Genomic DNA, 72089 nt, shown 5'->3' with positions numbered 1-72089 from the left:
CATAATAGTGATTTTCTCTCGTCTTCTCTTCTTCCTTTTCGTCAAGGTACTCTTCTGTTAGGACCGGAAAAATAAGCAGGTGTAAACGCGGAAGCTAGCAATGCAAACCTCAAAAGACCACGAGTAAGAAGACAACGAGAAATATATCAAAAGACACAAAGATTTAACGTGGTTTGGTCTATTGACCTACGTCCACAAAGGAGATGAGCAATCCACTATAAATATGAGAGTACAAAATATAGAGGGAAACAATCTCAACCAATTCACTCAAAATACATGGGAGGTTCACACAAGTGATAATGTATCAAGCTTGTGACCCACAAATTCTCCCTCTAACCAAAACTCTGAAAGCCCTTAAGACTACATTGTGCATGTTGATTAAGTTAGAAGGAACATGCCTCTATTTATAGAGTCCTAAACCAGGATTAGTCAATCCAAAACCTTTTCCTAAAAGGAAAACCTATTTATGGTAAGAAATCAGGGCAAATAAAACCCAACAATCTCCCCATTGGCCTGAATTTATGATAAAATAAATTTGTCCACCTTCTTTACTTAATCTTCAACAACTTGCTTCTCCTCTCCATAATCTCCTTTACAAAATTTGTGTCTCAACACAGAGAACCTCTCTAAAATAATTTCTCCAACAAAATCTTCATTATTCTCAAAAAGATTGCGGCTAGAACTACACCCGTCAAGATAAACACCTCTTTCTAACCTGGTTCAATCATCGATTGTGGAACCACTGAACCTGACTCCATCATTGAATTTGGCTTTGATACCACTTGTCTCTCAAGGATCGCCAGACTCTAGGGTTGATCCGGTTGACTTTGTCAAGGAACGTGGCGTTCAACATCGTGAAGGAGAAGACTACGTCCGGTCTGTTGAAGGCACTGTCAAACATGTATGAAAAACCATCGACTATGAACAAGGTATATTTGATGCGTAGATTGTTCAATTAACAGTTGTCTGAAACTGGATCCGTTTCTGATCATATAAACGAGTTCAATATGATTGTGAGTCAACTCAATTCTGTGGATATTAATTTCGAAGATGAAATTAAGGCATTGATTTTGATGTCATCTCTGCCCGAGTCTTGGGATACTATTGTTGTTGCGATAAGCAGACCCGTGGATCTGAGAAACTGAAGTTTGATGAAATCTGTGATGTTGTTCTTAGCGAAAGTATTCGCAAACGAGAAGTGGGAGATTCATCGGGCAGTGCTCTCAGCGTTGATCGAAGGGGGAGAAGTAAGATGAAAGGCCAAAATCAACATGGTCAATCAAAATCAAAGAATCAAGGAAAATCACTGAACAAATCAAACGTGACTTGTTGGAACTGTGGAGAAAAAGGGCACTTTCGGACGAACTGTACAAAGCCAAAGAAGAAACAGAATCAGAAATTTGGAGATGACAATGATTATGTAAATTCAGCAGAGGACATTGGGGATGCTCTAATCCTTAGTGTGAACAGCCCGGTTGAATCATGGATTTTGGATGCTGGTGCATCTTTCCATTCGTCTCCAAGCAAAGCAGTTGTTCCAAAATTTTAAATCTGGAAATTTTGGAAAAATATATCTTGCTGACAATAAAGCCTTAGAGATTGAAGGAAAGGGGGATGTTTGCATAAAGACCACCTTGGGAAACCAGTGGACATTGGAGGATGTCAGATATATTCCTGGGATCAAGAAAAATCTGATCTCTGTTGGTCAGTTGGATAGCACGGGATATGCAACAGAGTTTGGAAAAGGTTCGTGGAAGATTGTGAAAGGTGCTATGGTAGTAGCTCGTGACACTAAATCTGGAACCTTGTACACCACTGCAGGGTGTATAAACATGGTCGCTGTTGCTGAAGGTGCTTCCGGTTCATGTCTGTGGCACAACAAACTTGGACACATGAGTACTAAAGGAATGAAGATGCTGGTTGCAAAATGAGCATTAGAGGGTCTGAAGTCTGTTGATATGATCTTTGCGAAAGCTGTTTTATGGGCAAACAGAAAAGAGTAAGCTTCACAAAGACTCCTAGAGAGCCAAAGAAAGTGCGGTTGGAAATGGTTCATACAGATGTTTGGGGACCATCTCCAGTATCATCACTTGGAGGATCCAGATTCTATGTTACCTTCATTGATGATTTCAGCAGGAAGGTATGGGTTTACTTCTTGAAGCATAAGTCAGATGTGTTTGCAACTTTCAAGAAGTGGAAAGCTGAAGTTGAGAATCAGACCGGTTTGAAAGTCAAATGCCTAAGGTCTGACAATAAAGAAGAGTATGACAAATCAGAGTTCAAGGCATTCTGTGCAGCTGAGGGAATCAGATTGATGAGAACAGTTTCTGGTAAGGCAAGGCAGAATGGAATTGCTGAAAGGATGAACAGAACATTAAATGAACGTGCAAGGAGTATGAGGATACACTGTGGGCTGCCCAAAACACTTTGGGCGGATGATGTGAGCACAACTGCATACTTGATCAACAGGGGACCATCAGTTCCATCAGGGTTCAAGATTCCAGAGGAGGTGTGGACAGGAAAAGAACTCAAGTACTTACACTTTAGGACTTTTGGTTGCACTGCTTATGTTCATGTTGATCCAGAAAAGAGAGACAAGCTTGATGCCAAGGCTGTGAAGTGTTACTTTATAGGCTATGGTTCTGATTTGTTTGGTTACAAGTTTTGGGATGATAAGAACAGAAAGATCCTGAGACATTGTGACGTGACATTTGATGAGTCTGTCCTGTACAAGGACAGAGAGCAGAAGGTTCTTGAGATTACAAAGCAAGTGGGAGTTGAAGTTGAGTTGGAGAAGAGTAACCCCAGAGATGTCGAAGCAGATACTCAACCAACTCCTACTGAAGAATCTGAAGTGGAGCAAGTTACACCTGAGCAAGTGTTAAGGAGATCATCCAGATCCATCAGGGCACCAGATAGGTATTCACCTTCATTACACTATCTATTGCTGACTGATGAGGGGGAACCAGATCTTTTGATGAGGCCCTACAGGTGGAGGATTCGATCAAGTGGGAGCAAGCCATGGATGATGAGATGAGGTCACTTGAGAAGAACGACACGTGGGTGTTGACTGAGCTACCTGCAGGGAAGAGAGCTTTGCTGAACAAGTGGGTGTTCAAAATCAAGACTGAACCAGATGTCAAAAGAAGGTTCAAGGCTCGTTTAGTGGTTAAAAGATATTCACAAAGGAAAGGTATTGATTATGCTGAAATATTCTCTCCTGTTGTGAAGTTAACCTCTATTCGAATTCTGTTGAGTATTGTTGCATCGGAAAATTTGCATCTAGAGCAAATGGATGTAAAAACAACGTTTTTACATGGAGATCTGGACAAAGAGATCTATATGCAGCAACCGGAAGGATTTGTGGTTCCAGGCAAGGAACACATGGTGTGCAAGCTCACCAGGAGCTTGTATGGACTAAAGCAAGCACCAAGGCAGTGGTACAAGAAGATCGACTCCTTCATGACCAAGAGTGGATTCTGCAAAGTTGAAGAGGATCCTTGTTGTTACTTCAAGAAATACACTGATTCATATGTCTTTCTACTCTTGTATGTGGATGATATGTTGATTGCAGGATCTAGTATGAGGGATATTAACAATCTGAAGACAAGGTTGTCTGCAGCATTTGAGATGAAAGATTTGGGTCCAGCAAAAATAGATTTTGGGGATGAAGATTTCTCGGGATAGATCTGCTGGCACTTTAAATCTATCTCAGGAGTTGTACATTGAGAAGGTGTTGAGTAGATTCAGGGTTAATGATGCTAAATCTAGGACTACTCCATTGGCAAATCACTTTAAATTGTCAAAGGAGCAGTCACCCAAGACTGCCGAGGAGCGTGATCACATGGCACTTGTTCCATATGCTTCAGCAGTTGGTAGTTTGATGTATGCTATGGTCTGCATTAGACCTGATATAGCACATGCAGTGGGAGTTGTTAGCAGGTAAATGGCAAACCCTGAGAAAGAGCATTGGGAAGCTGTGAAGTGGCTTCTGAGATATCTGAGAGGTACATCCAGTACTTCACTTTGTTTTGGAAAAGGCAAGGTGACTCTACAGGGTTTTGTGAATGCTGATCTTGGTGGGGATGTTGGCTCGAGCAAGAGTACATCCGGGTACATTTAAACCATAGGTGGAACAGCAGTGAGTTGGATGTCCAGGCTTTAGAAGTGTGTTTCTCTTTCATCTATCTAAGCTGAGTGTGTGGCAATAGCTGAAGCTGGGAAAGAGATGATATGGCTGACTGATTATCTTGAGGAATTGGGCAAGAAGCAGAGCGAGAAGATTCTTTACTCAGATAGCCAGAGTACCATACAGTTGGTGAAAAATTCAGTCTATCATTCGAAGACAAAGCACATCAGAAGGCGATACCATTTCACTCGCAGGGCAGTGGAGGATGGTGATATGTGCTTGGAGAAGATAGAGGGTGCAAAGAACCCTGCAGACATGTTGACGACATGTGTTGATGTTGGGAAACTGAGGTTATGTAAAACCTCGATTGGTCTTCTGTAGTTGTTGTTACAGATGTTGCGGTGCGGTAAAGATGTTGATGATGAAGAGATTTTTTTTGAGAATGTATTTTTTCGATGACTGAGTCAGTCTCCAAGTGGGAGAATTGTTAGGTAGTGGAGCCTGATTAATTTTAGGTTTTCCTATTTATTCTCTATTTTAGGTTTTCCTATTTATTCTCTATTTTAGGCTTTCCTATTTATTCTCTATTTATTCTCTGTAACCAAAAATACTTTGATTTATTAATATAAATATACCTCACCGCCGTGGAAGTTTACTTACGGGGTTTTACCACGAAATATTGGGTTCTCTCTCTCTCTCTCTCTCTCTAGATTTCTCATCTCTTTCTCTTGAAAGTTCTTGTGTTCTTCATTCATCTAGTGTGTGTGCGTGAATTTGATCCTAACATCTTCTCCATAGATTTCAAGTTTTACAACTCAAACTTCTTTCATCTATGCATGAATCATTTATAGAAATCATCACCCTTGATCGTAGGGTTTTCAAGAAATGTATCCAAGAATTTCAAGAAAGGATTTCTTCATTATTCTTGAGTTAGAGTTCTTCATGAAGATTTGTGAAGAGTTTAAGGTGTGTAAAATTGTCATAGGGAGGAACTTACTTCTTTCCTCACGCCCTTCATCTATAGTTTCAGTTAGTAAGATCAAAGCTAAGATTTTTTATCCAAAGTCTATGATTTTCGAATTCCTTTATTTCAAATGTGTTTATTGTTGATTTCATTATTGGATTAATTATGTTATATTATATTTTGATGATGATCCTTGATAGATTTAGAGTTCATACTATCTTACCATATGACCCCCCTCTTCTCACCTAAAGTTATTTGAAAATCTTGTTATACTGTTTCTTACGCATTGTTTTCATTGGTAAAGTATATTTCAATATTTTAAAAAAGTCTTCCAAGAAAGTATATATATTTAAGTGCACTATTTTAGAAGTGTTTCAAGAAAATATATTTTTCTTCAAGTGTATTACTTTAGAAGATTAAATAATTATATATTTTTGCATTAAGATGCATATTTTCAGAAAGAAAGTATAGATAACTTCTTAAAGAAATCTTGTTCAACTTTAAAGAATTCATACCTTAGTTTTGAGATAGCATAGTTAGATTTCACAAAAACATAGTCAAGTTTTAAAGTCAGGTTATAAAGTCGAGTTCAGTTCTAATGCAATATTATTGAGCATAGTGTCACGGACTTAGAGTTTTAACTAATGTTTCGTGCGGCACTTGAGAACTTAGTCATGAATCTTTCACAATCTTGTAAGTTCAAGTAAGCCCTTTGAAGATAGATCACTAAGAGAATGCAAAAAAGGACTTAGAAAGATTTGGAAAACTTTGGAAGAAGGCTTTGTATTGCTTACAACTTTCTTGGATTGCTTGCTTCAAGCTTGGATCATTTACAAATAAGAGACCCTCTACTTATACTACTTCCTAGGGGGCTCAAATAAAAATTAATTGGCAAGTCCCTACAATATTTACACTTTAGTTCATGTTCTAGAATTCTCTACTAGTCTAGAGAATTCTAAGCCTTTCCAGATATCTTCTAAGTTATTCTAGAGAATTCCAAGGAAAGGTCTAAGGAGTTCTACAACCTTCTTGAAATATTTAAGGAATTCTAAATTTTCTATAAACCTCTCCACAACTCTAGACTCTTTCGTCCTATCCGGGTGCAAAATTTGATTGTGAAGTGGCGGGACATGACACTCTCCCCCACCTATTGATGCGCCGATTGCATCATGTAGCCGTTGCATAGGAATCCGATTCTTGTGCATGTGTGACCAATAGTCTATTGACTCGATCAAGGACCTCGTGCAACTCTTTAAATGTCTTCCTTACCCCTTCTAGCTTGGTCTTATGATTTACCTCCTTCTCAGAAGATAAGTGACTTGACAGCTTCTTTGGCATCACAACATTGTTCCCTTTAATAACCTTCTTCGAACGTGGTGGCAAAGACCCTTTAGCACCATTATATTTTTTTAAACTTGCAATGGTGTCTATAAACGCTGACTCTTTCTTCTTAGGACTTCTTACGAGCTGCATGGCTGTTAGACGTACTTGTTTTTCTATCTTCGGTACCTTAACCAGGGGCACCATACATAATACTCCTTGCTCTATTACTAGAAGTCTTTGGAGGTAAGGTTCGATCACCGCGTGAAACTGCTGGAAGAACTCTTGCCCAAAAATAATGTCAAAGAAATCTAAAGGAGCGACAATGAAGTTGGTCTTACCTTGCTACTCACATAATGTGATGCTTACTCCATGCGCAACTCTACATACGGGAGTCGGTGGTGCATTGATCATCTTGAGTTAGTCGTTGCTTGGACTGCAACTCATCCCCAACCTTGTCGCTGCCGTCTTGGTCATAATATTGTCCTCTGCACTTGTGTCGACCATAACACGAACGAGTCTTCCATTAAACGTGATATCGACATACTGCGCACCATATTCTTTTGGCTTCTAGGTTGCTTGGTGATAGCTCTACATGGTCCTATCAAGCCCAACTACTTGGTCTCTACGCCTTGTCCTTGATCTTGTGCATATTTCTCCTTCCGCTCTCGCAGGATAACACCGATGCTCTTCAGTTCGGGGCACCTTGTTAGCCTCATAGAATTGGATAATTTTAATAATGAAACACTTGATCGACTTGTGACTTGTTGTAGGAAAAGAAGGAAAAAACATGAGACAAGAATATAACACCTAAAGAAGGAGAAAATATGTTCATCAATCAAGGCAAAGAAATCAAAAAGAAAACAAATCAAATCACACTTCATCAAGAAGGAGAGATATGATGTGATGTACGAGACACAAAAGGAAAACGAATATTACATTTTCTATTGCAAGAAAGATATGTCAAGAATCAATCAGATTCCAAAATCAATCAAGCAGATCATGATCAATCAAAGATTTCAGAAATCAATCAAATATATTCAAGATTGCAGAATATATTCAAGATTGTAGAACAAATCAACTAGAAAGGAAAGAGATAATGTGCATCAATCAAAGGATACTTTCAAGACAACAAGATCAGTTAACATCCAAGACTATAAGGAAGAAATCAAAATCAAGGGATGCATTCAAGTTAATGAGATCAGCCAAAGATTCAAGACCGCTAGAAGATCATCATACATAGGAACAAATCAATTTGATCATGCACGTATCTAATATGGACATGAATCAACAAATCAATCAAAATAAAATCAAGGACTTAATCAAAGATCCTTGATTCAAACTCCCTTGGGTTTCCATAAAAGAGCAAAGTTCTCCAAAATTATTTAATTTCTCTTAGTCATAGTTGTGAAGTACACACTTCACTTGAACTTATATTGTAATCTTGTGTATCCTTTATGAAACTCTATACACCCTTGAGTGAACAATTGTAAAGAAAAGAGAAAGAAAGATCTGGTTGTAAGTTATATAGTTAGTGGTTGTGTCAATGAAGAATATTTGATTTGCATATTAGACGAGCTCTTAATAGTAACATTCTTTAACACACAAGTTCTCAACAAGCTCTTAAGGAAATCCTTGTAACCCAAGGGGGCTGGACTGGGCACCACATCAGTGATCTGAACCAGTATATAACACTTTGTGTTATTTACTTACTGCAAGTTATTATTACTGTTTATCTGTTTTACTAACATGCAGGTGAATTGACTGACCAGAGTAGGAAGTCGACTGAAGGGAATTTTAATTCACCCCCTCTTGACTTTCACACCTTCCATAGCCTTGCATCCCACTGCATATGTAGCAACCCTTCCTTTTGGCGGTTTTTGCCCTTCTCTACGTGTCGCCATGACATCCACACTTCTTGTCATCGTACCTATAGGTATCATGATTCTTGGGACGTGGATGCTGCTCCTCGACTTTGCCACGATCTATCACAACATAGTCATGACTACCTATAACTTTCTCTTCTCTAACTCTATCGGGATTTTAATGCTTAAAGTCTTTCAAAGCTTTAGCCTTCGTGATGGCTTCATCGATATTCCTGACCTGATGGTGTCCAAACTCTGTCCTGACCTAATTTTGCAGTCCATCCATAAAGTGGAACAACATAACAACATATTTTCATATGTGAGGTTAGAAATCTATAACGTGAATGTGGTGAACTCCTTCACGTATGTGTGTATGTTGCTCATTTACTTCAACAACCCTAAACTTGCACTTTGCCTCATAGATGACATTAGGGAAGAATGCCTATTTGAACTTCACTTGGAATTGCTCCCAAGTTTCAATTGCGCAAAGTCCCTTTCCTATTTCCCACTCTTTACGCCTCAAGAAAGATACAACACAACAATGTTGATCTTGTTTTCGTCGGTTTTTAGCTTGTTCCACTTGAATAATTCTCCAAATGTCACAACAAATTCTCCACCTCTTGTGCATTACAGAAGTCTTTGAATATATGTGAATTGGGAGCCTCGACCATGACCTCCCTATCTCGGTCATGTGACAATGATCCTCCAACTTTCACGCCCTTCTTGAGTACTTTCATCTCGACCTTTGTGATCTCAATTGTGCTCAACGCCTCCATGAGTCTACACTCAAAGGAAGTGATAGCCTCTTTCATCTTAAACTCGACACCTTGGCATCCCTTCAACTCATTGCAGAGGTGGTCGATCTCCTCAAGAGTGAATTCTTCGAGAGTGTTGAACATGTCATCGACCACATTTGAACGCCAGCCTAATATATCCACGGCTTGCCTTGCCATTTCAACCCTGTTGACCCATTCATCTCCAACAATGACGTCAATGGCCTCCTCGCCAAGTTCATCGTCACTTTCTTTGAAGGTCGAAGGTTGGTGAGATGTAAGCGCCTCACTTGGTGTGGGGTCGACCAACATTTCCTCATTACTATTTTGGTGATTCTTTCCTTTGCAATTCTTCTTTCCACCATCTGGACAGACGTTGGTGGTGATTGTGACGTTTACGTCTCCTTCGTTAGTCATTTACTTAGTAGCAAACATTTGCTCTGATACCACATTGTCACAGACTTAGAGTTTTAACTAATATTCTATGCGATACTTGACAACTTACTCATGAATCTTTCCTGATCTTGTAAGATCAAGTAAGCCCTTTGAAGCTAGATCACTAAGAAAATGCAAAGAATGACTTAGAAAGATTTGGAAACATTTGGAAGAAGACTTTATATTGCTTGGAAGATTGCTTACAACTTTTTTGGATTGCTTTCTTCAAGCTTGGTTCATTTAGAAATGATAGTCCCTCTATTTATACTACTTCCAAGGGGGCTAAAGTAAAATTTACTTGGCAAATCCCTACAATATTTACACTTTGGTCCCTGTTTTAGAATTCTCTACTAGTCTAGAGAATCCTAAGCCTTTCTAAATGTCTTCTAAGTTATTCTAGAATTCTAAGGAAAGGTCTAAGGAGTTTTATAGCCTTCTTGAAGTATTTAAGGGATTCGAAATATTCTATAAACTTCTCTACAACTCTGGACTCTTCCTCCCCTATACGAATGCAAAATTTGACTGTGAAGTGGTGGGACGTGACAATAGGCTCAAAATAAAATAAAAAATTCTTTATTCTCCTAAAGTAGGACAATTTTCCTATAATGGGCATTTTATTTTACAGTTATAGAGAATTATTGCATGGCTTTAAGAATTGTTTTGAGCACTGAGTTGGATAAGGAAATCGGGTAAGAGTCAAGATAATCCAAAATTCTAAAAATGCATCTTCAATGTAGAATAGGATCGTGCCTTTGTTCAGGCAACTCTTTAGAAAACCATTGACGTAAGAACCCATAGATTGGATCCATAAATTAAGTTCGTCCTTTACCCTAACAAGGTATATGATGACTCTGTCAATGCGGGTCTGACATTGAATCATCATGATGTTCAAAGCTATGATTATAGGTTAAAGAAAATCTCCTAGAATAATAAATGACATTATTTTTAGAATTTTCTATTTTTGGAAAGATATTCTGTTGTAAAACTTGATTGTTAGAGTACACATACACAATTTACGTTTTAGTTAAGTATTTTACGATCTACCTTTTGATTTACTCTTTCAATTAAAGTATATTCAAATTATTTAGTTATTTGATTAAATAATCGAAGTTCATTTGTAATGGACGTAAATCTGGTGTGGATCTCATGAATGGTTTCACCTTCTTTCATGTGGAAATTCTCATACTGCGTGGTCAACATATCAACCTTTGATTCCTTTATTTGGGTAGTTTCTTCGTAGGCTGTCTTCAAACAATTTCAGATTTCCTTAGTTGTTTCGCATGTTGAGATTCTATTGTATTCGTCAACTCCAATTCCACAGACCAATAACTTCTTGGCCTTGTAGTTTTTCTCGATCTTCTTCCTATCACTTTCATCATACTCCCTCCTGAATTTTGGAACCACTCGAGTCAGATTTCCTTCTTTAACATTCTTAGTAGGAACATAAGGACCGTCAAGAATAATGTCTCAAATTTCACTATCTTCTGCCATGATATAATCATATATTTTTGTTTTTCACCACCCATAGTATTGTTCATTCAAGCGAAGAGGACGTATGGTGGACTGACCTTCTTCTAATCTTCGTGGAGCCGCCATCTTCGCAGGATCCTTTCTTGATGTTAGTCAAGTAGAAAATACCGCTCTGATACTAATTGTTGAGATGGACAAGCTTTATAGAGTGCTAAGGTACCAGGTTAAGAGTATATACGAAATGCAGTAATTTAAATAATAGTGAAAACGAAAAGTTTTATATGGAAACCTCCTTGCTCAAGGGAATAAAATCATGACCTGTCACACATAATTTTTAACTGTTTTCACTAATCACATGCAACAATGAATACAAACTTCAAATGCACCACATGAGATTAAATTTTTAATCTCAGAACAAGTACTAACTCTATAACTTAACTGAGCCAAACCAATGCATCCATTGTCCACTATATCAACTAACTCTAATTAATATACACTTCAACTCGTAAGACACACAATTAACTCTAATTGTGTTTTTACAATCAATAACCAAGAAAGAATTTAATACATTTCTTCATAGATTAGAAACGATCCTACAATTTCTAAACAATACAAGTATTTAAACATTAACATGTTTTTCTTCACTCTATCAGATCCCTTGTCGTGTAGGTTCTTAAAAGACAGAAAGTGCCTTTTATTTTAAAAAAAAATTGAATCTTTTGTTGTTTGTTCCCTTAAATATATCAATCTCCAACAAGAATTATTGTCCCCTGAACATACAACCTCGTCCATTGCTATTGGAGAAGTACATTGTCCTTCTCGTCAATCGGCTGACAAGACAAATTTGACAGTTGTTCACAATAATGAACTTGAAGGAGAGCTACTTTGCGTAGGATCGTATCCCGATATTTGTGAAAATCATCAAAACACTACACAGTTAAGGTCGTATCAAATTCATTTTAGGCTAAAAAGCCAAGGCGGTGGACCTAAAACAAGAATACAATTGGTTCAAAGAGGAATGAGAATACAAGTTAGGGAGATCTAGTCTTCCATGTGGAAATTCTAAGTAAAATAATGAATGGCTAATGGACCAAATGATAAGAATTTTGACTAACATATTACGATATATTTTTTCATCATATTGATATTTTTTAAAATTACAATTTATAGTACTTTTTTATACCGTTTTTGAATATGTGAATTTTTAGTTTAGAACATTAAATTAATATAATATAACTTTAACTTTGAAAATTAATTAAATTAACTTTTATAAAGAACATCAAACTAGGGTGATTGTGTTAATGACTAGAGAAATGATGGGGTTTATGGAGTAATAAAGGAGGGTGGATGTTGTTGTGGACATTGAATTAACAAGAAGAGCTTTATACACATGGGGTTGTGTAGTGTGGGCCAATTTACCTTTAAGGACGTTGAGAATCACGCACCTACTATTCATGGGGACATTGAGAAAGACTACTATAGTGCTCTTCTTACTTCTCTTTTTATTCATTCATTTATTGTGGTCTTGTCTTTTCTCAATCTCACATAACAAGTGTTTTAGAGTACTGAATTACAAAATACCTTTGCTCTCTAGACTTGTACTGTTATAATCAGTTCTAATACCTCAGTTTTGTGGCTGTGAAACACTATTGTGTCTCTATATATACATCTTTACAGTACTGTTTTGTGATTGAGCATAGTAGTACGTAAATATAAATTTCGAAAGGCACCTGTGTTGTCAATGACAACTTGTCAGGTGCCAAACAAAGTTTAACTTTGAGTTTTGAATTTTAGAAGAATGATTTCAAACAATAATTTAATTCTTAATTTAATATTTACACTATTAAAAGAAAGAAAAAAAGATATTTAAAACATCTCGAAATTTAGCACAATTTATTAATTTCTCATTGCTGAATTATTGTTGACAATCTTAAAAATACTTTCTACTTAACTAACTAGACACCCCGATCTGCCGCATAATATAGCAAGTGACCTCAAACTCTTAATAAAATCGAGATAAATGTTGAAAACATTCATAAACTTAGTGACAATTTAGAAGTGTATATAACTCATGTTGCAAAATTGAAAATGTATTTAAAGTTATAAATAGTTCATAAATGAAACTAATAATTTGATCACCGATATTGATGCTTTTAGCTCCATCAAAGTCCACACATGACACACCAACCCTTGTCTTCTCTACCACCGAAATTTTTGGGCTCATCCTGATGATATGAGCCACGTATATTTTTTTTGTTACACACACAGACCCTGGAGCAAAGGCCAATTACTCATTAACATGGATGATTCATCCATTGATCATCCATCATAAACAAACAATTTCTCTTTCCTAAATATTTCAAGTTTCAATACAAGGAAAGAGACAGAAACCAGATCCTATTCCCAAAAAAACCATAAAAGAAGGCATGAACACATGGTAACTTAAAAGGCTCTGTTGTTGACTGATTCTCAGTACCACCTAAGAGGCCTACAAGTGAGACACATTCAATATTGAGTTAAAAGTAATGAGTTGAATTAAGTCCACAAAACCCACACTAGATCTTATGCCTTACCGACACTTGGCTCACATGGCTACTCATATGACACTCACTAACAAGACTGCAGCTACTGTGAATAGCAACATCCAGATGAATTTTAGATGTGTACCCTTTATCTTCTTGGACCCCATCTTCCCTCTATGAAATTTCACATCTTTCATGGAAAAGGATACACCTGGATCTCCCATATTCACTTTGCTTCCTAAAAGAATGGAGTTGTTGACACCCTGAATATTGTTGCTAATGTAAATGTTTATGCAGCAACATTCATGTGATTCACCGGAACAACCACCACGACGTGCAATCATTGATGCACCAACGTTCTTTCCTTCCAAGTTGACATGTTCAAATTGTCCATGTCTGTTTTCCGGTGACATTTTTTTGATGAATGGGAAGAGGTAGTTAATGTCTCTACTTTGCAGAAGAGAGTGCTCACTCATTTTAGACTATTTATATCAGAAGAATTAAAAAGAGGTTACCTGCATCTACAAGAAAAGTATAACTTGATTCACACACTAAAACTACTTTCTTCCAGGTCACCATTCAGTGTAAAATTTAAGAATACATGCTAAAAGGTATTAAGTATGAATTATCTTCGGTCCACATAAAACTTTTAGTTGCTAAACACATAATACTGAATAAGAAATGCCCATCAAAAAATGGCTGTAAACCAGAAAGACATCATTGGCATTGTAAAGCACCTCCGTAGGCATTTAAACGGGTGAAGAAGGCACGTACTGTACTATAAGCAAATATAGAGTAGAATGGGTAATTTGTTACCTTATTTAGGAGACTCAAACGAAATATATGAACCAAATAGAACGCTAATGATTAAGTTGTTCCCCTGACACTACAATCATGTTCCAATTTTTCTTGGTCACTACTTGGGTGAAATACAAAGGGAGAACAGAGAAGTTAACTCTGAAGAAAATACAATTCGTCTCGTTGAGACAACGGTGCAACAAGCACCAAAATTATAGTCAACTCTTCCGGGAAAGGAGTATAGGTCTCAGCATCACACAACATTCATTTACTGAAAAACTCCCTTAGAATTTATTTTTTCCTGTTTGTCTGGCTGAACGCGGCTGTACTCCAGAAATCTTGTAAAAGAAGCTGAAATGAACTGGTGACAGTATATTGATCAATAAATGTTTACAACGTAGTTAGAATAACACTTTTCAGTTGAGAAAGGAACTTGTCACATAGGAAATTATGGAAGCAACTACTTGTACCAACCTTTTAAATAAGATCCAAATTGTGTTCATTGCTTAGACCACTGAACCTCATGGATAAGATTCAGGAGACATTTTTTCACTAACTGTTGATCCATAATTTGGTCCACCTTTACGATACTGGATAAGAAATTCAACTGGATATCCCTTCACCTTGTGTGGCGCAAGCCCTAGATCTTCAAAAGTCAAAGCTGAAAAATACCCACAAATTAAAACGTGAGGATGCGTATGAATGAGATGGCCAACAGAAAGTCAAACAATAATTAAGATGAGGCAAACCATCTTTTGACACAACGTTGTCCGTGGCCAAGGCTTTAATCGCATCTAGATTAAATATTGTAGGGACAGGCATTGGAGTTGGTACTTTGTTGAGCAAAAATTCTCGAGGAGATGCAATAGCCTGAAACCAAAAATGTCAACTCCAAAAGGTAAATATGTAACACAACTTTCATCTGAAAGGGGATCCCTATACTATACTGAACTCACTCATACTCAGGAAATACAGAAAATAAAAATTCTACGATTAAACTACTAAAAGAACACAGAATGGACTAGAAATAGGAGCTCTGAATAATTCATTTAGGATTCCAAAGCAAGGACTTGGCAAATATTATAGACCAAGTTCATCGAAGTTCCATCCAAGAACAGAACTAGGACCTCCACTGGGCACATGTTGTTGAATGCCAATGGTGAACAAATTAGCACAACAAAGTTAAAACATGAGAGCACGAACACACCCACAACTTCAACAATCAAAATCAGATACAGAAAAATACTCTATCGGCTTCAATTGAAGATCTTACTACATTCTCCTCCCTCCTCAAGATAACCAGTTGAGCAACGAAAATGAACCAGCCTAATGAGAATATGATTTTTCCCGTTTTCTACAAACTATTAGTTAAGTTGAAATTTAGTGAAGAATGCTGAGGAGGAAAAGATGTCCACAATTTACATAACTGGAAGATACAACAAAAGGAAGAGAGAAAAATAAAATAGAATAGCATTAGTTCCTTTGGCTCTGGAAATCTGTCAACACTATCCTGCAACAATTATATGTGCCTTAACAACCATTACAATGAAGGAAAACTATTATTTCCCAAACAAAAGCATGACATATACTTTTGACCAAAGTTGGCTTAGCATTGGGACTCATGAAGCTTGATTCGCAATAAATAACATGTGACACATTTTTCTAGAACAGGTAAAATGATGCACTAGGCACCGGTGTACCGAAACACCACGCCAGTACCACTGCACCATGCACCATGACCCAATACACGTTTCCTCAGGTTGACAACATACATAAACCAATGTCGTGCAAAAATCATAAGAGGGTATGATACGAAAGATGAGGCATGCTTTTTGTATCACAAAATTAGAAGCCTTGCTCTAAGCTAGTGCCAGGATAATTACAGAGCTTGAACCCTTCTATACCAACATAAAAAGAAGGTTTCCACCATAATAAGCTCCTATCTTGTAAGTGAAGAATCTATTAACTCTAATATTATTGTTACATTGTTATAATCAACTTTCTTGAATAACGGTGGTGTTCAAGCCAAGCTTGCACACAATAGACTATTCCATCGGGTACATGTTACTTGAGTTTTGTAGTCAAATTGATTCTGATTTATCTCGTGTTTTTGAAAAATTATCAGATCCATTACATCTGATCAGTAATGGAAAATCTAACATTTATGCTCTATCTGATTTTGATAAACCGATAAAATCTATGAGGGCCAACTTGAACAAAGTTTGATCTTTGGTTAATAATGGGTCTATTTCTCAAGCCCTCACCAATTGAATACCAGGTTTTGTTTTTGATTGAATTCTTCAAACTTATGACATGCACCTAATCCTCTGTCCACACCATCATGTTTAGCAGTCTTACTGGGGGCATCTCTTCTTATATTGTATAAATATTTTACTACGTAGAGTGGATGGAGAAACCTAAAATGCCACAAAAGAGGTAAGATAGTACACTTAATTACGAAGTGTACAACATTCTCATCCTCAGTAGCAACAAATCCTAAACTTCCATAAACCAAAAATAAGACACCTAATGTAACAAACAAATCTACTCACGAGAAGAAACATAAAAGTAAATATTTTTTTTCTGATAATGATAACTTAAAACATACAAGTAAATATAGAAGCAAACTTGTTCAAAACGTGGTTAGCGCATATAAATAACGATGAATAGAATGTTATTGAGACATAGGGAACCATCAATATAAATACTTGCCTTAGCAATAGGGAAAGGAACATTCACATAGCGTGGCCATTCACGGATCATATCAAACATGAGCTCTGCCTGTTGCAAAATATGATGTAGAACTTCATTACACAATTTAATTTACAAGGATAACATACTAAAGAACGGGAGAAGCAGTAAGAAAAGAAGACAATAGAGCAGACCAAATCATGCATAGTGTAAATATCTGGGCCACCAAGTTCATAAACTTTTCCCATGCTGGTGCCATTGTCTTTCAAAGAAGAAACAATTGCAGAAGCAACATCAGCAACGAATACAGGTTGAATTCTGCAAAAGCACTCGTAAGAACATGAATGGTAAAAGCTCCATTAAGTTTCGACCAAAATGACATAATAAATTGTCCAGAGACATACTTTGTTGAACCACCTCCGATTAGAGGGAGAAAACCATATTTCTTTGCAAAGAATGCCCATGGATTCAGAATTCTATCTTCTGTACCGATCATTACTGATGGTCGCAATATGGTTGCCTGCAGATGAGTGAGGAGATCAGCAACTTTATCCCATAGAAAATAAGTTAAAACACTTGAGATTGTAGTAAGCATATTGTAGCTTGAAGAGCTCAAACTTAACGAAGCAACACATGGCATCCATACGGATAAAGCTTCTAAGTGGTTTGCTGAACAAAATTTAGCCAGAAAAACTTTATCAAAAAGATAACAAAGATAAAGAAAATTTACCTATTATCACATTGCCCAGTTGTGTATTCAGTTATGGTGCAAGGTGTGGAAAAGTATGTTGGGTTTCAGGCAATGCTAAGGACTTGTTAGCAAGGCCAGACAGTAGAATGAATAGACACAGAAGTAGCACGTGGAAGTAACTTCTTTAGCACTCTAGTGACAATATGGAAAGAGATAAATAGGAGTGTGTGTAAGACAGTCAAGCCGTTTTTCACTTTCTGTACCTTCTTATATGAAACAAATAATTTAATTGATGTAAGAAGAATCCCGTACTGAAGAAGTACACCAAAAAGTAGAGAACTCACCAAACACCGAATCTTCTATACAAAACTGAAACCTAGGGAGTGTAACAAAAAGAAACTACGAACTTCTTCCTTCCTGCTTCCCCATGGTCTGCTTCAAACCCCTACACCCAGCATCTCACTGTGATGACATCTCCGTCCAAAGGCCACAAGGTTGGTGGCATTGTTATCGACCAAAAGTGCTTCACCTCATCCAGATGCCCTGTTGTTACACTACCCCACTGGTCTTCAGAACCAACCTCGCTTAGTCACTATTGCCTTCAAACTCCCTTCCGTATCTCGTAGATCTACAATCTCTTTATCCTTTTCATAATTTGAATATAATTTTTTCTGGAATTTTTCTCTTGTAATTGTTGTAATCTTAGTTTGAATATAATTTTTTCTGGAATTTTTCTCTTGTAATTGATCTACAATCTCTTTATCCTTTTCATAATTTGAATCTTCAGAACCAACCTCGCTTAGTCACTATTGCCTTCAAACTCCCTTCCGTATCTCGTAGATCTACAATCTCTTTATCCTTTTCATAATTTGAATATAATTTTTTCTGGAATTTTTCTCTTGTAATTGTTGTAATCTTAGTTATGCTACTCATAGAATTCTATTTTGACTGGGTATGTTGTTGTATTGTCTTGCAGTTTTGACTTTAGATTTCATTCTATTATTCGTATTTCTACCATTTACTGCAATCCTGAGTCCTTCATTCCCTTTTGGCCTCATGGTGTAGACATGGAAAGTAAGAAGTATTACTAATGATAAGTTTGACAGATCGTAGCAGAGGGTAAAATAGGCTAGCATAAACATTTTATATACATACAGACACGGAAAAAAAAATAACCACAAACAGAAATAATAACTATTGAGGTGAGAGAAGTGGAATAATTATAATTGAGCTAAATATATGAAGGTAACATCATGTCAGTCAAGTTTTAAACCCATCTAAAAATATTATTAGATGAAAACAGTCTTTGTACCCCCAAAAAGGTAGGGGTAAGATTCGCATACATTCAACCCTCCTTAGACCCCCTCATAGGATCACAACGGGCATGTTGTTGTTAACTTGTTATGAAAAGATATAGTTTGGTGATTTTAGGAACTAGTTTTCTAGTTTTCAATATTTTATTTCCCTGCGCTAAAAATGCTATGTTTTTATAATAATTGATGTGTCCGTCTACTAACTATTTTGTTGTCTAGGACAGCCTTCCTAAAGACAGATTCCCATGGCTGATGAGGTGCATGTCTTTACACCTACACTAAAGTGACACTTAGATGAGGCGAAGCACACAACCAGGCTTTAGTTAAATGTGCCTCAAAAACGAGCCTTCATAACAGCACCGACTGGTATATAAATGTTCATTTTCTTCTTGTTTTTTCTTTGGGGGGAGGGGGGTGACGGGCTAAGAGCATAATTTCATGTTTCACCTCAGGAAGTTCACGTGTAACAGCTTCTTCCCCTGCAGCTTTGGCTCTGAGCAGTCTAGATGAGGATGCAGGAGATGCCCCCAAGCTTGAAACTTGAATAAATCTCATGATACCACCATGCTCTTTGGCAATCTGCCAACACAGGAATTACATTTTAGTACAGATAAAATACCATTTGTTAACGACTTCAATGAGTAGCACAAATCATTATATGCAACAAGAAACATTGCAGACATAGGAACTACATATTACTGTAGACAAAATAATCATCATAAGCTACTTCAAAGAAATGGCAGATGAAGGTGAATGTTGCAGATCATTAAATGCAACTAGAAACATACTCAAGTAATATTCTTGTTTTTGTTACTGCCAGTACTTAAAACCAGACTACATGTTATGTCTTAACCACTCTTCTTTGGTCCAAACTTCAAAGTATCATACTATAGAAACAAAGCTGACAAAAAGAAAAGAATCACTACACCAATTTAACGTGAAAATTAATGCCACGATATTTCAGCAGTACCATTGGTTGGTCACAGCAGTGGCAAGAGATTGACGCAGACATCTATTCTAAGAGAAGCCCATACTCTCCAACCCATTTAGGGCGTCATGTGAACAAGCACGCATTTCAATTTGAAAACTAAGGGTGTAAAATTACAACATATGTTAGGATTTGTAAACTATAATGATATTCAATATTATTGAAACTATTCTATAGTTGATAAATAAGGGGGTGAGGCAAGGGAATGGTTAGTCTACTTTCCACGTAAAGCATTTAATCCTTCATACTTGTGTTGCTTCGTACAACCAGAAGCAAAGTAAATGTGATTTAAGTTAAAGGGGCTGGAGGGCATATGTAACCCTTACAATTTCTTCTTTTCCTTATTTACATTCTCATAGATCATAAATTATTACTCATGCCCTCCTCTACTCTAACAAAATATATTGCAAGTAAAACGGTGGCAAACTATGAGGGCACCGAGGTGTATTTACTTTTTGGGACAAACTTTGTGCTCTGTTTATAAAATTATAAAGAGTGGCAAATCATTTTTAACAAACCAACCGAATCGAACTGGATTTTCTTAAAATTCATTGGTTTGGTCTATTATTTGAGTAAGTAACTTTGTATTAGCAAAATATCATCATCAAAAGGATGATGTGGTGAGGCACTTACAGCCTACAACGGGTGGGAAACATCCATCACAAAAACTAAAAAGCTTTATAATTTGCCTATAAAATCAACTAGAGTAGCTACCTCCCCACCATATTCTACTTGCACCAAAAAAGAGAGAGGTCAAGGCATTTCATTTTGATATTCTGTGCATAGCAGCTTTTGCCTTCAAAGCATCTGTATTTCTCTCCTTCCATGAAGTCATACAAATTGGAATGCTCATCCATCAATCTTTTCTCTGCCCTCTTCTTCCAATTCCTTTCCAACTATTGAGTAGCTCCAGGGTGGATTTAGCATTACCCAACTTATTTCAAAATACATAAGAACGTGTTCCACAAATTTGCAGTTGCTTTGCAGTGTAGAAACAAATGACTATTTACCTCTGTTTCCTAGTCACACATAAAACACCTTCAGCAAATTTGTAAACCTCTTCTTCATAACACTTCATGAGTTAGACAGGCTCTTCTAATCACAAGCCAAGCAAACCAAGAAACTTTCAGTGGGTTTCTGACTTTCCAAATTAACTTCCAGGGCCTAATATATGTCAAAGATGGACTGTTCATCTTCCATTAGCAAGATTTTACTGTAAAAAGTCCTCTACTATTAAGACTCCAACCTCATTTGTCTGGCCCCATATGGGATACCTGAAAAAGAGTTTAATACTTAAAGCAGGCCTGCTACTCTATCAATTTTCAAGTCATTCAAAAATCTACTAAAAATTAGGTTCCAGCCTTTTACCTGAGAGAGAGTGACATTCTTTTGAAGGCTAATGACGTATAATTGAGAAAAATACCTCTCTTTTGTCAAAAACAAAGTGCTTCTTCCAGAGCTCATTCCAAAAATCAATCTTCACTCCATCTCCCACTCTAAATGAAATATTGACATTGAATTGTGGCATAATCTTCTGATGGTTTTCCATACACTACATCCAAAAGTACCCAAAGCTGCCTCAATTGTCCATTAATTGAGCAGCCCATAATTTTTTGTGATGAACCTTCTCCACAGAGCCATATCTTCTATGCAAAATCTCCATAACCATTTTGCAGTAGGCATACATTCTGTTTGCTGAGATTCTTTATACCTAGGCCCCCTTGTTTTTTGTTGAGTGTTAGGACTTCACCATGTTGTACCCTTGATTGATTCTCTTTTCAATGCTTTTAGGTATTGGATATAGACCCATCATATAAGTGGGAAGGCCATCGAACACAGATTTAACAAGTGTCAACCTCTCTCCAAGGGGTAAATATTTGACTCTTCCATCTTGCAAGCTTCTTTTCACATCTTTCCAACACTTCATTCCAGACTTCCAATTCTTTCTTCTTAGCTCCCAGTGGCACTCGAAGGTATTTAGCAGGTAGCGAAGCTACCTGGCAACCGAGAGACTCGGCTAAGGATTGAATCAGTGTTGTGAATGGCGAGCGCCTCATCGCCAAAGGCGAGAGGCGAGGCGAGGCGAGCCCTTCTCGCCATTCCACACTGAGGCGAGGCGACCCAAAAAAGGCGACCCATGGCGAGGTATGGCGAGCTAATGGCGACAAAAATGGCGCCGCCTTTTTGTTTTAAATTTTTTAAAAAGATTTGACTTAACAATATTAATCAAAATTAGGGTTTTTTTTGTTTATTTTCAAAATTTGCTGCTGCCCGACTCCTCTTCCCCACGCAATCTCTTCGCCCCGACTCCTCTTCCCTTCGCGATCTCTTCTATTGTCAAAATTTGCCGGTCGCATCTCTTCTCTTGTTCTCCATCATCTTCGAGTTGTTGCTGCACTGAGGACCTGAGGTATACCTCTTTTTTTTCTTCTTCTTTTGATCTTTTCAGTTCTTCTTGACTTCTTTTCTTCAAGAGTCGGATAGTTTTGAAGAAGAATAGACATTTTAAGTTTTAGTATTGTATTTTGAATTATTTGGTCTTTAAAGTTTTACTACTATTGGTTTTTGAATTGAATATTTGCTAATATGTGTTACTACTATTAAGATTTTGGATATTTATATATGCAATTAAATATTTTTAATCTTTGGTATTAATTGGCGCCTTAATTCAAAAAGGCAAGCGCCTCGCCGCTCGCCTCGCCGCGTGGCGAGGCAGGCCCTTGTCGCCTTTTGTCGCCTCTCGCCGTCCAAAACACTGGATTGAATATTGTCAACTTGATAGACAGGAATCAGGATAGAGGGATAAAGTGGATAGAGGGAACTCTTATTCCAGTTGAAATAAAATAATCAACAAATTTTCTGTATACATATCTTACAGATTGTTTTTAGTTTCTTTTATGAAAGGATAATACCAAAAAATTGTTTTCATGAAATGGTAGTGTAACTGGAGTATCTCGGCAGCTTGCGAGCACCTCAACCGATTGCATGGTGTACCTGCTACCTCCTATAGGACATAGGTATTAGGTAACTCTATCCACCAAGACTTGGACATATTGGAAGAAATCACCAAGTGTTTATGCACTTCTGCTACTGCCAAGATTTGAACTTGAGACCAAATGGTTCTCAACCAACTTCATTGGCCCCTAGGCAAAGCTTATATCACAATCACTCTTATCATCCCCAGAATACTCCTATGATGCAAATCCCACCAATTAAATGTAACTAAATGAAAATTCATGTTCTTATCTAGGTTGAAAGAAGTCTCATTTTGCACAAACTAGCAAAAAAAGGCAGATAGGTAAATGCACTCTCAGTCTGCACATTCATTCACACGGAAGTTTATCTTTTTGAATCAGTTATATGCACAATGACATACAAAAAGTTGGTAGGGCTCTCCAAGTGAAACCAAAACTCAGGCTAAGATAAACAGCACTGAGAATAAAAGGGTAAGATAAACAACACTGAGAATAATGGTTAAGATAAACAACACTGAGAACCACATGTTCAATAAAGAGAAACACATATGATACAATCCTCAGAAAACCACAGAATGAGTTGTAATAAGTTTATGTATTAACTTTAGATTGTCCTCAGTATCGTAAATCACAAGTTGACACATTGGACAACATCTTAATTATCAAAAGAAAAGAAACAGAATAACCCCAATAATGCACTGGATGAAATATCAAGATTGAGACAAAGCTTTTTCTTTTTGAACTTCAAGATTGAGACAGATTATTTCAGTTTATATTTAACTAATCTAGGTAAAGCAAAAGGCAATATAACAGCAGAACCTACCATTGCAAGCTGTTCAGCTATATGGAGGTTGACTTCATCAAAGCTGTAATTTCTCGTCTCATAATCCCTTCCTGGAAACCAGAAAGTTTACCGACAATAGTTGTAAAGATATCTTTATGGATCACTGATTAAAAATGGTAGAAGGCATACCAATGAGATTGATCACAACATTAGCTTTAGCCATCACTGCCTTAACTGAATTTTCATCCCGGGGATTGTATTTCATAGGAACAATCTAGGCAAAATAAACAAAGAGAGGTAGTACCCCTATAAAAATGAGAATGCTTTCATAACTCATGTCTTTGTTTAAGAGAAGCTCAAAGACATCAGAAGATAACAATAAATCAGATCACAAAAGTAAAGTAAGTTTGACTAGGGGAGCACAGCTGTTAACATACCTGTCCTAAGTCACCCATCAACTTAAGATGACGAGGAGAATCCTCAGATCCACGGAAAGGAACCAAGACTTGACTGCCCATTTTAGCTGAGATCCCCAAATAACAGAAAACAAGTACCATTTACCTCAAAAATTCTTTAACTTTGTTGGTATAGTAAGTACAGGAAAAAGGAGAAGGTCATTAGAACGTTACCAAGCTGTTGTACAACATAACGCCCCAGAAATCCAGTAGCTCCAAAGACTGTAGCGACGATTCCACTGACAAACAACAGATTCAAAAACCATATAAATTCAAAAAATACATAATTCAAGTTGCACACATAAAAAAGAAACAAAAAATGAACAAAATCTATGACTCGTCATGTAGATATTTAAAATAAAGAGCACCAGAAGCACCAGGCCAACCAATAAGCAAAAGAACACAACTTTGAATTACACTCACACAGTATTAAGAAACGCAAATGACATATCAAATTTAGTGGAACAGTACAAGATTAAACAATTATCACCCTACCCTCAATCCCAAACTAGTTAGGCAGCTATATAAAATCTCTCTACTCATTTTGCTCTATCCAGGCCCATTTTATTCCAGTTACTAATCATTTGACTTCTAATATAAAGAGTTCTCTTAATCTAGAGATCAAATCCCAACATTGGCAAATTCAAAACCTAATTCGAAAACTTACCAATTTAACCAAACCATTATCTCAACGAGTTGGGTACCATCTTACACGACTGTGAACAAGATTTTCAAAACAAATTTATTTACCTAACGGATGATCTTCCTCCAGTTCCCTTACGAATTAGAGGTCCCGCACCCCCGGTGGCAAGGTTAGATGCGTAGCGCGGAGTAAGATAACCATAGTCTGAAATAACAAAAACATAAACAAAATAAGAACACAATCCGATAAGAGATCACGACATTGTAGAGGAGGAAAAGGAAAAAAACTTGAGTTGCCCTAGAAATGCATAAGCTACATACAGTGATCATCAGAAAGAGGATAGAGAGACTTGAATGATGAAATGGCAGGCGAATGATGTTTCAAAGATTGGTGCCCTAGTTTTCTCGTGATGGCCTGCATCTTCGTTCTCAGCGGAGCTCGAGCTCACAGAGAATGGGAGAAGATTGATTGATATCGGCGCTGTTAAGGGAATTGGGGGAAAAATAGATGCACTGGCTGAAGTAAAATACGTATTAACTTGTCAACTCTATTCTAGTAATTGGGTGAACCTCATTTCTAATACTACTTCCCTTTCAATTTGCCTTTTTTTCTTAGCAAATCGTATATAATACCAAATAATTATTTTAAATTAAATGTTATAAATATAGTTTAGTTTAATTGTATCTCATAGTAAATGGTTAATAGTTTGTCTCTTTAGGTGAATCTCACTCGTCATTCTCATTCTCTCACTCGTCTCTCTCGTTTTTTATACAAACGCAAATGTATAAAACGTGTTTGTGTTTTATAGAGCTAGAGAAAATTGTATATATACATATATTTTCGTTCCCCTCTCTCAGAATTTCGCTCGTTACTCTCTCAGAGCTCGCTCTTCTCTCTCACTTATACAAACAAAAATGTATAAATTGTGTTTCTGTTTGTATAAAGCAAGAGAAAATTGTATATATATACACATGCAAATACATACATCTTCGTCCTATACACTTATATTATACAATGCAAATATTTTCCTACTCAATTCTCTTTTGTCTTGCTCTCTTTCTCGCTTTATACTAACACATATTATACAATTGATCTTTTGTATATGTATACCGAAACAGAAATAGATTATCTACAATTGTCTTCTTTTGTATATGTATAGCGAAATATACATATTTATGTTTACTATGTGCACAATTATACAAACTATAACTATAGCCTACAAATATAATTTTTATGTTTGCTATATGTGAAAAATGCTCTTTTTAATTTCTTCATAATTTCTTTTAATATATGTTGGGAAAAGGACAAATTTACCGGAATTATTGTTAATAGTATATTAATACTCTCCTTCATATTTTTCGTTTATTAGTGCACTTATCGTTAAATAACTCGTGCATATATGCCCATCCAGTAACGAAAGACTTATTTGTTACAAGTGGCGCAATACTACGACTCTATCTGGTTTAACCAATTATTTAACCCAAAATTCAAATACCCGTCAATTACCCAATTTATCTATTACTCACACAACACAAATACTATCAAAAAATCTCCTCTCAAATCTTTCGTTCATCTCAAAAACTAAAACCCTAGTTCATTAGAGATTCTTCGTTGTTTGCATTGTTTGTTCGTCGACTTTTCTTAGTTGATTCTCATCGATTCGTCGTTTCCCTTCAATTAGACCTAAAACCATATTTGAAAGTAGTTGTGGTTCAATTAGTAACTCCATGATGATGACTTATTTTTGGTGAAATGGCTTGTTATTTCACTTCAAAGACTTCAATGAAATCCGAAAGAAGATTTTATAAATGTTCTAAACCTAAGGTACATTTTCACCAAATGTTAATTTGTGAGATTTCTGTTTGTATTTCATATGATTATGAGTTCTTCTATATTTTTATTGACAAATATGAATTTTAGAAGGAGAAAGATAGTTCTCCGGGAAATTCTTTTATTGAAGTAAATTTATTGAAGTCTAAATTGAAAGTTGCTACATTGAAAATGGAAAATTTGAGAGTTATTGAATGCGACTAATATTGAAAGAGATAATTTTTTTTTTAAAAAAATGGAGAATTTAGAGAGTTTTAACTACTTTGAGGTGAACAAATCAAGAAATTTGAAAGCAAAAGTGACGAAATTGAAGATATTGTGTATATTATTATTTATTGTGTTCGTGGTATTTGTTGTTGTAATTTTCAAGTGATTTAATTTTTATTCATTAGATCTTGTGTAGCATAAAGAAGATATGTTCTTGAATATAATTTTCAAGTGTTTGTTAATTTTAAGTCTTTCATTGTGTTAAAGAATCTTATGTTTTGAATTGTGTTAGTGTATATTTGTCCTTTTTCATTTGTGATTTAGATATTATAAGGCAGATGTGTCTTGAATGTAATTTTCAAGTATTAAATATTTTCAAGTGTTTATTTTTTTTAGATAATCTTATTTTTTTTTGAATTGTGTTAGTGTGTTTGTGATTTAGATCTCGTGTAAGAATAAGGATGTGTTCTTTAATGACATTTTCAAGTCTTAGTTGTTTTCAACCATCTTTGGAATCTGTTTAGTCAATTAACAATATTGTATTAGAGTATGTTGTTGCTTGTATTAGCATTAATATTTTCACAAGTTAATGTAACTGTCATATTAGATTATCAAGTCATTACTACTAATAATGACTTGCACAAAGGCAAAACAAAGACACTATTAGATTTGCACAAAGGCTAAACAAAGACACTATTACACTTGCACAAAGACACCATACATAACATCTAAATGCTAGTCATATAATATCAAATGTCACTTACAAAACACAGACTATTAAATTTGTCATACTTCACTTAGTTTAGCTGATACACTCAACCTATACAAACAATAGTAACAAAACAGGCAACCAATTAGTCTAGCAAAACAAAAAGTTTAACCTTAACATCGTTTAAGGTACCAACCTATACTAAATCGTAGTATCAAAACATAAACTACCAAAATATGGCAAGAATAACGTTTAAGGCATTAGCCTATACAAAACATAGCAAAACCACAAGTTGAGCCTTAACATCATTATAGGCACAAACATATACAAAATAGTAGTACCAACATAGTATTATTTATTCCCTTGCTTAAACAGTTTGCTTCCCTTGCTTCTTAGTAGGTTTACTTTGCATTATTTATTCATAATAGAAGATAAAGAATAAATGATTGAATATTTGTTGTAATTAAGATTGAATAAAAAAATGACTTTTGACATCCTATTGAATTATGATTTTGTTCTTCACAAGTACTACATATCATCACTTCTCTTTTTCTTGTTTTCTTCCATACTTTCACCTCTTAAGTGCTTCATTCTTTTCTCTTTCCCTCATAAGCTTAGGCGCCAACAAGCTCGATCAATTCTGGTGGTTCAGTGACATGCAAAAGATTACATATCCACAACGGTTCTCCCCTAACAGGCTGTAACTTATGTTCGTAACTTATATTTGTAACTTGCAAAAGGCTGCCTCCTTACTATAATACCAATCAGTTTCATTCTCAGGTATCATTTCTTGTGCTCCATAGCCTTAATTTCACGTGATTATGAAATTCCAATGAGATTTCATATTCTGCATGTACATCTTTTCTCTCTTAAGTTGACAATGTGTCTATCTGCGCCTTCAGTGACCTCACGGCCATTATTGTTGGGTTCAAAAATGAATATGGCGTCATAGACAAGCTTACAATTGCAAATCATTGAGATGGTAAATTAGATGACAAACAAAACTATTTAAAAGACATAATATTATTAGAGGTTGGTCAAACGAGCTACATATTAAAAACTAATTGAGAGAAAATTACCCCATAAACAAAACTCTTTATTGACTACATTGTGAATGTTCCTGCTTTCTATTGTGAGAATAGGGATTTTCAATTTATACATCTCCAAACTTTTCCTCCAAGAAAGAATAAACCAAATATGAAAGAAAATTATATTTTTCTTTCAGAAAAAGTTAAAATATTTAGGTAACAGTTTGACTTTTCTTTAACGAAAAAAATAAACTTCAAATAAGGAAAGAAAATTAGGGCAAACTCTAACAATTATTCTCATTGCTATTCACCTTACAAACTTTGAATATCTTCAAATACTCAATAAATAATAACTCACTTTGGAGACTAAACACATTATCTTTCCAGTTTCTCACATCAACCTCTTTTATTGTCAAACTCTCTATTACTTTGACCCTGATGTCTTTCAACATTTCAATAATTGGCTTAAATCTTGGTTCAAGTATCCAAGCATTAAAGGACCTTGTAGAGTTATTATCCACAATTAATTTTTGCACACTGTATATCTAAATAGGCTCTGCACATATTTTGGGAGGATACTTATTTATTAAATTTTGTCAAGCCTCTTCATCAACTTCCTTGATCTCTTGAAGTTAGTCCCCAAACTCCTCTAAAAATGAGGATCATGCAACCCACCATAACAACTTCTTCAGCTTACATTTAACGCATCTCTTGCACCAATTTGCCTCAATATGTCTTGCACAATATTTTTGATGTGCTTCAGATAAAATTGTCCCTGCTGCATCAAGCATGCACTATGTATCAACTAAAAACAACTAAACTTATAAAAGAATAGTATTAAACGAAGGTAAATAAATTGCAACTTAGTAGTATAATATTACCTTCTGTATATCTGATATGAATGTCAGTTCTTCACTATTCTGAAGTTCAAGTGAATGCTACAAATGTTGAAAGAACCATGTCCAACCTTTCCGTTTCTTTATCTACCACAACTCAAGCTAAATAGTAGAAAGAGTTATTAGTGTCTTGACCAACATCAATCAATACCTATCCCTTAGCTTTTCTTCTAAGAAATGTACCATCTAAGCCAATAAATGGTCTTAACCTACACTTAAAATTCAGTTTCATTGTCTTGAAGCGTATATACATTCTAGAAAATTTTCTCTTACCATCAGATAATGTTTCTTTAGATAAATCTATCACAATGTTAGACCATAGATTACAACTTCTTAATTCAATAACATAACCCTCTAATTTATTGTAACAGTCCACAAAGCTACCATACAGAGTCTCTACCATATCAGCCTTCATTTCTTTGACCTTGTACTTAGGGTTACTTGCAATTTCTCCCTAAAATACGGAGCTATTGTTGAGCAATTCACTAAGGAGTCGTCGATCATATGCTATTCCACACTCTATATGATCTACTAGTGTTTTAACACTAACAGTAGGAGTGGTCATATCCCTAGAAATCAGAAGTAAAAATGGACAACCTTCAGCGCCACATTCATGTCTCAATCTTTTTTTATCATTCTTCACCATAACAAGTTCTACCTTTTTAGCTATAGCATAAAGTTTGCAAAATTGTTTTGCTTCAGCTATGTCCTTGAAGGTCATACCCTTCACAATCTCCTTATAATCTTGCAAACTATCAGATATGTTTCTCTTTTTTTTTTTAGTAAAGAAATTTTTCAATTCATCTGTATCATAATCTGAACAACTAAACACCATTTTTTTTGTTGGTGTCTCAATGCATAATATAACAATACAAATCAGAACACACTCAATATAGTTTAAAATACCTTTTAAAACAATAGGTAAATATGGGCAAAATACGATAAATAAGCACATAAATATGACCAAGATCAGAATAATCACCATTTATCCTCTAAACTCCAGTAGTTAGTTGTCACACTGAATTATATTGGTACGAACTACAAATTTACTTGCAAAACAAAATAAAGCAATGTTTGTAAATGTTCAATAATAGACCAAAATAATATTATGATTATCATTATGTCCCCTTCATGGGCGTCAAACTATTTACCCCTAAATTTATCACTTGAATAGCAATCGAATTTATATTTGAAGGTCAAGGGTACACAAATTAAAATGATCAAATGCAAGTTTCTTGCTACTTGAAAACTTAATTACAAAAATAATTAACTATAGATACTAAGTAAGAATACTTAACAAAAAAGTAAAGAATTTCTTATTTAGTTGTGCCTGGTGAAGTTGTCACAAAAAAAAAAAAAAGTACTTGCTTTGTAAAAAGTGTGAGTTATACAATAGTGATGATGATAAATCAAATGCCTTACAAGTGAGGGAGATAAGTTGATTTATTGTATAAATCTTAAGTAGTACTCCATATTTTGTGTGTATCCAGCCATTCATAAAGATTTTTATATGCACATTAAGTACCTAGGTGTGACTGGCCTACAAATAACTTTATCCCAACATGAGGCAAATCACCTCAGTATTACAATATACATGCAAAGAATGAAAAGAGTATGATGATGTCTTGAGCATCACCAACTTCAAAAATATATTGGGACAGTATTTACAACCACCTCCTCACACACGAAAACTTGTGACCTGTTGTTCTTGCCTAAAGGCATGCTGCAACAACAATAGAAGCAACACTGAAATTAACTGTTGTACTTGGGGATTGGTCAGTCAAAACTAACAAGGATTGATTGATAAGTAGAACTCGTGAATATAATAAACCTTATCGACAAAAGTAGGCACTGAAGTTGAGTTAGTCCTCTACAAGATCAGAAATATAATCAAAATTTGCTTATCAGTTCATGTCAGATAGATACAAATTGCCGTCACATTTCTTCTCTTCCTACTTATTACCAACCTCTGCTGCCTAGCTTATTTTATGTTACAGAATTCCCATCATACCTACAGAAGAATTGAGCATGGCCTTTACTGCAGTAACTAATTTCAACTTGTAGCTCCCTTGTGCTGCTTGCAGATACCCCCTTCACCATTTATACTTCTTCTAGCCCAATGAAGCAGCAGCAGGAGTGCTAGCCAGTTCATTTTTCCTATGGCATTCTGCTCTTCTTTGTTCTTCCATCAAAATCTTCAGGCTTGCTACCCGAATTAAAAATCAGGCATGCCACTGGATCTTGTTGAGTACTCTGATACCAACTTGAGAAACATAGAAGATTTGTCCTCTAAGAGTCGTGCTGGAGTATCAAACTCAGCCACCCGACCTGCATATGCATCGAATTTTATCAAAGCTCAAGCTATTTCAATGTGACAAGGATTCAGATCATATAACGTATCAACAAAAAAAAAGAAACATAACCACAATCTCGCGCGCACACACTACTCATCCTCTTTAAAATTTCTTTTGTGTGGTCGAGGTGAAGAAAAAATCTCTCCCTCCTATATAGTCTTGACACCCATTTCTACCAAGAACAAGTGAATTACAGAAAACGCACCATCACTGAGGACCAGGACAAGATCACTGTCAATAACTGTAGGGATACGATGTGCAATGGTGCAAACAGTGCAGTCCTTAAACTCTGTCCTAATAATCTTCTGGATGAGGTTATCTGTTGCTGAGTCAACCGAGGCCGTCGCTTCATCAAGCACCAAAATTTTGGCTTGTTTAAGTAAAGCCCGCCCAAGAGATACAAGCTGTCGCTGGCCCACACTCCAATTCTCTCCATTCTCCAGGACTGCCAGGCATGTTGACAAAATATTTGATGAGAATTCAAAAGAAAACCAAATAACACCATTGGAGAGGCTCCCATCACTCTCAGAATTGCACGTTTCAGTCCAATCCAACAGAAAACATACCTGGTGTATCAAGCTTTTGATCTTTATTCCTGACAACCTCTCCAAGCTGGGACTTTTCAAGTGCCTGAAGGGAATAAAGGAATACCAAACTGCTGTCAGTGTCGGAAAGCAAACAATGATCCACTAATGGCTTCAGCTTCTACTTATAAAGAATTTTTTTTAAAAAAGAGAACCACTATTTGGAAAGACAAGTTTAGGAGCAACATAAATATAAGGAAGAAATAGGTAAAGTTACCCAAAACAGTCTGTGAACCTACAACTACAAGCTTAAGAAGTACAACATATGACTAAAATAATGTAGGAAGACAGTTCTGATAGCTGATCTAGTGTCTATGATGGGAGAATCTCCTTAACAAATTGGAAATTTAGAACTTCTATATTTCATTTTTTCCAAACGTCACATAATCACATCAGTCTAATTAAAAAAAGATTGCTGCCTTTAAAATAATGTGTAGGTAACAGGGAGAAACACAAATCAGTTATTACCTGCCATATGTCTAGATCTGAATGTTCGTCAAGTGGGTCAAGGTTGTCTCGAATTGTCCCTTCAAATAATGTTGGATCTTGGGGAATTATACTCAGACGACTACGAAGGTCATGAAGGCCAACGGTTGAAATATCAATGTTGTCTATAATTATTTTTCCACCTTCTGGTTCCAGCAATCTGAATAAAGCCTGAATCAGAGTAGATTTGCCACTACCTGTGCGCCCCACAATTCCAATTTTCTTTCCTCCAGGAAATTTGCAGGATACACCATGAAGCACAACTGGAAGACTCTCCTTATAACGAACCTAAACAGGAATAAAGTAGTCATTAGCTTTTCCTATCCCTGATATTAGGTGGAAGGTAGGCGTATTACAAGTTGTTTCCACGAGCTCTGCCGAGATGTTAATTCCCAGACTCCAACAGTGGTATCAGCTTTTTAATTCTTTCATGAACTAGGCATGACATTTGACTGCATCCAGACGTAATTACCCTAAAATGCATGCTAAAGACAGTGAATGAATATAAAAACAGACTTGAAACAATTGCGATTCACTGAACTTTAAGACAGTTAAATGAACATGAAGATGCAAGGACATGAAACATTTGCAGTTCAGAGTAAGCTTTGACAACATCCTTTCCTGTCACCATCTCCCATTGACTATTTCTCTTAGTATACTGTCAGCAGTATTCAGCTCTCCCTTGTCATCTGACTGGACTCTTACAAAAATAAAATTTTCGCTTTCCCACTAAAACAAAGAAGTTTGTGCATCTATTACCAAAACTTCATTCATTCATACAATTACATAAAACTAAAGGCTTGATGATAAACATTTCAACCGGAATAAGAAGAGGAAAAACTCAGACCACAGAAATATCATAAATTAGTTTTATAATATTGAATTTCAACGCCAGCATGATGTCCTAAAAACAAGAAAGTCATATGCCATAAAATAGAAATACAAATTGTGCATACCTTTAAATCAATCAGTTCAATGGTTCCTTCTTCTGGCCATGACGATGGGGGACGAGGTTCAATAATTTGTGGGGCCTCACTAGGAATATGACAATATTGATGAATCCTTTCTATTGAAATAATCTTGTTTTCAAGCTTGCAGAAACTAAGTATCCATCGTGACAGGCGTGCATTCAAGTTCAGGCCATATGTCACAGCAAGACCTGCCATACCTATGGGAGTAGATACATAATAATTAAAATTATGATATCGATTCTATGAATCTCTAAGACAAAAATAGGTGTCCCTCTTGCAATATTTTTTCGCAAATAGTTCCCGCCATCCTTCCCCCCCTCCTTTTTTCCTGATAAGTCGTTTCAACATCCTCGTAAGACGTGAATCATAACTAGTGCTGAATAAGGTGAAATCACTCAAAATTATACCTTCCCATTTAGAATTGATTGACCTGAGTTACATTCTTCTCAATGTTTATGAATTGGTTGTTGATAATTATGGGGTTAAAATGCACAAAAAATCAAAACTATTATCAACTCGAATATTCATCAAATAATCAAGACTTGAAGCAAGATTTTCATCACATTGGCAAAGATAAAGTACTTACTAGGACATTACATGGAATAAATATAATGTACTTACTAGGATCTATGCTCCCATGAGGAAAGCTCACAAGTAAAACCATGCAAAAAGCAAAGACAAATGTAGAGAGCAACTCCATGCGTAGGCAAAGCCATTCGATTGCTGCAAGACTGCAGAAGAATGGTCGAGCAAAGCAATCCAAGAGATAAAGGTTCCTCTTCATAAATCTCTTTTCTTGTCCAAAACCTCTGATTGTTGCAGCTCCAGCAATTGACTCAGCAAAAAGATGAATGATTGGAGATTTCTGGATGCTAACAATGCGAACTAGTTCCCTTGATGAAGCCATATAGTATTTCTGCACAGATTTTACCACAAATACTTTAACCCTTGCCCTTTTTATGCACAAATGAAATGAAGTACAAGAAAACTCATTAAAAATAATCAGTTCAAAACTGGACGACGCAGAATGAGAGTCCATAACTTGCATGTATGAACGATTTCAACTTCAGCAGGGTATTGATGGCTAGTACCGGAAAATGAAAAGAACCAATATATATTTTGCCAGTGATACTCTAGCAGATGGTTCAAGTTGTGCTAAAACTAGAAAAGAGTCTTTAAAACTCCAATTATGCAAACCACCAAATGTCCTCATTTACTTTAGCTACCCAACTAGATAGTAACAGCAGGAAAATATTCTTATATGATATTTTGCGAGGAATTGCAAGACCATTTTCATGAGCAGCAAAGTTATCTTTAGAGAATGAAATATAATCTAAAAGGGCAAACTAGAAAGTAGCATTCGTATGTTGGTGAAGCAAGTATACAGAGATGGAATTAATGGGATTCTAGCACCCTTAAGGACATATATACTTTTCCAAATCGGGGTCAAATATAGTTTGTTGATGAAACATTTTCAGCACAAAAAGAGTCACAAAACCCCCCAAAACAAAATTTCTTCAAGAGAATGCTCCACATGAAAGATTATTTCCTTTCTTTGATAACACCAAGGATTAGATGTTATTGATTTATGTTTACACAAACTACTACTACTTATAATAAGGAAAAACAGTATTTTGCTGATTTTTGTACTGGATCTTTTGATGCATGTATTTTTTTCCTTTCGGGCAGAAAGCCGCAAAAGATTTGTTTAATTCCTTTCATGTCCCAGGAGTGATCTAGTGCTTTATCTTTTCACAAAGCAGGCCCAGTAACTTCTCATTTCTCACGTAGTTCTCAAGACTCGCGAGGTGTTTAAAGTGTGGGCCCTTGTGAGCTTTTCATTGCACGACATACCTCTCAATTGGCAGTCTTTTGAAGTCATTATACTTCTTGTTTCTGTGTTTATTCTTTTCTGTTTTTTGTTTTGTTCTCTTTAATAGAGTTAAAAAAAATACGACTATAACCAACCAACCTAGCATAAGAAACATAAAATCAGTCGACCAACTTTAAGTAGAACTAAGATGTAAAAATTGTTATATTAGAGTAAATTTGTAAAGGTCCAACAATTTGAAGATATTAATACAGATTGAAAAACAATATACTCCCTCCTTTTCAATTTGTTTGGCTGGTTTTGACTTGACACTGGGTTTACGGAAGTAAAGAAGACTTATGAAACTTGTGGTCTTAAACTAAAGATGTGTAGAATGTACCAAAATGTCCTTTTGACCTTGTCATATTAAACATGCCATGTGAAAAAGATGGAATTAAAAAGTTGCCAAAAAACGAAAACATGCATTATTTTTTAAATGGACTAGAAAGGGAAGTAAGATAAACAAATCGAAACGGACTTGTAAGGAAAGTAAGACAACAAATTGAAACAGTAGAATTAAATTAGAATGATCAAAGCTTTTTAAAAAGGTAAATGAAACATCCTTTACGAAAATGAGACACCAATGTCCATATATTATTCAAAATATATGGATTTAAAAGGAAAGTAAGACAACAAATTGAAACGGTGGAAGTAAATTAGAATGATCAAAGCTTTTTAAAAGGTAAATGAGACATCCTTTACGAAAATGAGACGCCAATGTCCATATATTATTCAAAATATCTGAAACAAGAAGTGGAAATAAAGATCAATTTACTGTTATTACACTTCTTATCAAGAAAAAGTAACTCTCCATCTAATTTTTAAGGAAGAATAAAAAGTTAAAAGAAAAAATTCAACCCTAAGAAGATACTTAATTGTAAAATAGTTAAAATAGTTTGCTGGTCTACCATCTAAAAGAGAAAATTCCTAAACTAATTTACAGAAAATGAGAGGTAATAAATATAAGAAACAATATCTAATAACTCTTCGGCTATTCCATATAATCTATCTTTTTTTTCAATTATCATATGAATATTGAACTTTTCTCTAATATAATATAAAAGTTGTCAAATATATGTGAAGATATAATTATAAACAACTTGATAAGATTGAATTTCCAATTTTAACTAGAACTTCAAATTATAATATGTTTGAAACTCTTGCACGAAACACTTAACAAACACAACCTTTTATGTTAAATACTAATGAGATGTCGCGCATGTGTCCAGTGAATATTAGAATTATAGAAGTATCTCACCAATACCTTCCTTGTCAAAGAACCTCCAAAATTGAGCCAGAGATGTTATACTTTTACATTGTATTTGTCGATGGAAGAAAACTTTTAGGATGAACTAGCACATTAAAGGTAAGTAAATATGAGTGAGTGAGAGAGAGAGAGGAAAAATAGATTGTATCACTCGATAATCTTGTGAGTTTTTGATGTATAAACTAAGCAAAGGATTTGCAGAGCTCATGCTTAAATCTAAAAATGGTCTGTCCCTTCAGTTACCTGCATCCATAGGCAAGCAATCGCCATTGGGATGACAAGTAGTAACACTTGCCAGGTAACTGTTGTCATGACACCAACAATACCAATAAGCTGAATTGTAGTTGAAGCAAAGCCGCCAAGTCTGAAAGGAATATCAAGATCAACCACACTTTGATCAATTGACACCTGGTAAATCATAAGAATCCCTTAGAACAATTGCTCTACCCAAAAAATAGGGCAATAAAGAAGGCAGGGAGGGAGAATCATGGAAAAATCAAGTACGCAGAGGATTGCATAAAAATGAATGTTAAGGTATAACAATACTTGGACATACGCGATTCAATATCCTCCCTGCTGGTGTGGAGTCGAAGAAAGACATTGGAGCCCTAAAGATTGTTCTCAGCATTTTCAAAAATAATTTTTGCGCAGCCTCTAGACCAAATGTAGCAACCAGGACTGCCCTAATAAAGATAAACCATGAGCTTCCAAAAGCAAGGGCCATATAAACACCAAGAAGTACCACACTAGTCGTCCTAGGACTGTCCCCTGGAGTTTGTGGATTTGCCCAAGCCATCCACCAATTACTAGCTATTTGGAGCACCTGAAATAGCGTCTGTGCAAGAATGATAAGCGGAATCAACAATCCCTTATAAGCAGCTGCCATATATGACAGATAAACTTTCATGCTAACTTTTCCCCTCTCCCGTTCCTCTTCCTGAACAAGCTGCTTTTTTCTCAATCTTTTAGCTTTCTTTTTCTCTTTGATTGCCTTCTGATCAGCAGCCGAGATACCTTCTTGTACTTCTTTTGCAAGACTGTCAATACTCTTTTCGACTGAATCACATTTTTCAGCCACTAAAGCAGAACCATCAGGCGAAGGATCTTTATCCGATTCTTCAAGAGATTGGTTCGAAAAATCCATAGCTTCAATTGCTTCATGATGAGCTGAAACCAAAGCGTTGAAGTCAGTCCCTGCTTGCAGAAGTTCATCATACTTTCCACATTGACAGATACGTCCTTCCTTCAGGACCTGTGAAAGGAAGCTAAAAAGTCATTTGGGAATTAATGGTGCCCCAATACTGATTAAAAAGGATGTTGACAGGTCAAGTTTGATGGCTACTCCTCCTTCACTTTAGAATGTAAAAAGGAAAGGCCCGAGTGTAAAGCCTTTTCAGATTGTAGTATATTTAGATCTTATATCTTGAATGGTTAAAAACATAACATACTATTCTAGATATTTCCAGCGCACTACCACTTATCAGAAACAGTTGTGAGAAATCACACACAAGAATTAGTTTAGGCTTTATTTTCCTTTTTACAGAACTTTTAATCCCTTCTTTGAAAAGAACTTCCTGCTCTGTTGGTGGTGGAACTACAAAGTCATCTGAAACAACATTGTCAAAGGCTCATAAAGCGTGCTGGAGACTCGACACTCAAAGAAGCTCAGGGAGGACGCAACACCCAGCTTAAGTTGAGCTTCAGAGTAGACATGGCACTAAGGACTACGCAGTGTGTGTTATTGCAGAAGTGTAAGCCTCTCTAGACCTGTGAAAGGAAGCTAAAAGCACAGGTAAATCTCCAACCATACTGCTCCATTTTATAATTTGTTCCTCAAGCTCCACAAACACTACTTCTTGATCTTTTGACAATTCATATTTTAGAACAGCCAAAACTTACAAGCAAAACCATTTTTCCTTGCAGTTGTATTTATGCTACAACATTCTTCAAATTTCAAAGAAGAAGAAAATACACACAATTCAACTTAGAAGCTGAATGATCTATATACCATGCTATTAGTACAAGCATAGATAATAAAAGATCACCTTTTCTGAACTATTGCCATACCTCAACTTTCATCTCGCTTTTAAACTGAGAACAACATACCCATTACCCAGTGTAATCCCACAAGTGAGGTCTTGGGACACTGGTGTGTACGCAGCCTTATCCTCTACCTTGTGAAGGTAGAGAGGCTGTTTTTGATAGACCAGACTCAAGTAACTTTTGAACTGAGCATATTAGTATAAGATCCATGATGAAAGGACAAAATGAGGATACACTTGACAAAACAATGATGGTAGTTTCAATAGAGGCCTTCAAGCTATAGAGGAACATTTTGCACACAATTTGACAGGACAAGGAGGAGTATTAGATAGTGAAAGAATACATCACCTACCAATATCACATCAGCAGCTGGCAAAAATTCAACCTGGTGTGTAACAAAAACCACTGTTTTTGTTGCTAGTGCAGTTAGTATGTACTCCTGCAGAAAAATAATTGCAAATTCAGCAAATTTCCTTCTAATTGAGCAGTAGAAATGATTAAGCAACACCTATGCATAACCTTAAATAAGTCTGCCCCAGTGTGTGCATCAACGGCACTAAACGGATCATCCAGTAAATAAATATCAGCGTCCTGATAGAGCGCCCTTGCAAGTTGCACACGTTGCTTTTGACCACCACTAAGATTTATGCCTCTATCACCAATAATAGTCTGATCTCCATGAGAGAAAAGCTCAAAGTCCTTTTTCAGAGAACAAGCATGAATCACGGCCTTATATTTTGCCTTATCCATTGGGCTACCGAAAAGGACATTATCTTCTATGGTCCCAGATTGTATCCAAGCTGACTGTGAGACGTAAGCAGCATTTCCACATATTCTAACCTAACACAAATATAAAGGTACAAGCACAACAAAAGAATGCTGATTAGAGCTTCTCCCGAATACCAAGATTAGATATTTTGAAAATCTAAAGAAAAAAGTGAGAAAATCTTTAATTTGACTTACTTCACCAGAGATTCTGGGAATCTCACCAAGGATGCAAGAAAGGAAGCTTGATTTCCCTGAGCCAACCACACCACAGACAGCAACACGCATGCCCTTTTCAACCTTTAATTGTATGCCTGCCAACGTTGGAGTTGGAGAAGATGGATCCCAGCAAAATTCACTGTCTTTAATTTCTATTGCCACATTTGTAGTGTCCCGAGGCAGCACAATGGTTGCATCTTGCTGCAATTCTTCCTCTTGCAGAAATCCAGCAATCCGATCGAGGGATACTTTTGTCTGAGCCATCATTGACACCAAGTCAGGAAAATTCCTAAGTGGTTCTTGGAGGATCCTGAAAGTCGCCAAAGCAGAAAGAACACTTCCTGCGGTAAGCTGGCCACCCAATAGTATGCAAGTGCCAAAGGTAACAGCTGAAACAAATATTGGGGAGCTCCAGAAAATGAAGGTGATGAAAGCTTGAGAGTACAGAGCTTTTCGAAGATACTTGAACTCCACATTCCGCATGTCCTCTAGCATTACTCTATACCTATCCTCCCATGCTTGCAACTTGAGAATCCTCATGTTCCTGAGGCACTCAGAAGTCTTTCTCATCCTATCGTCCTTGGCACCCATTAATTTATCTTGATAGTCTTCTTGAATCCTAGCTAATGGAACGGTTGCAACAATGGATATAATGGTGGCAACTAAAGTAGCCACAGATGCAATACCAACATTTTTATACAAAATAGCAAGAGCCAGAATGATTTGAAGAGGCAGCATCCATATATCATGAAGATACCATGAGTAGTCTCCTACTCTCTGAACATCCACTGCCATGTAATTAACAATCTCACCGCTAGAGTGGCTTTGCCTCGCGGAACTTGAGAGCCTCAGTCCCTTGCGATATACCATTGCAGTGAGAGCTGATCTCACATGCATGCCCAAAATGTCAACCCCAAGATACCACTGCCGGGTCGTTAAGGTCTCAACTAACTTCGCTGTGAAGAATATTCCAGCCAAAATGTATCCCTCATGAGGAAACGTCTCCACTCCTGCTAGGTAGTCCACGAAGTAACTGATCAAGTATGGGCCCACATAAGAAACACAAGTGTTCAATCCTGCAAAAACTGCATTGCAGGCAGCCTCCTTCCAGAAAGACTTAAGTATGGCCCAAGCTAAAGAAGGCTGCTCTGAAGGATCTTCAGCCTTCAATTTTTCCCAATTTGCATTTAGAACCTTGTAATTAGTCTTAGAACGATCTCGTTGAGCAAGAAGTGGAATGTCTTTCAGCTCAAGAGGCCTCTTTGCGCCTACTGAAAGAAGTGGGTTTAACCAAGAAAGAGTAGCTAAACTGATAAGTCCCGCATCACTGTAAGGAGTAACTTTAAGACATGCCGGTTCTTCTTCAGGGAGCAATGGCTCCTGAAGATCAGAATTTCTAGTTACTTCTATACCAGTGACACCTCTAATAGCAACAAAACAGAGAAAGGCAAGAGAAGGGGTAACAGCAAGATTTGCAAAGACATGAGAATTTAAATGTCTTGAGCCTTCTATTGCCAATTCTCTACTATCAGAGTACAAAGTACACAAACAAATGACAAAAGACACCACCCACCATACCCTTGACAACAATGAGAATTTTGAACTGCCTTTATACTTACAGTAAAGAGCTTTAAAGCTCAAGACAGTCCAAGCCAACGTCTGAATTACAGGAAAGAGTAACAAAGTCCAATTCACGCTACTCCCTTGCGTAGCCTTTCTTACCAAACCAACCCCATCGTAAACCAACACCACGACATGCACAAACAAGACATAGAAGCTACACAAAACTGAAGCTTTAAACGCTCTACCTATCTCAATGCTCTGAATTTCCACATCACCTCTCCTCCTACCAGGTACTGAATTACCATCCGAATCATCCTTCCGAAATCGAACCCGACCCACACACAGATATATCTGCTTCGCCGATACAATAAACAGAAACACAAGAAACAACGTCAAGTTGACACATATGGACGATAACTCCAAGAAACTAAGTCCTTGAAAAGCGGTGGATAGTGAGAATAGGCTTGTTTGATGAGAAACTGTAGCTGTATCAAACCATAGATTGATACCCATCATGGGAAGTACCAATCTTACACTGTAAATGAGTGAGTAAATCAATTTCTTGAAGATGGGTGTTCGTAATACTACTCTTATTATATTTTAAGAAGCAATATAGATTGAATCTGGCAAAAGGGTATTTCACCATCTGGACATGAATGTGGTGTCCATACCGCATAAATTATGACAAGTAACCCCAGGAATCTGCAGACACATAACAGATGAAAACAAATTGATATTGCATCACAAAACCCAACAACACACAGTATGTGTATATGGTATTTGGGAAGGTGACAAATTGAAAATCAGAAATGAAAGGGGTTACATAAAATCCAAAAATCTGACCTGGGTTTTTGTTATCTTCTTGAGAAGATGAATCGTTTATCGAGCCCCTAGAGATTGTCGAGGTAAATTGTTCAAAAGGATAACTCTGTAGCTACTAAACACACAGAGAAAAGTAGCTACAAAAATACATACACTCTTGTGGGTTAGTCACTTAGTTTTTTTTTTATAGAGAGAAAAACACAGATCCACCATACTCTGTCATCATTTATATACGAGTATAACTATCATCGATCGAAGAATATGATACAGTAAATAAAAATTATAATATATAATATAAATTTAAAATAATTAAATATAGTAGTATATTTAACTTGATTTAAAATCACGTTTATATTTTTCAACTTTGAATATGCACAAGTTGACACACAAATTTATATAATGTTGAACAAATAGACATATATATTCTATATGTCATTTTTTATCCTACGTTATATCTTATTGTGTGATATAAAATTTATATATTTATTTATTTAAAAATTAAATAATTAAAAATATCTGTTTATGCATTATAAAAATTGAAAGTTAAATTTAGAATTTAATATATGTATTATGCTTATAACGAAATATTTTTGGAATTATTAGAGTTGTGAAGTGTTGATGAGTTTGAGTTCGCATAGGACTCTTTATGATTTTAAATAAAAACAAACAAAACAATCACACCTCTTTTTTTTTATCATTAATGTAAAATATAATATAAAGTATTATTTGTGAATTTTTTTTTTTTTATAAATGAGATTAAAAATACTAGGTTTGTAATGAAGAGGTAGGGTCATTATTTATTCCAATGAAGCAGAGAGGAGAATAATGGTAGCTCTGATTTGGATGAATATTTAATATACAACTCTAGATCATACTAATGATTTATTATAAACAAAAATTAAAGATTAGGTTTTTTAAAAATAAACAAATAAATTATGTTTGAGATCTTAGGAAAGTACACATGAATTTGTTGAGATTTCTTAAGTTAGATTTAAAAAGAAAAAAAAATTATTTTAATATGATATTTAATATCTATAACTCGATTATATCTGAATTCACGTTAAAAATTTTTATATTTTTTTATTTACGATTCATAGCTAAAAAGCCTCGAACACCAGACATTGTCATTTTCCTTTTGTTTGTTTATTGCTCACATCGTCGTCATTCCACCCACAAAAAATAACACTATTTTCGCTTGTTAATTATTATTATGAATATAATTGCTACTCGAATCGAAGGATCTATTTGGTCATTAGAAAAAATTAAAAATCAATGTTTATTTAAACAATTTAAATATAATTTAAAATAATATAGAAAACCTTTATATGTACAACTCAATATCATGTTTTTATTTTTTTCATCTTCTTATATATTTTTTTTTTCTTTTTCAAATGTTATGTTGTTTTCTTTGAGAAAAAAGGTTAAAAGAATATTTCTAAAGTATTTTGAAGTAACTTAAATTTATCTTTTATTATATTTTTAGCTTTATTATTGTTTGTTATTTTTTTCATAGACTTTATAATACTTTACGTATTATCAGTTATACTTTTTTTTCTTTTACTTAAATTTGATACACTATATTTAAGAAGGAACCTTTTGAAAATAATCTATCTAAGATCTTCTTACATTATATTTTTTTTAAACTCTACTTAGTAAAATTTTACTTGACATATATTATTTATTGTATTATATTTTCGACTAAAAATATATTTGTCATTAGTTACTTTTTATCAAAAGTATCTAGTACTCCTCTAAAACAAGGAGAATAAGCCTATTTGACCCCATTTCGAATAATTAAAGTTTGATTTTTTTATTTTATTTTTGGAGCAATCGTTGGCAAAAAAAAAAAAAGAAGTAGTTTTTGAACTGTTTAATGGGACGACATTTTAAAGTTACAAAAATGTAATGGAGGAAAAAGTTAAATTTATTTTAAATAATTTATTTATCCTTCTCCCTTCTTTTTATAAAAAAAACTTTTTAGGTGGCAGTAATATTTAATTTAGAAAATTGGTTTTGACCATATGGTTATTGTAATTTAATATAGTTTTTAATGACAATGGGTGCTTTCTAGGTCAGGATTATGGAGGTTTGTGGATTTATGACGTGAATGTGACTGTGATACCATATGAAAAGCAAAAATAAATAAATAAATACCTTATTAAAACACAGAATAAAATAAAATGTGGTATGGTCTTTAATTTTAGTTTTAATACAATACCTTATTAAAACACACAAAAAAAATAATATGGTATGGTCTTTAATTTTAGTTTTAAAAAAGTACTTTTTAAAAGAGAAAAAGAATATGGTATGGTAATTAATATGGTCTTTAATTTTAGTTACCTCAATTGTATTTTAACTTACCAACACTATGGCATATTGGAAGGAATTTTTTTTTTTTAACGAGAGATTTCAAGTTCGAGTTATAAAAATAAAAAAATTATTATTAAATATAATTGAATGATATGCTTATTGATCTAAAACTTTTGATAAAAATGCTAATATCAAATAAAATTTTATTTAATATGAATTTAAAATAATTAAATTTTAATATAAATATCGAACGAACGTCGTCTAAAATTTATTAGTACTTAATTTAAGGAGGACCACCGCCTTTGCCTTTCCGTAATGGTTTGGTACAATAGTAACAACACACACCGACCATTATTTTTTATTTTTTATTTATTTTTGTATTTTCCATATTTCACTATCTTATTTTTCCCTTTTTCAGTTCAACTGCAATGGTCAATGATTTTTTTTCCTGTGGTACTGAGAAATATGTTCTTTTTAATTTTTTTTATATTTATTTGATAAAAAATATATTTTTTTTTAGAAAAAAGTAAACTCCTTAGAAATGAGAAAAAAAATAATTTTTGGATAAAAATAAGGAAGTAGATTTCCTAAGTAACTTTCAAATACATTATCGTTTTTCTATTCATCAAATCTCTCAAATTCACATTTCTCAACTATTTCATCCCTCCATCCCTACTATTTCTCTATGTATTTCATCCTCGTAATGTTTTGCCAGGTTACATACAAATATTCTTGAGATATTATTTTTTTATCTATTTACTAAACATTATAAAATAAAGAGATACTGCATAAGTACTCCTTTAATCTATATCCGAAATCTTAGAAACATACTTATATTATACTAAGGTTTTATTATTCCTGAACTTATTTTATTAATAATTTTTTACTCCTTTTCGACCTACGTGGTACTATCTTGTGGATTTAATATTTATTGACTTTTTTTTCAAGCTAATGTCATATAGGCTGAAAAGAGGTAGAAAATTACTCATAAAATAAGTTCGGAGGTAAGTGTGTCTCTGAAATTTCGAGCATATATTGAGGAGATACTTGTATATTTTCTCTAAAAGAAATAAATTTTTAAAACAATATTTTTTTTTAAAAAAAAACTTGTCTATTTTGAGTTAAATGTAGTTATTTGATGAACTAAAAATAAGATATACATGATATCATATGGAACTAGATAAATTGCTATTAATATTTATTTCTAAATTTAACCTTAATTTCTTTAGACTTTTTGGATAAGTCCATTTGTCTTTCATTGGTGTTATATTCTGAAACTAATAATTTTTGTGTTGTGTTAATTATTGTTGGCAGGCCACCAAGTTAAAGATTGATGGAGGATCAATATGTCATCATTTAGCATATTACTTTTACCAACATTATTGTCTTCTATATATCATATAATATAATATACATTCAATTTATTTTTATATTAAAAAACATATATTTTTTTTCATTTTGTTTGATTTAAAAATTAAAAATTGATTTTTAAGTTAATTTTCGTTTGATTATTTTTTAATATATTAGCTTGATTACTGAATAAATAAAAATAAAAATTACAGGTGTTACAAGCATTTGAAAGAATATAGCATTTACGTGTCAAGAGTTATTAGAGGACCTTTAAAGAGAATAGGAAAAAAGTTTAGACAGCAAAAAGAAGCTTTTTGAAAGTTGAAGCACTCAAAACGGACTTTTGTAACTCTTATATTCACAAAAATACATTAGAATATAACAGTACTAACTTTTTTCTTCTTTTTTTTTACCAAATATTAGGAAACGTGCAAATTAAGAAACATATAAAATTTTGAAGTTTGGCAAGATTTCTTGGTTAATTATATACTCGAGTTGTATGATCATGAAAATTTCTAGAAAAAAAAATAAATATTTTATCTACTTTTATTATTATAAAAAAAATAGAGGAATTTTAGTTTAAAGTAATTACTACGTGAATTAATAACACGTTCGAAAATATAATGCGGTACATGTCAGGATTGGATAGTTATACTATTTAATTAAAATAGAGAAACAACGATCTAGTGAGATTTTAAGTGAATTTATTAATTAATTATAATATGTCTAACATAAGTACTCTTCATCCTTAGCATGAGTAGTATAATCATTAAAGCGTATATATATTTAACAATTATTTTACGATTATTATAGTAACAAAAATTTAAAGCAATCTAATCTAGAGTATTTGCTAGATGAATTAATAATACGGTTGAGAAAATAATATTTAACATATGAAGATGAAATAATTACACCAATCATAATTAAAATAGGGGACAAATTGTATATTTTGGGATAAATGCATGCATGTACACAGCCGACATGATTTTGACTACTTTTCAAATCACGTGGCTTAATTCCTTATATGTTATTAACAAACCCCCCTTTAGTTTTTCTTTGCATAAATAAATAAAAGTAAAAGAAAAAGATAGTTATAATAAAATATTATAGTGTATAGTTAGTGTTATGTTGATTATTTTTATAAAACGTAGGCGTATTAATTCTTTCTGCTATTGGCTAGGATGAACCAATTTACATGCACACGTTTTAATTGGAGTCATTTTAATTAATTTGGAACTTAAAAAGTGAGGTTTTTTTTTTTTTTTAGTTAACATATATTAATTAAATAGTTATAACATAGACATTTAATGTAATTTTATAGACGAGGTAATTTAATAAAATTTGATGTTGAAGTTTTATGAAATTTATGTGGAGTAAAATGAAATATAAGTAATATTAACTAAAAATAAATATTCTTGGGAAACATTAGAATAATAAAAAGCTAAAAAGAACTTAAAATAACAAAAATGAAAACATTAAACGAAAAAAAAATAAGAATAGAAATAAAAGGAAGAAATTAAAAAGTAATCAGCTTGTAATTCATGTACCAACAATCCAAAGTCTCCTTCCTATGAATTGGTGAGAATATAATTACACCCTGCTAATTACACTCAATTACTTACTAATCGATCATTACACCGCCAGCCAAGCAGAACACATAGTATAATTACACCATATTCAATTATGAAAGTGACCTTCAAAACAAATTCTCAAAGAATTACGAAGTGTCTTTCAGAAAGGTACATTTTTAGGGTTAAATGGTATCTTTCAACAAGTCTCCATCAGATTTAAGAAAAGAACCATGCATTTTCAAGGTATCTAAAATAAACCTACAAAAATAGATATTTACTTTTAAGACCCAAATTTTAATACTTTACTAGAGCATATAATGAGTTATTTTAATGATAACACATCCACCTATAATATATTAACATGTGAATCTACAAAATAAAAATTGCTAACAATCTACCTCTTGGACTACATATAATTCCGAAGAATTGTACATAGACATAACTTTTTTGTGCACAATTTTTTGTCATCTTCATTTAAATATTTTAAACTAATTTGGTCTATTGATACTATCAAATTTACCAATATTATATGAAAGCGATTTTCGTAACATATATTTTAACTAGATCCGTCAACGATCACAAATATCAAGAATATCAATGACATCGATCAAATATAGAAACGGAAAAGTGCCTAAAATACTCTCGAAGTATTGAAAATGGTACACGATTACCCCTCATCCACCTATTGGCCCCCAAATACCCTTCACATCCACCTTTGAGTCCAAATTTACCCCTTCATTAACAGACCAAAATTAAAAATAATTAAATAATAATTTTTAATGACGTGGCACTCAACCATTGGTTGTAATTTAATTATTTAGAATAATTTTAAACCCACTCATTTTAAATAATTAAATTACAACCAATGGTTTAGTGCCACGTCATTAAAAATTATTATTTAATTATTTTTAATTTTGTTCTGTTAATGAAGGGGTAAATTTGGACCCAAAGGTGGATGTGAAGGGTATTTGGGGGCCAATAGGTGGATGAGGGGTAATTGTGTACCATTTTCAATACTTCGAGGGTATTTTAGGCCCTTTTCCGATATAGAAATTACATATAAAAATATCTAGATTATATCTATTTCTAGCTGGAGGTCCTATTTTATGATTTTAAAGTCCAAAATTTAAAATCACTTTCTTATACATTACGCAAAATCACAATAGAAATTTAAGTTTTTTATTTTTTAAAAGTTATCCGTAAACGCATGAGATTCATCAATTTCATAAATTTGTATAGAAAATATACTTTAACATATTAAAATCATAAATAAAATGACAAATTCTCACTAAAGTGACTCATCATCAAATTAGACAACATCCATATGAAACACTTAAGGTGGCAAACCGAATCCTCAATCATTCAGTTTGGTAATAGTACATCCTAGCTACTACAATCATATAAAGATAAGTTTGAAGAACCTCGAGAACCATTATCTACCTATTAGCAAGTTGAATAAATATGCAACAGAATGGATAATTAAAGCCTTAGTCATAGGAGGCGCTTAACAAAAGAGTATAAAAACACAAATCGTGAAGGTATTTGTTGGCAATTGATATTCATTAACGAAGAGATAACTCTATTTTAATATTTTATTATAGTCAGTACTTAATATGTTGACTTTTTTTGAGAGTCTAATTATTATGAGTTTTACGAGGAACAAAAATACAAACAACTCTTTTCAATAAAGATGTTCATACATGGAACAAGTCTTTTGAACTTAATCAAAGTTACTATATTATAAATGAAAAGTTAAATGGAGCTAAGTCAAACTTCTTATCTGTGCATAAATACCTTGAAGTAGCACTCGTAAACAACAGAGAGGTCATTAAGGAAAAAAGTCAATTTAAGACTCAACAATTTTTGAATAGATTTACTTTCTTCAATGAAGCTTGAAAAATCTCTAATGGAAGTTTTTTCGAAAAAGGGCCTAAAATACCCTTAAAGTATTGAAAGTGGTACAAAATTACCCTCCATCCACCTATTGGCTCCAAAATACCCTTCCCACCCACCTATTGGGTCCAAAATACCCTTGTCATCCACCTTTTGGTTCAAAATTGATCAATTATTTAACGGTTTTATTAATAGATTGATTTATAAATTATACTAATAAGTTAAATTATAACAAATAGTTGAGCACCGCGTATTTTAAAAAATATTTAAATAGTTTAAATATTTTTTAAAATACGCGGTGCTCAACTATTTGTTATAATTTAACTTATTAGTATAATTTATAAATCAATCCATTACCCATCCATTACTAATTAAATTCCTCTTAATAAACCCATAATATTATTAATGCAAGCTACTGCCATTGAGTGTTTTTAAAAATTATAGAAGTAAATTATCATACATTCAAGTGGCTAAATAAAAATCACCGATAAACTTACAAGTCTGACTATGTTCATCTTAATTATTCTTACGTCTCAATTATGTGATGTTACTTCATAGGTAACTTTTTTTCAAAATAATATATTAAAGGTTTTAAAATAAATCATAAATATTTATAAAATTATATGTAAGAAAAGTGCATGAATTAATTCGGGATGTATTACTTGTTTACCTTTAATCATAAATTTCTAATTCAATTTTGAAAGAAAGTGTCCTCCTAAATAAGCGGCTCAACCTAAATTTAATTGGGGTTTTGATTCGAACTCGAATAATTTTGGATGTAATTTTCAGGAATCTATAATTTCATCGTGTTTTAGTAGTGTTTGTGACAATTTTGATATTATAATTGGATTATTAATTGAGTGAGGTTTAGTTAGTCATGAGTGGGTAGTGAGTTGATTTATAAATTATATTAATAAATTAAAATTATAATCAATAGTTGAACGCCAAGTATTTTAAAAAATATTTAAAGAGTTTAATTTTAAAACAATTAAAAAAGTGGTCAATTTTGAACCCCAAAGGTGGATGACAAGGGTATTTTGGAGCCAATAGATGGATGAAAAGGGTATTTTGGAGACAATAGGTGGATGAAGGGTAATTTTGTACCATTTTCAATACTTTAAGGGTATTTTAGGCCTTTTTCCGAAGTTTTTTTGATAAATTTCACTACGTGTTTGTTCTGTGTCACACACATAAAGAAAATTTATATTTAAAACCACATTTTTATGTTTATATGTGGTGTGTATTTTACTCAAAGTAAAAATATTAAATGGAGAAAGACGAATCCTAAGACGCGAAGTGATCGTTACAAATGAAAGGTAACATATACTTATTATGCACCCTTCATATAAATATTTCATCTTAGTAAGCATTTATCATAAAAATATTCTTTTGCTACATATATAGGTAAAATTGAAAAGTCGTGACTTTATGGTGAGACTTCGCTGAAATCGAAGGACGAATGTTGCAGAGTCTAGAAAGTGATAAATTAATGCTTGCCTTTTGTATGTGAAATCCTCTATTTACCAAGGCATAAATCTCTTCAATTGTTATATTTGATTCAAGTTTCAAACTACATAAAAGTATCACTAAATTAATTATTTCTGCCAAAATAGAAATTATGTCATTTTGACAACTTCTATTTAGTAGTTTGTCAATCAATCCACAATTGAAAAAAGTCAACAATCTCAAATAATGACAAGTAATACATTTTTCTTCACACTTATCATGGCCTCGCACAAGCTACGTCGTTGATGTTCTTTTCATTACTTTTAAATTACAAGAATGGCAATAAGGAACAAAAGATTGACATAAGTCTTAAGCGAACCATTCTAATGCAAACAACCGTCAAGTGAAAATTACTAAAATTTTAAACGGTTCACTTGTCATTGTTAAGGTACTTTCCTCTACAACCCCCAAAGTGTACTCATATTATATGTTTCAAACGTAATTAAATGATTTTTCTATTTTTCGTATAGGACATGTACTATAAATTTAATGTTGCGATTCGTGACATTGACAATAACATAAATTCATGATATCATGCTTGCAAGAAATGCTACAGCAAATTTGTTATAAAAAATATAGTGTAACTTGTACCAATAGTAGGATTGAAAATATTGATTACGAGAAAATATAAATTACATAAACGATTATCAATATAAAATATTACTTACTCCATCAAATAAATGAATGATGAATGATTAAATATTGAAATGAGTTTATTATATATCTATTGAATAAATAAAATCATACTTGTAAAATTTTTAATTTGTTTTAGATATTGGCTAAAGATTGATATCGTTGCTGAGAATCAATTTCTAAGGATTACATTGTCTGATGCTGCAAAATACTATTTGGATTGTGATGTGAAAGACTGTTCACTCTACATCTAACAAGATAAATCACTTACTCTATAAAATATCAACCTATATAAATAATGTTAATCTATTTGAACTGATATACTAATAGATTTTCTATACCATAAAAAGAAGAAAAAAATGTCATTACAAGCCCGTATTGAATAAGGGCAAATAATTTAGTATCCTTGTGAAGATTGATTGTAACTTTTCAATGGTGGAGACAAACATAAATGTGATATAAACATACATGAGATTATTAAAAGAAAATGCAACAGATCAAATCAAGGTTGAAACCCCGATTAAAAAATAATGAAGTTAGAGGGTCAAGACTCTATGTGATAATAAAAAGATGAAAGGGATAGTTGTAGAGACACCTTATGTTGAAAAAATATTGCATCAGTTAAAATAGACATTGAAATCCCACAAAAAAACAAATAAAAACGAGAGGACCAAAAAAGTTAAGAAAGTCTCTGCAGGAGAACACCCACTGAAAGTGAGGAACATAAAGTTGAAAAGTAGAATAACCAGCCCTCAATAATTCATCTATAAAGAAAATGGAGCAGGAAAGTTAAAGGAAAAAAATCGGGATAATGCACAAGTACCTCCTCAATCTATGCCCGGAATATCAAAGACACACTTATACTATACTAAGGTTCAATACCCCCTGGATTTATTTTATTTTTTACCCTTTTTCGGCCTACGTGGCACTATCTTGTGGGCCTAATGCTGGTTGACTTTTTTTCAAGCTAGTGCCACATAGGCCGAAAAGGGGCAGAAAATTACTTATAAAATAAGTTCAGGAGGATAGTAGGACCTTAGTATAGTAGAAGTGTGTATCCAGAATTTCGGGCATAGGTTGAGGGGATACTCGTGCATTTTCCCATCTCATACCACATCTGATGAAAAAGAAGATCAAAGTGAAAAAAATTAATATATTGTTGACATAAAAATTTCTTATCTTTAATTACCAATGCTTATTATCTCCTTAATACTAATATTTAAAAGTTATTTATTTTCTCAACGAGCAATTTCACCTAACATCGCTTTTATTAATAACTTACTTTCTCTTACGTCAATGAATTAAGCTAACTATTTCACTAAGCATTCAATGTATGCACTTTATTACTTCTAAACAGATCAGCTACAGTCTTCTGCAATAATCCAAATCCTCATACGATTAAAAAGGTATGCATCCTATACTATACGTATTTCTTAACTATATAGAGAAAAACGAACACTTCAAATAATATGTTTCTATTTTCTATATATATCAAATTAAAGACTTCAAATTTTATCGCCACCAAATTAATAAATGACACACAACCAACATTGAGGTATATATGATATGTTAGTAATTATCATAGTTCAAAATTAAATCTAACTCTTCTGTTCACTTTACTTTACAGATGCTAAAGATTAATTCATCGCTTCTAGACATAATGTTGATCTGCATTCCGAAACAACAAAAGAAAAAACAAACTATACATGTCAGATCTCAAACAATTTCCCAATAAAATTAAACATTAACAATGTGTGATTTTTCTTTATTTAAGACCTACTACTTAACTAACTTACAAGTACAATTTGATTTTCACAAATTAATGTTTTCAAATTTATTTTTTATGTATAAACAAAATATAGTACTCACTCGATCTTGTTCTAATAACAATTGCAAACTATTATCTTGTCATATCAAATTCAACAGGTGATAAAGCAAAAATCATTTCTTCTATTAGTAAGGTTGAGCATGACAATCATACAAAAAATAATATAAGCAACACAGATTAAAACTTACATGATCATGTAAATTTTTAGGTACATGATTAGTCCGTAAAAAGTGAACACATTTGTATACGGACTTCCATAAGTATCATACATTTGTCTAAATATATAAAACATAATTCCTCTTATAGAAAAAAAGTCAGTTACGGGCATATTGCGAAATTTTTATATATATATATATATATATATATATATATATATATATATATATATATAAATTTTGTAATATGCATATATAATTTTTTTCGCAATATATCATATCTAGAAGATGAACGTTCACTTTTGAAGAAGAAACTTAAAACTAATTGATTATTTAGAGCAATATCTGATGAGGCTGAAGCTGAAGGTACACTGCAAAAAAACTATTCATATCTTACATAACTTGAGCATTCAATGCCTTTATGAAGTAGATTCTTCACATATATCTCTTGCCATGTTTATATGTGTAGGAATTGACAATTTATCTTTATTATATTTGTACGTGTTAAGAGTTGTTCCATAATGTATTAATTCTGTTGCAAAAAAAAGTTTAAACATGAACTTCTAACATTCTGTCGTGCAAGTGGATATATTAGACTGACAATCACTAAAGCTCCAACAAAATTATATGAAATGTTTATGACTTTTACAACATATCTTGTAGGTTTCACAAAGATAAATGTATATATAATAACATCTTTGTTTTTACATATTTTGGTGTTAACCTAGATAAGAAAATAAGATTAGCAAAAAGAGGAGTGTACACATTCAGGGCACAAGATAAAATTCTCAAGATCTACCATCATAAGTATCGCTTGATAATATTCCCTGATACTTTAAACGGTACTTCTTTGATACGACAACGAGTTGACCAAGAAGCTATCAAAAGTGAAGGGTGAAGGAAGGAATTCTGTCAGATAGAATTGCAAAAAAGAGTAAATAAGTAACTCATGGAAATTCATATCCGCAAATATTTTGCCAATTAAGAGACCAATTAAATTTTATAATTTTCAACTTCGAATATATAGTTGCAAATTTCTTTTTGGATCAACGAGTGTACAATACACCGTCGATAAATCAAGTAGCAACAATTTGAATAGATGAAAACAATTTAAATATACCTTTTGATTGAAAAATAATTTTTGATGAGCATCCAGGGTATAAACATAGATTAAAACATTATTTTCGATTATTATGACTCTCTTCAATATCCTTTGTTATTTCCAAAAGGTGAAGGCGGATGACATCAAGAAAACAAAATAAAAGACAACATCACAGGAAAACAGTCACTCCTTAAATCTAACCAATGATATTTCAATATCCATATCCATTGATGAAATATTAGCCAACGAGGATCAAGGTAATATACATATCCTTCTTCCATCTTTTAGAATTTATTCACAAGTTAGATACTGATAAATATTACATACACAATATAATAATGATGACAACTCATAAAAGCTTTTACTGATAAAGGTTGGTACAGATCGACAACGTATTAGGATTAAGAATTGTGTTATGATAAATGTGAGTAACTAAAATTAATTAAAATACAATTAAATATTAATTACATCTCATCCTGATCTTTACATTTTTTGTATGTCCCGACTTATGTAAATACTATTAGCTTGCATCATATCTGACTTGTATTACACTTATCAGATTTAATAAAAAATAAAAATAACACATTTGTGAACACTATTTCATGTATCAAAGTACTACTATCAACAATGTACAAAATACAATTATTATACAATACACATTTCATTTATACAAATATAATCACTAACATAATAAAAATAATATTTATATGATTTCTAACACTTGTAGATGTCAGATGCAAGAAAAAGAGAGAGTTGTCTTCTTGCAGAGAGTACGATAGTTATAAACTACAATTACGAGAAACAGAGAAGTCAATATTACTGCTATGTGAAAGATTACTACAATAATTTGTGATTGACATGTACAAAATTGAAAATAAACAAGGCTAGAATATTTTAAAAAGGAACAATTAAATTTTAGAATAAAGATTTATCAAGGTATCGTTGATAGTGTTAACGCGAAAACATATAGGGAAGATAAAATTGTGCAAAGAATACTACTTTCTCATCTTTTATGGGAAATATGAAATATGAGAAGACGATTATGGATGTAATGGTTTGGTAAAATATTTTGAAAATTCAAATATATTTATAACGACTTGTAATTCTGACTAAATTGAGACTCAATGAGAACTGCGTCTTGGAAAGACTCTTCAAGGTAAACCTGACTTGGTAACAAGAGCATTCAGAGCTAAGTTGCAAAATCTAAAAGACCACATTTTTAAGAAAGAAATATTTGAAATTGTAATTGCTCATGTCATAGTAGAATATAAAAAAAAAACGGGAGCTATAATACATACACCGCTTTCTGATATTAAAAGCAGAGCACAAGATAATATCAGAAAATTAGTATGATAGGTTTATCTCAGCATAAATTCAAGATAAATATAAGTATCCCATCTTGCATGAATTAGTGCTCAAGCATATGATGCATGATCCATGTTGAAACAAGTGGCCAACAAACATATGCATATTAAATGGACAATGTTAATATTGTTATCCTAAAATTTAGATCATAGACCGACAAATCAATTCAAGCAAATGATGTATATTCAATTTATAAAATAAGAATGGATGGAAGTCATAGAATGAATATAACTAATCAATGGGAGGTTATAACTCTTATCTCCTTACCAAACACAATTGTCTCATTAATGTTGAGAAAGTCAAAACAATAAAATATCTATCTATCTATCTATCTATATATATATATATACACACACACACACACAAGTAATGGTCGGTGTGTCGTTCATGGTCAGTTTGATGATCGTAAAAAAATATTGACGGGATTCAAACTTTTCAAGATGTGCAGTTAATTTCATCGCCCGAAGCACTATGGGGAATATATGAATTCAACTTGAGTGAATATCAGTCAGGAAAACATTCAGGTACACATACAATGTATCATAATACACAATTACTTTAAAATAATAAATTAATGATCAAAATACAAAGATTAACTCTAAACGAGCTCACAATATTTTACTTAAAAATTAAAATTTACAAAATATCATCGCCTAGAATGGTGTCAAGCAAACAATGTTGACTGAGTATTTAAGAACATGCTCAATTAACAATGAAACACAAACATACCTTTATTAGAGATTTCTAAATATCATGTTTGGAATCCTAAAGTAAAGACTTTGACAAAAAGGTAAAAACAAGATTGGTAATTGATTGCAATTCAATTGGTACGACAGATATAATACACTGTAACTTTATAACATCGATAATTGTTAAACGTATTTCTAAATTTTCATTAAATTGTACAGCTAACCTCGAGAAGGAAAAATATTATGGGCGATTATTACTAAATTATGTAAGAGGATCATTGTCATTTATTGACTTACTCACGATCAACGTTAAGCAATGCATACTTTCAAAAATGCGGTCAAAGAGAGAGGGTTATAACTCGAGTATGACAACAACATATCACAATATTTAGGAGAAGATATTATCTTTAAAATGCTATCAACTCTCCAAAATTTGTTTGCTACAATAATGTTTCATTGTAATCCAACGGATATTAAGAAACTCTGAAATACGTGTTATAAATATGTTTGTGGACTTCAGCAGGCTATATGAAAACTCACACAATACTATGCTACAATGTACCTTAATAATATTAATAATTATTTGGGAAGTATGGGCAAGAGCATATACATATATTACCTTTCTCAACTAGATCACAACTTGCTTGAAATTGGTCTATCAGAATATCGAGAAATAAATGAATCAAATGTCCGCGCAAACACCTATAAAAATTTTGATGCACTGTCACAATTAAATCCAAAACAAGAGCATGTTTTAACAAAACAATGAAAACAATAGATACTGAAACAATTAAAATATTCTCTGTGGATGGCCATGGGGAAACTGAAAGAACATACGTATAATGTGCATTACTTGTCAATATTAGATCAAGAGATATGATAGCTTTGAAAAAGTCAACTAGTAGCGTAGCAGTTTCAATCTTATCGGGAGGATGTACAACACACTTGAAGTTTGTGATCCCCCTTTAAACAAACGAGTCAACTATGACAAACATATCAAAGCAAAGTGGTATTGCTAAATTGTTTAGAAAATCAAAAATAATTATATGGGATGAAGTATCAATGATCAAGCGGCAAACAATAGAAAGAGTCGACAGACGCTTTAAAGACATAATGGACATTAGTAAATCATTTGATGGAAAAGCCATGATTTTTGGAGGAGATTTTTCGATATATGTTACCAGTAGTTCCAAAATCAACTAGAGCAGGAAATGTAAATGCAAGTTCACTCAAATCATATATTTGATTTTTGATGGAAAAAATTCAATTTACAAGAAATATGAAAGCACGAACAAATTCCAACATTCAGTGAGTTCTTACTTTACGTGGATACCAACAATTAACCAACAATAAGAGACTACAATTGATTATCAAGCATTCTAGGGATGAAATTCTAGATAATCCATAATAAAAAAAAGAATTTTCAAACCTACAAAAAATGTTGGTAAAACAAAATATGTCACCGAAAGAGCTATCTTAGCAAGCAGAATGACCATGTGGATAAACTTAATGACAAGTTAATACCCTTGTTTCCATGTGAAAGCAAGACATTAAATAATTTTGACTCATTGCAATATGAGACCAATAATTATTATCAAAAAGAATATTCAATTACTTTAATACTGAACGATCTCCTGTCACATAGGTATTGAAGAAAATACATTACAAAGTACAATCATGAAGAGGTGGTAACAAAAAACAATATGGATAAATTTTGACATGTCTTACTAAATACAATTTAGAATTAAGGAAAATGCATCCATCATGCTGCTAAGATATTTAGACCCTTCAAATGATTATGAAATAACACCTGAATGATATGTCGAGGCTTTTGTCCCAGAATATTTTGCACACTGAAATATCAAGTGGTTATTCTGCAATGAAGCATGTGATTCTTTCAAGAATTCAACTATCACCACCAGAAAATGAAGAATATTCATTTAAATTCATTTGAAAGCAATTTTCAGTATACTTTTTATTTGTAATGACTATAAATAAAGTGCAAGGTCGAACAATTACATAGGTTATTTTGTATTGCCCCAACATGTTCTCTCACACGGTCAATGTATGTGTCACTTTCAAAAGGGATATCTATGTTCACAACAAAAGTACTTGTCCTAACAGAGCAATTCAAACATAAAAACTAGACATACACAAAGAACATCATCTATAAGGACGTTTTAGATACGATAACTTCATATACATATATGTCCATTGTAACACAGATAATTGAATCTTTATAAATTATGGAATCCTAACAACATTACATTGCTTCAAAATTTAGATTTAGAAGATACCGACACACATATACAAATATAATTAATTCTTCATCAATCCATACTCCTCAATTCATTAAAGTCATATTCATGAGAATTCGTTAAGTCCCTCATTCCTCTCACTTAAATAGTAAACAATGACATTTAAACCAACATTGTACACACTAAAAACATGAGGAAAAGAAGAAGACAAACACTTCATGCTCTATTTTGTTGTTTTTTTATAATTTACGTTTAAGTTTCTTGTATTGCATTCTTTGTTTCAATATTATTATTATGGAAAAATGCATAAGTATCTCTTCAACCTTGTAACAATTCAAAAAAAAAATAATAGGTACTTAAGGTGATTTAATTATTAATTAAAAATCTAAAATTTTAAGGGCATAATGGTCCTTTCACATATTAATAAAAATAAATCAGATTTGTATTAAACTAATTTAAATCCTATTTGACTAAGTCTTGACTTTAGTCTCCTAATCCTAATAACACACTCTCTCTCTCTCTCACGTTCTCCATCTCTCTCTCTCACGTTGGTTTCTTCCAAAAATAATTTCAAGAACTGAAAATACATCAAGAGTTAATCACACTTGAAGAACTCACAAGAATTTTTAAGTAAAAGAAAAAGTAATCAAAACGTCAAGGCTAAGAGAGGTTCATCGAGTGAGGTGTACGTTGAAGAAAATTGGGATTGGTTTGGAGGAGTTTCCGGGCAGCAACATCAACATTTCAACATTAGCATTTGAACATCGATTAAGGTATGTGTTCTCTTCTCTCTTGGTACCTTTCCCAAGAGACCCGTTAAGGTTCAGAATATTCATCCCGAAAACTAGAATTGTTCCCCGTTGCATGTCCCTGTCCCTAGCTCCCATTGAATCATAGGTTGATTATGTTTGCTGGTTGGAAAACTAGGGATGAAACGTGTTTTCATGATAATCATGTATTTATATGTATATTTGGAATTATATGACTTATGTTGATGTTTCCAAAAATGTAACTACGTGTGTATATGTCTGTTGCCGTGGCTATTGTTCATGGTTTAGGACTTGAAATGACATGATAGTTCTTTATATTTCATGCACACATGTTGATGTAAATGTGATGTTCATATGAGTTGAGTGGCTGATTTGAGGGATAATGTCTTGGCTAAACGAATACATGAAGATGCACCTAAAACGTTCTAAATGCACTACGAAATTTCCCTAAGAACTAAGGTGTAACATGATAAAAGGATGCTGAAGAAAATTAAAAGAAATTTCTAGCTTCTATTGATGAATTTCGGTCAGCAAAGAGAGTTCAAAATGTTGAAAAAAAATAAATTAAAACAAGTGAGGTCATGGAGGATTGAACCCGTCACCTCACCATATTAAAAACCATGAGAATAAAGAAGTAAAAATAAAATGTGGAGAGTGGAGATTGAACCCACAACCTCTTGAATGGATGAGAGAATTAGGAGGAAAATAAAGGAGAAAATAAACTGTGGAGAGTGGGGATTGAACCCACAACCTCTTGAATGGATGAGAGAGTTTGGAGGAAAATAAGGAGAAAATAAAATGTGGAGAGTGGGGATTGAACCCACAACCTCTTGGATAGGTGAGAAAGTTAAGAAATAAATTAAAAGAAAAAAATAATGAGCTTGTGGGGGATTGAACCCACAACCTCCTTGCCTTAAATCGAAAAAGGGGAGGAGAACAAGAAAGAAATATTATGGGTTGATGGAAATCGAACTAGGGTCTCCCAAATCTGGAAAATGCAATTATCAAAGTTTAAAATAAGATTTAGTGTTGTTCAAGGGATTCGAAATCGGGTTCCTTTCCGTATTGACACATAATTCATATGTAAATAAATATTTAATGAACGCTGCCTCTAAAGATCAAAATCAATATCTTGGCATATCTACAAGATGCATAAGTCTTGTACTACATAATCTTAGGAAGATATGAATCACTTAAACAAACTATGATTGAAACCCCATGGCTTGTACGTATAGACACATAAGTCTAACATACGTTCAAAAATAAGTGAACTTAAGATGTACGTAATGAGATGATGAACCTTAGGAGGGTTAAATACGAGTGTAAGATACACTAAATGGCCAAGTGCATAAACATATAATGAGATGAATTATGAAATGAGGAAATGAACATTCACGTAATAAGAAGTGAGTAACTATGAAAAACAAAGGTGCTAATAATGAAGAATGTGGTGACAATCATGATGTGAGGCTAATGTACATGATGAAAGTAATCTCAAATGAGCCTAACTAAATATTACCAATACGTACTCACCAATGAGAGTGTAAGATGATGAAGAGACAAGTCTCTATGAACACTCTAATGAAAATATTAGGTTTAAAACACTTAATACTAATGATGAGATGAGAAATCATCAAATGAGCTATAATGTCCTCATACTAGAAGCCAACTTCCATGATGTATGAGTTGAATGTAATGGAACTTTATACTGAGCACCGATATCTAGTTATGAGCGGTGATGCCTTCTTTCGGGAAAGGCGGAGGTTCACGTAACTCTCATGAGATGAGATTGTCCGGCTTGCCGGGTATGGGTCTTCATACATCTCTAGTCTTTAAATCTATACTGCCACTATAGGGATCTGGCGGGGTTAAATTCTCATATACGCTAGCATGTTATTGAGTCACTTTGGCCGATGATTCCACCTCTTTTCAGTGTGGGGGAGACACTGGATTTCATGATGCTCACATGATCTATGTTGGTTAAAGTTAAAGTTCCCAATGAATGAATGAGGCCAGCCTCTAAGGAATCATATAAAGAAATGAATGATACCTAAGGTGTTAGGATAGGATAATCAAGAGGTGGGCTAGATTCAGGTAATGACATTAGGTTATTCCTGATCATTGCACAACAAACCCAATGAAAGTCTTAAACTACATCCTAGGTATAGCTGGTATACGCACTGCCTATGAATGAACTGGAATGAGGTACGTATAAATGAATAAAGCAGACTCTGTGTTTGCTAAAGAAGGCTCCCTAGTTGAGGTCCCATATGTTGATCCCTCATTTTTGAAAGTCTTAAGGTCAAGTCCATAATAACAAGGTCTCATGGCATACGAATGAATAATATGAAAGAAACAATGTGTTATATGTTATGTGCTATATAAAGATGCTATGTGTTGTGTGTAGTACGATAATGATAATGATGCATGTCAATCTCATGGCATAACTTTTCCAATCTCAAATTGTCAAGTCCACTGACTTGACTTCCAAAAATCATGTCGTTAGGAAAGAGCTATTCTTTCTCATGCATGTCCCTGGTGTGTGCTTGCATATACCCATACTTAATACAAGTGTGTACTAATTCCATACAAACATCTACTTTTAGGTGCAGGCACAGGTGGACAGTAGAGCTACAGGTTCGTTGTTGCAGCTATCCGGACGTCAGCATTCATCCAGAGTTTGGTAGGTCCTACGCTTTTGAGGATGCTGCTGTGTTACATTCTAGAGTAGTTTTAGAGTTGAGCTAGTGAATCATGTTCCACTAGCATTTCTTTCCTGTTTTGGTTCAGACTCTGTATTAGTGCTATTTTGACCGATATACAATTAATACTGAATGAATTATTTCTTTCAGTTGCTTATCTCTTGAAAGTTAGATGGTTGATGATGAACGATTACGAAATATAAAGAAAATGTTTAGCAAGTATACTTAAAGAATCAAAAGTTTCAAATTTTCCGCTAAAATTAACCTATGTAAAGTAAGAATGGCGTAAGTAGGCTTGTTTGCGACCTCTGAGAGGTCAACGACGCCGGTCTCGTCTGGGGTCTAGATTCCGGTCGTGAAAAACCTATGCCCGAATTCTCAGAGACACACTTATACTATACTCAGGTCCTATTACCTCCCTGAACTTATTTTATATATAATTTTCTATCCCTTTTCGGCTTACGTGACACTATCTTGTGGGCCCAGTGTGTGTTGACATTTCTTTTCAAGCTAGTGCCACGTAGGCCAAAAAGGGGTAAAAATTATTTATAAAATGAGTTCAGGTGGGTAATAGGACCTTAGTATAGTATAATTGTGTCTCTGAAATTTCGGGCATAGATTGAAGGAATACTTATGCATTTTCCCTATTATTATTCATAACTTACGGTACTTTCATGCTTCATATTAAGTTCATGTAGTAGTTCATAATTTACCACAAATATCCTACATATTATTAAATGCATAAATTAAATCTTTTCCCTATATGAGATCAATAATAGCTCATACACTCATTAGAATACTAATTAACACAATGTATACTTCTACTGCATCAATAATAATAATGCACTCACTCATGATAACACTGTTTTACAAATATCTCGAGAGAGAATGATATAACTTAACGTGACTCACACATGCAACACACGTGTCCATGACTAGTAACTAATAAATATTGGATACTTTCTAGGAATCAGTCACTTATTTACAAAAATATCCTCCGTCTTATTTACTTTTTATATTTCTTTTTATTGAGCTTTAGTTAGTTGCTCTTAAATATAAAATAAAATAAATCTCAATTGTTAATAACTTTACAATCCACAAGAATTAAAATTGATGCAATCTATTGAGGCTAGTGGGACGTCTCTCTTCTTTACTGTCACAAATAAAAATTAGGCAAAAATAAATGCTTAATATAAAGATATGAAAAGTGATAGTAAAATAGATTTATTTTAAGGATATTTGTCATTTTAATTATTTTATCCTAAGATAAATTATTTTGGTATTGTTATTCAACCAAGAGGAAGGAATAACTTAATTTTAGTATTATTTATTAATTCTCGGATCCATACTTTATAACCAAACAATGAATGAAGAGACACTAAAAAGTTATTTCATAACTATTTTCTTTTATCCATTACATCAATCAACTCCTTAGAGTTTGATTTCGTCTCTCAAATACAATATTTTGATGCATAATTCCTATTTTAACCCACAAAAGAAACTACATGATTATTCACTAAATTTTAACCCACAAAAGAAACTCATCAAAATTAAAAAGTCCCGTCCAAAAATTCTTACGCTAATAATATAATATATATAATTAAAAAATATTCTGTGTAATCAAATATTATTTCATTAGGCTAGGAAATATTATTTTAAGTGTGCACATTAGGTCATATTTTTCCTCTCTTTTTAATAAGAAAATATTTGGAAGGACAAGTTATATTGGTAAGTGTAAAAGTATGTGATGCAACTTTCTTTTCATCGAGTATTATGAGTAATATATTTAAAAAACCTTACTTTAAAGAAATTTGATAAGTGGTGAGCATTATTTTGGACACTAATCCAATAGGAGAATGAATACAAAAAATATATGAGATTTAATAATCACGTAAGCCTACCATTCCTCTTTAATCTTTACTTATTTTAATTATAATCCAAAAAGTGGAAGAAACTAATTTAACTTTTGTTCATACAACTCATTAGCATGTAACTCTAATATAATATATAATAAAACCTAGAAATACTTGTTTAAAAATAAGTATTTGATCATAAAAAATTTAAATTTGAAATACTTGTTTTCCATTATACCCACTTCTATATTTAAATACATCTAAATATGAATATTGTTTTCGATATTGGTTGCAAAAGCTTAACGAAATACGAGATCCAATACAATTTGAAGAGTCTCAACCGTGGATCAACCAACGTACACGAGTATACACAATCTTAAAAATACAACTAAATACCTTATTTAAATTTCTAGTAGTTCCATCGTGTTAACATAAAAAAATATTATCATTACAAGTAAGTCTAGCTCATTTAAGTAAATCCATAACAGTAAAATCAGTAAGAGTTACTGGATATATGAATGATACATAGAAATCTCATAAGATATTTACTTAAATGATTTTAAAAGATTCTTCTGTCAAAACTCTTACAATTTGTTTAAATCTGAGATTAAATAGATTTCTAAATGACAAGTCTTCATATCTTTAACTATTCTTCTGGCCTATTCCTCTATTAAATTATAAATTATTTTATCAAACACTACAAATTTCAAATGACATTAAAAAAAAAAAAAACATTTGAAATCTTCTAGCATTTGCCGTACATAGAAAGTTGACATTTTTCGTCCTTTAATTTTAAACTTGTCATCAATGGTATGTTTGACAATAAATTTATACCTTTTCAATTCTTAGTAAAAAATGACATTTCCTTATATTAGTGAAATGTAATACTTTGTTGTGTCAGAATAAGAATAACATGGAAAACACCAAAGATTGGCAAAGACAAGTTGATTTCCACTTTGTGCAAATTATTATAAATTTAAACCAAATTTTATACACATGAAGAAAATGTATATATTCTTTGCATTATGTCGTTTTCCCATTTATTTATTCCCACAAAAAGATATGCATGCCTACCATTTAGTCACCATCAAAAACAGACTTGTATAATATTAAAAAGAAAAGATACTAAAGAATTTAGGGATAATATTGAATACGAAAAACAAATAGATATACTCTTAAATTATTATATGTTATGCAGATATTCTTTGCCATACTTTTCAAAAATTAGTGTCTCTGTTATTTAAGAAATCGGGATATATATATATTTCCTTCACTCAAACGGAAGACTAAATAGGAACACATGGTAGAATATTATCCGTCGGTCCGATATTTAATAAAAATTGGTTGGTAGATAAGATTATGACAAGCATATGTCCATTAGTATAAATGATATATATACTTTAATTTTTGGACGACAGAAATATCAATATCTCAAAAATATGAAGCAGAATATCTACATACTATTTATGACAATTCGAAAGTATATCTATCATTCTTCTCTATTGAAATGATAAGTATTTATAATCATTAATTTATATAGATATTGCTAAATTCTTTAATTATATTGAATGCAGTAACATTAATTACGGAAAAATATTTTTGTGGCAATATTCATTATCACTGAATCTCTTCTGCTATATGTATAGTGAAATATAATTCCTAACAAATGCATGAGTTGCTGACATATCTATATAGACCTTCAGTATATTATCATTTTATTACAGTATATCTATCAATAATATAACTCTTGATTTAATTTCTCTGAAATATAATATTACATGAGTATATAATTTTAAATTAGTTAAGAAGTCCAAAATTCAGAAGAACACCTTCATCGATATAAAAATACTCTCATTTATATATAGTAAAAATACGTTAGAGGCTTGTAACATTTTAATTTGTCTTTAATTTTCTTTTTCACCATATTAATCACAAAACACGTACACAATTTAATGTATTATCTATCACATGATATTTCTTATCCACTTTTCATTTTCTCAACACAACTAAGAAAACATCCACTCTATATGATTAAATGCATGGTGACCTTTTATCAAAAATAATTTATTAAAATTATTTGAAAATTTGGAATCAAACACCGTTTGACTGTAGATTTTTTAAGTAAATTTGGGAAAATAATTTTGTTTTAATTTTTTAAAAACAAAAAAAAATAGGAATAGATTAGTGGAAAGTTGGGTGGTTTGGCCCGTGGGGAGGGACAATTTTTTTTTTTTTGAAAAAAACAAATTTACTGGGTTAAAATCATTTTATCTTCGACCATATTTGAACAAATTCATATTTGCTCATATTATATTTGGATGGATTATAATCCAAATCATTTTCTCAATTCATATTCAACTCATTCAAATCCGATTCAATCCAACCATTTGTCACCCCTAATGGACACTACTTGTTATTTGTTATAACAAGATCAATTGACTTGTAATACGAACTTATTGTTAGTTTTGATAGTTTTTAAAATTTATAAGTATAAATCATATTTTTTCTAAAAAGATGAAATATATTTCACAAATACTACAACTAAACACGTGATAAAAAATTTCACCCAAATAATATTTATCAAAAACTTTTAAAAATTTATGCTCAAACACTAACTAACTAATTAGCATATGAAACTTGGAGCTATTATAGATAAAAAGAAATGGGTGTCATACTAGAAATAGAACAGGCATATTTAATTTTGTTCATAATTTAACCATCAAATACCACCCTATTTAAACCGTAGTACAACTAGTGGGGTGTCAAGACATAACATCGTCAAATCAAATTAAATTAGTTTGATTCAATTATAATTTTTTAATTTTACGACATTTATGTCCAGTCCTAATAATAATAGTCTGGTCTAGGATTATTATTTAATATAATAGTAGTACTATATTATCACATGTTTATCTTAATTATTTGTTCAAAAGGGTCTAGGATTATTATTTAGAATTAGGCATAATTGAAATGCGCCGTACTGTTTCTTTAACTATATACAATTGTCAATTATTGATAACATTTTCGAAATTAATTAATATTATAGTATGACTTTTTTGTATTTTTCACAGCTTCTTAAAACTCACTTCACTAATATATCAATCTTAAATTTTAACGTGATTTTATTCAAATATATATATATATATATATATATATATATATATATTTTCAATTCATATAATTTAATAAAGGGAAAATTATATATAATAGCAAACTAATAATCTAAAATAAATGGAGTAGCTAGAGTTTGATTTAATTGTGCTCCATAGCAAACGTTTGCAAAAAATTGTCAGATGCCTCTCTCCCAAATATCTCGCTCGCCACTTTCCTTCAATCTCTCGCTCACTTCCTCACTTTCTATACAAACACAAGTGTATAAAAATTGTTTCTAATTGTATAAAGCAGAAAAAAATGTATAACCCTCTTCCAAATCTCGCTCGCCACTCTCCCAAATCTCGCTCGCCACCCTCGCCTTTCTCACTTATACAAATAGAAGCGAAATGTATAAATTGCGTTTCTGTTTGTATAAAGCGTGAGAAATTTGTATATACATATGCAAGTAAATATATTTTCGTCCTATACACTTATAATTATACAATAAAAATACTCTCCTGCCTAGTTTCTTTTGCCTTTCTCTCTTTCTCGCTTTATACAATTTTCAAATTGTATCTAATTTCTCTCTTTCTTGTTTTATATAATTCGATTCAATTATATATTCCTTGTCAAGTCTCTTTTGTCTTTCTCTCTTTCTCATTTTATACAAATTCAAATTGTATATAATCGTTCTATACACTTATAATAATACAATTTGTTTTATACACTTCGTTTTTATACAGTTCTCTGCCCAAGTGTCTTTCTCTTTCTTGTTTTATACACTTCGTTTTATATAATTTGCTTTAATTGTATATGTATAGTGAATTATATAATTTCTATGTTTTCTATGGAGCGTAATTATGCAAACTTTGTTATAGCATACAAATATGAATTTTTTATTTGCTATATATGAAAGTTGCCCTTTAATAAAATACAAAGTTTGAAGAGCGAAAGAATATTTTTAGAAAATTTATGATTTAAAATAAATTACAACTATGTGAATTTTTTAAAATAAATTACAACTAGTTATGACTAAGTCTTGAATATTTTTAAGTTATATGTTGTTACTATCATTTTAAAGTTAATTTAAAAAATTTAAGTTACATAAATTAAAAAACAAAGATATTTTCTGTTCTCTTCCTACCACTATTATAGGTCTAAACATAAAGGAAAGACAATCACGCTTATTCAAAAATTTATATTCATGTTTTAAGTAAAAACTCATGTTATATTCTGAGCCATGTACCATGTCATACCTATTTATCGTTGGCTAATTATTATTTAAAAATATTTTGTGTTGTAAATCAGATGTTACTTAATTTATGTCTAAGAAATATATTTAAAAAAGTTATGTCGTACATAATTGGATCATAGTTTAAAGTGTTATAAGGGAGGAGCCAGACATTTTATGGAGGGTGTGCAAAATTTTAAAAATAATTTACAAAATATTTAATGAGTTTTGACTAATAAAAATTTATGTTAAAAATTTAATGTTAGCAAAAATTAAACCTTCAATCTCCGGCCTCAAAGCTTCTAACTCGCTCTTTACCACTGAGATAGGAGCTCAAATTCCATCCAGTGTGTGCAAACGTATCTATATATTACAATTTCATTGAATTTGATCTATATATTGTTGGGTTTTAAAAGGTGTGAATGGAAAATGAAGAGTTGCGACTTTTATGAAAGGTTGCGACTTTAATGAAAAGTGATGACCTTTTTGAAAGATTGTGAATTTTTCAAAGGTTCGTGTCCTTTCCGGTAAGGCACAATAAGAACCTTTTTGCACTACCCTGTGTTTTCTATAAACTGAGGGATCTCTCTCATTCTAAAAATAATTTCTGGACTTCTTCTACTACTACTAAATCTAGTATTCTAAGTGTGCTTTACTGCCGTTGTGTGGCTCACTGACACTAGTGTGTTGGGTATCAACACACTGGTGATTGAGATCATTCTATCCTGGGAAAACATATTTCAAATCAAACCCCGGATACTAGAGGGGAATAATTTCCATATGGGGACGTTGTGCATTCAGTGGACTTGATCTTCTTTTTGTTTTTCCACATTCGGATATGTGTTATAGATTTTAAATAGAGTTGTCAATATGGGCTAGCCCACCCTATTCGGGCTAACCAATACAGACTTCGACATTTTATGGGTAAGGTCGGGCTAGTCCATTTTGGGTGTGGGCCAGAAAAAGACCGGCCCAACCCACAAGTACGTGGGCTACAGGCTTGTCGGACCAACCAACTTTTTAAAAAATTATATTATTTTTTGAATTATTAAATTAAATTATAAATTATAATTTAAAAATATTATCATAAATACAAAACAATATTACGTGATGTTAATGTTACTACTTTTTAATCAAATCCACAAATAAAATTTTATTTATAATATTTATTTAAGTTTTTTTTTCAAGTAAAAGTATAAATATCTAAATAGAAACATTAACCTAATTACTTTGAGTTTGGACTCTCTTTAATTTTAAATTTTAATATAATATTATATTTTTTAATTAATTTTTATTAGCCCACGGGTCGGCCCTACCGATATTTATCAAGCCCCATAAATCAGCAGACTTATTTAGGTCTGGCTAAAAAACTCTTTTCTCAAATGGGCTCCTAAAATCATAGTCTAACCCTATTAAATCCCGATTTGGCCAGGCCGGCCCAACAGGCCTAGCCCATATTGACGGCTCTGTTTTAGTAATTGTATATAATAGCAAACTAATAATCTAAAATAAGTGGAGTAGGTTTGATTTAATTGTGCCCCATAGCAAACGTTTGTCAGTCGCCTCTCTCCCAAAACTCTCGCTCGCGGCTCTCCCTCTGCTCGCCTCTCTTGCTTTATACAACAGAAGTGTATAAATTGTGTTTCTATTTTGTATAAAGCGAGAGAAAATTGTATATACACATGCAAAAAGATATATCTTCGTGCTATACACTTGATTATACAATTTACGCACATTTTTACTTCGATTCAATTGTATACAAATGCAAATTTTATATAAATATTGCAGCGAAAAAGGCCATCGAATTATACAATTGCAGTGAAAAATAATTTTCTCTCGCTTTATACAACAGAAGTATATAAATTGTGTTTTTGTTTTTGTATAAAGCGAGAAAAAAACATATATCTTTTTCATATACACTTATAATTATATAATATACAAACATTTTACTTCGATTTAATTGTATACAAAGCAAATCTTATACAGATATTGCAGTGAAATAGGCCAACGAATTATACAATTTAGGCCAGCGAATCATACAATTGTATATGTATAGCGCGACCAGCGAATCATACAATTGTATATGTATAGCGAGCCAGCGAATTATACAATTTAGGCCAACGAATCATATAATTGTATATGTATAGCGAATTATACAGTTATATGTTTGCTATGGAACACAATTATGTGAACTTTGCTATAACATTCAAATATGAATTTTTTGTTTGTTATATGTGAAAGTTGCCCAATTTTAAATTCGTGAATTAATTTTCGTTCTTCTGTTTTTCACTAGTTCATTAAACTTTGGTAATTTCGTGTTTCTACAAAATTGTTGAAATTAGTAAGATTTTTTAAACACAAATTAACAATAATTCTTCTTTAAGCAAAATATTTCATATATTTTTCTAATCTGTTTCTGATTCTAGTATCTCTCTAGTTTTAATTTTCTAGTTGTGAAAATGTTCTTAAACTTTGTTATGTCTTATTAAGTTCTTTAAAATTTTGTTCTAATTATCTAAGGAATACAAGATGAACAACATATATACGGTATAATTTTCTGGCGAAGGGTGTTCACTTGCACACCATCATTGGCCGTAGCTCTGTCCATATTATAAGGGGTAATAAAATTTTCATCAAATGAGCAATAAAACTAGAATTTAAAAGTAACCACATAATTTAGGCTTAAGTTATATGCGATTTTTTAAAATTATCCATACATTTTATTTAGACATTTTAATTTTAGTCTTGTATCTATTAAATGTTTATATATTTAAAAGTGATTCCTATTAAAAATAAAATGACCGACATAGAAAAAAAAAGGTATTTAACCTTACCACTCTCATTAAGTGCGTAAAGCTATTAGAAATAATATTTTTTCTTTTTCTTTCCAACTTATACACTTAAAATAATAATAAATAAAATGATTAATGTTTTAAAAAAATATATAACGTCTTATCAAACGCATTTATTAAATTTGTCATTGTTTAGACAAATGATGATTAAAATTTATTTTGTCAAATACAGGAAACTTATGTTTGAAATTAAGTAGATTCATTGAAATTTGAAGGGAAATGTTCCTTTTTAGCAAAATATTTTCAGACGCATATATGACTGAAGTTATTTCAAACAGTTTGATGATTAAAATTAATTTTTTATAATACATAAAATTTATATTATTTCAAATTTAGAATTATATTTGAAAGTTGAAATTAAAATACATATTATTATTTTTTAACAAGAAAACTACTGCCATACGAATAAAGTTGTGTTTCTTTAACTTATGATTGAAGTTCAAGCATATAGTACATAAAAAAAGTATTAAATAAATTAATATTTTATTATCCTTTATT

The 72089-nt window shown here is 32.9% G+C and overlaps 2 protein-coding genes across 2 annotated transcripts; both read right to left on the bottom strand.

Annotated features, from left to right (window-relative positions):
- Window positions 1-14322: 14322 nt before the first annotated feature.
- LOC101245288 (NAD(P)-binding Rossmann-fold superfamily protein) lies at window positions 14323-25390 on the bottom strand. Its single transcript, NM_001347158.1, has 13 exons — window positions 25137-25390; window positions 24924-25020; window positions 24348-24412; window positions 24156-24241; window positions 23908-23992; window positions 23758-23828; window positions 19419-19550; window positions 17372-17487; window positions 17162-17285; window positions 16989-17057; window positions 15026-15146; window positions 14751-14937; window positions 14323-14637 (listed from the first exon to the last, which is right to left on the bottom strand). The coding sequence occupies exons 1-12, from the start codon at window positions 25234-25236 to the stop codon at window positions 14798-14800; spliced, it is 1206 nt and encodes a 401-aa protein (NP_001334087.1). The 5' UTR covers window positions 25237-25390; the 3' UTR covers window positions 14323-14637; window positions 14751-14797.
- A 5892-nt stretch (window positions 25391-31282) lies between these two features.
- Window positions 31283-42691, bottom strand: ABCC8 (ABC transporter C family member 8). Its single transcript, XM_004247079.4, has 12 exons — window positions 42452-42691; window positions 40025-42310; window positions 39581-39901; window positions 39414-39500; window positions 37575-38270; window positions 37262-37426; window positions 34503-34797; window positions 33867-34078; window positions 32893-33198; window positions 32407-32470; window positions 32046-32285; window positions 31283-31814 (listed from the first exon to the last, which is right to left on the bottom strand). The coding sequence occupies exons 2-12, from the start codon at window positions 42122-42124 to the stop codon at window positions 31702-31704; spliced, it is 4599 nt and encodes a 1532-aa protein (XP_004247127.1). The 5' UTR covers window positions 42125-42310; window positions 42452-42691; the 3' UTR covers window positions 31283-31701.
- Window positions 42692-72089: the final 29398 nt, after the last annotated feature.

Source organism: Solanum lycopersicum, chromosome 9 (assembly GCF_036512215.1).
Source record: "Solanum lycopersicum chromosome 9, SLM_r2.1".
In the NCBI taxonomy this organism is placed as follows: Eukaryota; Viridiplantae; Streptophyta; class Magnoliopsida; order Solanales; family Solanaceae; genus Solanum; species Solanum lycopersicum.
The sequence above is the reverse complement of the archived record's forward strand: the minus strand, read 5'-3'. Positions and strand labels throughout refer to the sequence as shown.

Coding starts and splice junctions, on each gene's coding strand:
- LOC101245288 (NM_001347158.1), bottom strand. CDS start 25,236: ATGCAGGCCATCACGAGAAAACTAGGGCACCAATCTTTGAAACATCAT. Junction 25,021..25,136: donor TCCTCTTTCTGATGATCACT/GTATGTAGCTTA, acceptor TTGTTATTTCAG/ACTATGGTTATCTTACTCCG. Junction 17,286..17,371: donor ATCGGAGGTGGTTCAACAAA/GTATGTCTCTGG, acceptor GTGCTTTTGCAG/AATTCAACCTGTATTCGTTG.
- ABCC8 (XM_004247079.4), bottom strand. CDS start 42,124: ATGATGGGTATCAATCTATGGTTTGATACAGCTACAGTTTCTCATCAA. Junction 38,271..39,413: donor CAGCTGCTGATGTGATATTG/GTAGGTGATGTA, acceptor TTCCTTTCACAG/GTCCTGAAGGAAGGACGTAT. Junction 32,471..32,892: donor CAGATCTAGACATATGGCAG/GTAATAACTGAT, acceptor TATTCCCTTCAG/GCACTTGAAAAGTCCCAGCT.